This window comes from Adiantum capillus-veneris, chromosome 21, assembly GCF_014529385.1.
Source record: "Adiantum capillus-veneris isolate H3 chromosome 21, ASM1452938v2, whole genome shotgun sequence".
Classification (NCBI taxonomy): domain Eukaryota; kingdom Viridiplantae; phylum Streptophyta; class Polypodiopsida; order Polypodiales; family Pteridaceae; genus Adiantum; species Adiantum capillus-veneris.
Genome location: NC_140951.1, coordinates 114,108,349 through 114,180,437, shown reverse-complemented (window position 1 = coordinate 114,180,437; position 72,089 = coordinate 114,108,349). Strand labels below are relative to the sequence as shown.

At 42.7% G+C, this 72,089-nt stretch overlaps 1 protein-coding gene across 1 annotated transcript; it reads left to right on the top strand.

Moving 5' to 3' along the window:
• Positions 1-11,481: 11,481 nt before the first annotated feature.
• LOC147431568 (putative beta-1,3-galactosyltransferase 2) lies at positions 11,482-42,677 on the top strand. The gene is made up of 11 exons (XM_086494124.1): positions 11,482-12,150; positions 39,487-39,592; positions 39,820-39,884; positions 40,292-40,491; positions 40,801-40,864; positions 40,997-41,069; positions 41,210-41,330; positions 41,424-41,511; positions 41,715-41,840; positions 41,918-42,027; positions 42,106-42,677. Exons 1-11 carry the CDS (start codon positions 12,062-12,064, stop codon positions 42,252-42,254), a joined length of 1,191 nt encoding a protein of 396 aa, XP_086350250.1. The 5' UTR covers positions 11,482-12,061; the 3' UTR covers positions 42,255-42,677.
• The last annotated feature ends 29,412 nt before the right edge of the window (positions 42,678-72,089 follow it).

The window sequence follows — 72,089 nt, the reverse complement described above, 5'->3', positions numbered from 1 at the left end:
GCGGCAGCTACGTTTCCCAAGCACCAAATGGATTAGTCATCCATCTTGTAATGATGTCGTAGGGTAAAAAGGGATCCTCTACCTGCTAAGAAACATTGACTAAGGCTTTATCTCTTCTACCTCATAGTCGAGGACGGCTATGATTTCAAGAGAGAGGTAATGTCATAAAGTCTAATATCTAACCAACCCAAATGATTTTCTCATATTAAACTGATCATTTAATGTGGGAGAATAAACAGGAACAAGGGTTAGAATATAGACATGTGCATATGGATCTATCTCAACACAGGGCCAAGTTAAAGGGTCCAAATGAGAGATGGTCTATCAAAGAGCAATGTTAGCTTATGGAGCTTAAATACCTAGGGTTAGATTCATTAAAGACCTCCAAGCTAGGGCTATGTTTGAGGTGGAAACCCGGCCCAAGCTTGAGGTGCTTGTCGTGCTTGCTGACTAACGTGCTTGAGGTGCTTGTCGTGCTTACTGACTAAGATGCTTGAGGTGCTTAATGACTAAGGTGCTAAGGTGCTCCATGACTAAGGTGCTTGAGGGGCTTGAGGTATTCCACAAAGTCAAAGCACAACCGTACACAAGGGGGGGGTGAGCCCTCATTGTAGGAGCTAGAGAGAGAATACACACACCCTCGCACAAGTCAAACCTTGCCTAATGAAGCAACAACGACACATGTCAATTTCCTCTCCATGTTGCCCCCATAAGATGCATAAAGCCTATTGGTTGGCCTCTCAAGGGGTCCAATGATAATTTAGCTTATTTAATTGATGGTGTATGCATTTATCAAGTCCTCTCTCTCAAAGGGGAAAGGGGGACACTTGTCCCAAGGCTAGCATGCTTGCTTGATATGCACTCTACATGTGATTAGCCAGGCTTGAAGGGTCCAATGAGCTTCCATCATGAGCTAGAAGAGGGGGTCGACCAAGGAAGCTGGGGCCTTGCTTGTAGGGCATACTCCCCCCCCCCCCCACTCTCTCTCTCTCTCTTTCTCTCTCTCTCTCATTTTTTGAAGTGCAAAGTGCAAGAGCTCCATCTCCTTCTCCAAGCTTGTTGAGAAGTTGAGAGCCTACACCAACACTCTTGGCAATGGAATGAAAATCCAACCAAGATCCATGCCTCGATGCTTAAGCTTGTCATCTTCATTACTATGATATTATGTATGCTAAGCAAGAAGACTAATGATAAGTGAGAACTATTTCTTTCTCCTATGAATGTTTCTTCTTCCTCTTCCCCATCCACATTCCTCGCTAGCTCTCTCGAACTTTGAAGGTGTTTGAGGCCAGGAATGGTTAATGCTTTTTCAAAGTTTATGTTATGTTGGTGATGCAAGATTTCCATCTTCATTGCATCGCCTAGGTCACAAGGAACACAAAGATTGTTTTGTACCAAGTCTCTCTTGATTGGAGAATCTATAATACAAAAGCCTATTGGAGGGGGGACCGGCTCCAAATAAATTAGGTACTCAACTATTGTCAAGTTCTCTAAACTCTCTCTCTTGCAAAAGTATTGTTCATGCCAAGTTTTAAGTATTATGGTTATGTTGCTACCGCTAATTAAGTTCACCCTCTATGTTCTCAAATTAGTCTCACAAGAATGCTCACTCTAATTCTCTTAATTCCGCTATTCTCAGAGTTCATAGGACATTTCCATTACAGGAACCATCGCTTTACATCATTTACGTGTTTGCAAAGCAACCGGCAAGAGCTCTCCAAGAAGTATCCATTTTCTCTAATCAGGTCTCGTATATGTATTTAATTGCTCGGTTAATTTCTTGCAAGATTAGCCCATTGATTTTTAAAATTCTTGCAGCAACTCAAAATTTTCTTTTGTGTGTATGTGTACCTAAAAGTCCATTGAAGCCATTAAGTCTCGTGTCCTTGGTATGAGCCACCTCTTAAAGACTTGAAGGGGACGGTATCCTTTTCTAGACTTTACATCATTAAAGTCAAGGAGAGGTTTTGTCTTCTAGCTTGGCCATACTTTTTGTCTATGGAGTCTGCTATTGTAGCATTACTCGAGCTACTGGCCCTAGCTACCCTCATCATCAGCAATCCTATGGGTTTGCATAGGCTTGGGGATTCACACTACCCGCACAAGACCGCCTGCTAGCGCACCATCTAAGTCCAGCTCGTCAACATCTGTGATTTTTCAGCTCTTGCCACGGAATTGTTGTCGGCCTTCTTTTCACTGCCCCATTTGTGCCATACTCCACACTTGCCAGCAGTGCAATCTGTAATACTTCATCCACTGCTTGCTCGGTCTATGAGCCTCCAACCAGCAACCTGTCTATTCAAAGAAAACTGTTGCCACTCTTTTCTTGGCTCTTCTGTCTCACTGACTTGCCAATCGCCATTGGTTGCGCGCGGGACCACTCTAAGCCCATCAAAAAATACTTCAACCTACTCGCCTTAGCTCATCACAACAGCACGAGCCCCAAATCTGCTTGCCTTGGCCCAAGCCTGTCTCATCGACGAACCAGTCATTCTCCTGCCTCTGTCAGCCACACTCGTCAACACACCACCATTCATCCAACCTCTGCATCCTCCTGTACAATTGTTTTTTTTTAATATCCCTTTTATGAAAATGTATTAAGACCCTCGTTCACACGGCCCAAAACCAAATTTTCACGAGCTTTGTAAAACACACACCAAAGCTTCCAAAACCTTAGCATGACATTGAATGCCATCCGCATTAGGATTGTTCCCATGAGTTCGAGCATTGTTTCCACGGTTTCACCTTTTGCCCAAAAGGCTTAAAGCCCTTTTCAAATCTGCTCCAAGGGCGTCAGTGTCAATGCTATCTCCAACAAGGCAGTGTGTCGCACGAGAGCTTCTATAGTAAACTCAGGCAAAAGACTTAGCTCATCAGAGTTTAAGGGGAATGTGAATTTTCCTTTATCAACAAGCAAGCATTCAAAGGAAGTTTCAAAACTTTTGTTGTGAAGAGGGGCTTCACCCAAAAGGTGAAGAGGTACTTCACGCGAGCAAAGGATTATCATATAATTTCCATGTGCTATGCACTTAGTTTACATGATCTTGCACAAATTCTATTTTTTGCGTCTTGTACAAAAACTTGCAGCCAAGCACAACATCTTTTGCAATGTATATCGTAATCTACATTTATGGAGATGATTTTCTGATAGTACTCATGCATGGGTTTAGACACTGCCTATACGTTATGTATATGGTAAGACTTACCTATCACTCACTTGCATCGAGCATATACATGGAGCCCATAAACATGAAATCTGAAGATCATGAAGACCATCAAAATGAAGACAAAGCACCAGAGGAAGAAGAATCGAACGAAATAGAATACAAAGACCATGAAGCAATTGAAGACAAAGCATTGAAGAAGACGAAGGTTCTCTTGAAGTAGAGCGAAGCATACATTTTTAGGAATTTGCTCTTGGATTAGAGTGTTGTTTTTTGCTCCTGGATTGTGTTATGTTGTCTATGCTCCTGGATTGGAGTATTGTCTTTCTTCATCAAGTTGTAGCCCAAAGTTCAAGGGGAGGATTCCTCTTGTATTGACATCCTTAGTGGATACCATGTGTCATCCTTAGTGGATACCATGTTTCCTTAGTGGATAAAGAACCTTCATTATATTCTTCCTAGTCTAAACCTCAAGGGGAGGATTGTAAGGTGTGAGCTTTGTCCTAGAATACTAGAGCATGAGTCAAGGAGGGAAAAGGTGGAATTATCCCACATGTATTGGTGCAAGGTTGTAGAGCTACTTAAAGCCATTTGATGAGTAAGAAAACTCATTCCATTCTGCATTACATTTCCCTTGTTTATGGTGAGCTTGTGATGGCTTAGCAAACACTCAAGATTGTGTTTATGAGTCCAAGTTAATTAATCTTGGAACCTAATTTGCTTGAGTGATAATCTAGCCAACACACACTCACTTGTGTGCATGATGTTTCTCTTTCATCCACCCTAGCTAGCACGATCCAATTCCCATCAGTCATTAGAGATATCACTACTTGGGAAGCAGTCACCAACCAATGTAATCCAATTGAAGGATAAAGAGTATCTGTTGAGCCAAAATCTACTAGCTCGCAAGCAATTGGGCATGAACTGGTCACCATACAGCCAATTGTAAAAGAGCCAAAGTTATCTGAGATGACTTTGGCTAATCTCACCAAGTCTATCCAAGAAAGCCTTAGAGGTAATCATACTCCACAAAATAATCATATGTATCCAAGAAGGGGGCAAAAATGGTGCTATGTTTTCTTGGTACCACATCGAACTAGTGATTGCCCTTCCCTTTAGAGTGAAGTTTAATGGGACTTTCAATGTGTGTGATAGATATGGCCATCAAGCTAAGGATTGCCTACTAGTGCTTAAACGCATAATGGAAAATAGACAACCGTTAGCCTGGACAGACTCGCCTCGAGTTCTTGCATTAATGCCTGTCCCACCTATTGAGAAACCATCACAACATATTGTCCCTAAAACCCAAAATTTTGTCCAAACCACACCATTACCTCCTCCAGTGCTAGGACCACAGCCTTCGCATCCGGCAGTTACCCCTATGAACCAAGTTGGTTGTGAGCCATCTAGTACTTATTTGGACTGCAAAGATGACACAGACTCTGGTATCACCTATGGAGTAGATATGCTTGAGGAGTGTTTCCTATAATGGAGGACCCTTGGGGACAAGTCAAGCTTGTATATCAAGCTACTACTCTTGCAACAAGAGGCCAAGACATCAATATCATTGCTAGGAGACCACCTCTTCAATGCTACTAATGTGGTGGACCACATTGAGTAGCTGAGTGTTCTATTAGAATGCAAAGGAATGTTGCACCAGTGCAAACAAGTCAAGAGAGCACATCAATAATGCCAACACTCACTTGTAACCATTGTGGCATAGATCATTTGATTGTCCAATCTCCTAAATTCAAAATGCACCAAAGATTACACCATCGAACTTGATGGAGATTATCGATGGGACACCACAAACTACACCTATAATACCTGTGAATGCACTCATACCATCGATGCTCCAAAACCAAAATTACATCCTCAAAGAGAGAGATGCTACATCAATTGGCCGAGTGAGGAAGAAGAAAACACGAAGGAAGAGATTACTAAAAGCTACAAATTCAAGCCTTAGTTCAAAGACCAACATAGTGACTGGTGATGACCCCATGTATATGAATGATCCTGAAGAGGATTCCGATTCAATAGAAACCATGGAGACTAAAATTTCCACCATAAGTGAGAAAACCGATGATGACCACCACAAGAGAAAATCAAGCAAAGACACGATTAGGGGAGGACATAAGGAGACCACTCTCCTACCACCGATGATGCAACGAGTGTTTTCAAGGCTAACCAAATCAGGTGAGAACCTCCAAGAGAAGCCACAAAGAAAATTGGGACTTACCCAAATCTTGTAGAGGAGATTGAGCGAGTCAAGCATTTAAGAAATTTGGTAGAGGATACCCAAAGAGGGCTTGAGCCAAAACCTAGACGGGTTAGGAGTACAGATACAATGTTCCCGACAAAACTGCAACCTCAAGGAGATCCCAACCCGCTGGCCATACCTAGTATCATCTGGGGAAAAAGTGAGATCAAAACATCGAAAGGTGGGGGATACTTCTTTCTTCATTGAAAGAATGTTTGGTGAGGGAGTACCTAACCCCATTGAACAAATGGAGATCCTATCTTCCCCAGCCTTAGTTCATGGACTAAAATCTCAAAAACGTGCCCTTGAACATTGCCAAGTTAATGGATTTCATGGCTTCTGAAGTCAAAACCAAAATCATATGGGAATCTAGAGCTATTCCTAGCTCTTTGGGCATTTATCAATGGAGAACTAAAAGTTGTCCTACCACAATTTTCCAAATGATTAGGCCCAAAAAAATCCCAATTGAGGAGGAACGCTTGGACCCACAACCCAAACCAGATGAAAGCTCAATTATTGAATTATTTGTTAACAAGTTGGAGCAGTACTTTGAAGGCGATGAATCTAATGAAACCCCTACCAATCACTACTAAAGGATTTGTTGTGAAGGGAACCCTTGGTGGTGGTGTAGGAGTGAGAATTGTAAAAAAAAATTGTTGGGAATCTATGGGAAGACATCATCTTGAAGTCACCAACGTAGTGGTAAAAATGGCCAATGGATCTATTGTCAGGCCTTGATAAATATCTGGCAAAGCATTAAGAATTGTTTACAAAAAAATTCTCAAGAATGACCTCACCAATGGTAATAAACTACTCATTGAGATCTTTAATCTCTGCAAGGAATACATACATATCCTCCTCCTCGTGCATAACCTTAGACTAGCTCCTTACTCACGTAAGCAACTTTTGCCAAATTAAGACTTACATACAAGGAAGCTAATTTATCCCATGCCTGTTTTGATATTTGCGTTGAATAAATGTGTGGAGTTATAAAATGCTTCACAAGAAGCGCAACCGATGCATGAGCCTATGTGTCGTTAGCGTTGCAACATGTCTGCTCAGCAATAGGCAAAATGGATCTAGAAGCATAATTGCTAAAACCTGCACCATCCTCTGCAAAACCTAGTCTTACATCATAACCTTGCACAATAATCCAAATGACATTTTAAACAAGGACATGTTGCTTCATGTTTACCCAAAGTGGGTAGTTGTATCCATCTAGTTTTTCCTTGAGATGAAACATGTGGAATACATAGAGGCACCTAATGCAAAAGTTGCATGTATAAAGGAAGTACTAGACAAAACCAACGTGTGATATAGAGCACAACCCACAATTGTAGAAATCTGCATTATCAAAAAATGTGCACAAAAGGGCAAAATTGCATACACAGTAATTTGCTAATAGTGGGAACGAAGGTCAAAATGAGCCTAAATCAAATTCTGACGATCCAAAGCTCAAAGAGCCAGTTTGAAGTTCTTTTTTCCATGCAGACGCTCACCAAAGATCACCTCAATATGAGAACGTCAGCTAGGAGGGTGTTGGCGATAATGCCAAGAATGTCGAAGCATGCTCTGATACCACTTGTTGGAAATACGACTACAACAATGCACACATAGATGAAGAAGAAAGCTCAAGAGCGCACAACACATGAAGATCATTACTAAGTGTGATCAAACAAAGTTAATGCTAACCCTAGAGTGATGGGCATACATATAAGCCAGTGGAAAAAAAACCTCCTAAAAGGAGAAAAAAAGTGACAAGATGGTCCTAAGTGTGTTCACACTTAGGACACAACCATGCATCACACACATCACAACCATAATATAATAGCAACTTCTTTATGGAGTCGAAATATGCATCTCCAAGTCAACTTGGAAAGAGTTCGAGATTTTTCACAAGAATTTTTCTCCAAACTTTCTTCAAATTAGGACACAAACACCATGTATTTTCTTACTTTATTGAGTCTATCTAACATCATCGAAATGGGTGGACTTCTTTACTTTTCTTCTCATGCAATTCTAGGAAGTTGAGAGTGATTCATGCTCAATAACATGAAGGAAATGTGCCTATCAGTGAATGACTATGTTTGAAAAATAATGACATGTGTGAGGCCCTTGCATCTATTGGTGTCATAGTTGATGATCATGATAAGGTGGAAGCATATTTGCATGGTATAGGGGGCCATCATACAAACAATTCAAAACCTCTATTCATACTAAAGAAAATATTTCTAGCATTACAAGTCTTGTGTCCTTGCTGATGTGGAAGAGAAGATCATTGGTGAAGACATTAGTTAAGATACTCTAAAGACAAAGTACTCGTTGCATCCACACCACATCAGCAAATAAAATTGTCTCGAGAAAATGCATATATACTCATGAGTTATACTCATATAAGTACACACTCCTCAAAAGTCCTACATTGCATGGATTCCATAGAGTTAAATTGTATGTGGATCATATCGAGACACTTAGCCTTGGTTTGAACACTCCTTGGAAGAAAGAACATACTTGACTTGCATGTGTTTCATATAGTGTCCATGGCAACACATTGGATTGCTGTCACAATAGTGATCAAGGGAACTGTCATCAAAACCCAAAACGGCTACATGAAAACCAAGCCATTGGTAAACCTACCAATGTATGGTAATAATCAAGAAACCTCTGTATGTCTAACAAAACTTGTGAAAGGAAAAAAGGTTACTACATACATCCACTGATCCATAATTGCTGGAAAAGGATGGAGTAGAAGGAATTTTGCATAAACTACGCCTCCTTGAATGCGCATGCATATACTCAAACCATGGGAGACACATGGCAATATTTGAAAACTTGTTGCAATAGCTTAAGTATAAGAGTAGGTAAGTTAAACATGATTGCTCATAGCAACATGTTTCAACTTCCAAGATTGCTCATGAAAACTTATACCATTCAATGATTTAGAATAAATTGTGAGAACCCAAAAACAAGCCTTGTATGAGGAATCACATATCCCATTCAATGATTTTGGAATAAATTGTGAGAACCCAAAAACATGCCTTGTATGAGGAATCACATATCTAAACACATCACATCCTTCGGATGAAAAGAGAAAAAGATATTGTGAGGCCTTACCCAAAGCATAGAAAAATACATCTAGTTTGAATTGAAACCTTGAAGTTTGAAGGTTGAAGCAAAAATGTGACTCATGCATAACTCTCATGCTACAAGCATCATATAAAAATTCAATGTACACATCCCTTTGACAAAATCAACATAAACTTGCAAAATGGTATGAATTTATAATCCAACTCCATAGCTTAGAATCGTCAACATGGAAACTAACATAAGTTAAATTAATCTATCCACTAGGTGGTAGCTACATTTATTCATGCACTTCATATCAAGATGTGTATAATTGGTGTAATATGTAACAAGATATAGTGTAATGGATGAAAGCACTTGACATACATTGAAATGTCTAGTGAAGCTAGGCACTCACCACAACAATTAGAATGTACTTTGCATGGATGTGAAGGATCATAGGTTGGCTTTGCCAAAAGTTCACAATCTCGAAAACATTGGCCTTGCCAAGTCATAACAGTATGAGTTTTTCTTGAAAAGAAATCCAAACAAATTACTATAAAAACAAAATGTTTTCACATGAATAATTCGAAACATCAAGATACCCGATGGAGGTTGTATTGACGATGTAGCAACAAAAGAGAAGTACTTGGCTTGTAGCTGAAGAGTTCATGCATGCCTTTGATGCTAACATATAAGTGTGATTGCATGCTTTGCATGTGTGCCTTCCTTGGCTGGCATACATGCATGCCTTGTGTGCAAGAAGCTTGCCTTACATGCCATAGCTTGCACCTACAACCATCGCTTGCGTGTGCATACCATGCATACATGTGAAAACTTGAAGCTACAGCAAGACTAGCACCATAGCTTAGGTACTAAAAGCTACAAAACATGGAAAACCACCTTATCCAAGTTAGTAAAAAAAACTATGGTTGAAGAAGCTCAACTTGGACATGAGTATCGGAACCTTCCCATAAACATGGAGTTGTAGGCAGCATCATGATGTGAAATAATTCCACCGCTTGGTAGCATACACTCACATGCAACTATGGAAACATCGATTTTCTTTGTCAATCTGCACATAATAGATCAAAATTGATGTGAAATGTGAGAAACATTGTTTTCAAAGTTGGAGATCATGATGAATCTGGGCACGCAGGTAGAATGTTGAAATTAAATTATGTATATAGATATTTTTAAAATAGGAATTGCTTGATTTAGCATCTTGAGAGAATCTACATAGTATAGAGAGAGACCTTTTCCTCCTACCTTTGCCATAGCTCTGATATCAATGTGAAACGGGCATACCTCTAACCTCTCAAGCATGCACCTTTATAGAGTGTCCCCCCAACATGCATGTTGTCCACTTGGTAGAGCCTTATCCTAGGGCCTCTTCCCACACAACCATACTTATGGCCTACCCTTGTCATGACATCACACCCATAAGGCTTGCTGTATGAGTAAACATTGGTTTTCTTAGGTTAGCTTACGACACACACTTGGAGGGTTTGAGGGGGATTTGAATGGGTTTGTCTAGAGAAAAACATGTGGTATGGTTGTTGATTTTTGCAAAGCTATCATGCAATCGGGCTTAAGAGATGTATCTCACTTTGAGAAGCTAGCTAGTGAACCTGAGGCTGTACGATGTAAAATATATGTTGTTTGTGCCATTGACGGCTCATATATTCCCATCAACACTTGAAGGGAGAGCCACATGGATTTCTTCAACAACAAAGAATCCCATCCTATAATGTTACAAGTGAGAGAGTCAATAATTTAAAGGCTTGCATTTCGATCATGTTACAATTGACAATGTCATCAAAATTGTATTGTATGCAACTATGATGAGGAATGGACAAATCAATCCATGACTCTTTGAACATCCCTCAAAGCGAGCTTGGTCAAAAATGTGCTAGGTGTGATCTATAATGTTTGGTTGATGATTGTGCATATCTAGCATCCCCATTTATGTTTGTCCCCTCAACAGGTAAAACTAAGGTTTATCACACAAGAAGTACCACTAGAACTTTATATGAATTAGCACCAAAAAATTCCAATAAAGTGAGCATTTGGCACCTTATTGAAAAGATGCAACATGGACGTACATCATGTGCAAAAGTTATTGGCACACCATTCCTTGTGTAACACATTATTTGCATATGCCACGGTGAGCTAGTTTGATGATAGGGAATGCAATGGAAGAATATCATAGAATGGTAACAAGCTCAATGGAGGAGCTTCAAGCTCTCAGACCCACCCAAGTAGAGGATGGAATCAAGCATGCCCAAATTGGTGAGATGATGTGTTGGCCAAGGAAGTGTGCCAACAAATGACATTGGTTTGGGTGCCAATCATGACCATCCTGCAAGGTCACTCTTCCATGAATATGCCAGATAAAGATCAAAAAGTCATTGGTGGTACTTTGTGGATGAGTCATCGTCATCGAGTTCCACTGAGGCAAAGCACCTAATGACAATTAATTTCACATTATGCTCTTTTGATTGATGCTTCTGATCATATAGGTTATTGCACCAATGAGATGTACTATGAAATTTGGTTTTCAACTAAAGCTTGTGATTATTGAGTCTTCTAGAGCATGCATATAAGATGGCATGCACCCGTTGGATAAAGCCATGAAACCCTTTCTCTGGGCCTATTATGAATGAGTAGTATCATGATTGGTTGAGGTAGGGCTTGTGAGTTCTATTACCTATGTTGCTTGTTAATAGAGAGAGCAAAAGGAGGAGGAGAGAGAAATATTGCCGACGGCCTCATCTGAACCTAGCCTAGCAAGCCTGCACGCTAGCTTCGTGTCCAAGGTAGCTCAATGGTGCAATCTGAACCCACCCATAGTTGTTCACACCTAGTTTACAAACATATGTGGAAATAGGTAGCTCCATTGTGCCATCGGAACCGAACCGTAGTAGTTTACACCTAGTTGTGTTGCTTCCATGGCACAAACTTAAAGTGGGGTTGCCGTTGGGAGACATTCAATCTTAGCAGTGTGAGAGCATTATATTTGAGTGCCCGCAGGGAAGAGAAGAGTTGTGGCTTGGCTAGAATCCTCCACCTCTCTCTCTCTCTCTCTCTCTCGCGGGAGGAGTCCCTCACCTGTCCGTACTCCTGCTTTGGTGCTTCTCCCTCTCCTGCTTTTGTGCTACTCTCTCTCTCTCTCTCTCTCTCTCTCTCTCTCTCTGAAGATCTGAGGACAGCAACGATCCGTCATCCTACTAACCATACCTCCATAGCCTGCTTCGGCTCTTGGGAAAAGCTCCATTTACAGAAGGGATCCCTTTGACAGCGTCCCATCTTTGAATTTGTTGCGCTTTGCACGCCAGCTCGAGGAACTTTGTGAGCACGTGAAATCTGTAAACTGTGAGCGAGAGACAGGGAAAGAAAAAGATCAAGTCCAACCATTAGCACTCCAGCTCTATCCATGTTAAGCTTGATTGGGTGAATTGCTGCTTTGCCCAATCTGCCAAGCTATACCCTTGTTTGATCATACGCTCAGATTCTCTCTTGCAATCTCTTCAAACAGTGTAAAGGAGAGGACCTTTTCTTCCACAAGGCTCCAATGCGGCCCAAAGGAGGAACACTGTCTGTTAAGCTGCTCGTGGTCGCCTGTGTCGCTTCGTTCCTTGCTGGCATGCTCTTCACGAACAGGTATGTTTCTTAAGGCAATTTACATTCATTTCAAGATAGGGAGAAAGAATGAAGGAAATATTTTATTAACCTCTTCTGGAGGCCGAACTCTGCCCAGGAGATACAACTGTGGTTATCTCCTTCAATATTCCAAAAAGTAAAATTCATTGACATGTCTAGAGCTAAATGTAAAACTATAGAAGGGCTGAGAGAGAGAGAGAGAGAGAGAGAGAGAGAGAGAGAGAGAGAGAGAGAGAGAGAGAGAGAGAGAGAGAGAGAGAGAGAACCATCGATCTTGAAGGTCAAATATGGTCCATGGGATATAATGAAACATGTTGTATGCTTTATATTGAGTTGATCGATGACTCTGATGCTTGAAGGCTGTGGATATGAGGGTGGCAATTGAGAATCCACAAAGTGGTTGGAAGAGAAAAAGGTACGTAGGGAGTGGCCGGGGCTTAAAACGTGATGATAGCAATTGTGAAAGTGATCAAAGCTGAGCACTCAAGTAGGGGATGATGCGCAAACTCTTGAACTTCCAAGGGCCATAGTGTGGATAGACGAAGGGACTCTTCCTTGGTGCTCCAACGCCTCGTCTCACATTGGATCTAAGTCAAATCGTTGCCATGGTATGGATTGTGAATAAGGGGATATGCTCAAGCATGTATGGGTGAGTATGGTCTCCTCTCTTTGAGAAGAACATCCTTTTGATAGTTGGGGCAATGTAGGTGGTGTAATGCGTAAAACGGGAGCCTCTGGATTTTGTGCCTATCGTGTTACAATGGCATTGTAGGAAAGCCTCATTCACTGTAGAGTCTACTAATGCATCATGAAGCAAGTGTGTTGCATATCCTCTTTCAAACCACTTCTTGATGTCTCGCATGCATTTCAAGATCAATATTTTACTTTTATGTGTCTTTTGTGTAACAAAATTTGGGAGAAATAGACTGCCACGATCACTCACATAATTGATCAGAGATTCATAACATCATCTTTAAACCATAAATAAATTGACAAAAGGAGACAATTGCTTACATAAACACCAACTTAAAGATAGCTTGGAGAGAGAAGATAGGACACAATATTGAGGGTAAGAATGGAACCCCCCCCCCCCGGGGCTCTTTGTATTACTTGAAGCTTACATAAAGACTAAATATAACTTTGTGTGAATCATGTACTTGGATTAGATACCATCATAAGAACCAAGACACCTCGGCTCTTTATATTACTTGAAGCTTACATAAAGTATAAATACAACTTTGTGTGGATTAAACACCATCATAAGAACCAACGCATCATTGCCTGGCACTTGTGATGCATACCTAGCAGCTTCTTGCAACTCTTATGATCACATGATCATAAAGGTGTTCTTACTAATCTACATTAATCACAAGGGACATTTCTTGCATCCTCGCCAATAGTCTTCCGGTCCTTCTCTATAAGCTTCTCTCGAGGATACCTATCCAAAAAGTTTGTTGCAGAAAATAATAGACCCTTTACCCTGAATGTGAAGAGTTCGAAGAGAGCTTTCATTTGAGTCCTTGTGTTACAGGATTCTTACAACCGGTGTAGAATTTATGGCAGTTTTTGTGAAGGGGTTGTCCTACACGTACGGTTGTTTGCTTCTCAGACGGAGCGAGTCATTGAAACGGGACGGGCACCACATGCCAATTGAAAAGATAGATTGTGAGAGACCTTTAGCACTTCAAAACAATTGAACTACACGAGACATGGAGTGGCGGAGTTCCACTCCGAGATTGCAATGGCCCCAAACGATGGCGCCTCTTTCGGTGTTTCTTTATATTGCTCTAAGAAGGTACAACTCTGTGGCTTTGCTGTGCATCTTCCACTAGTAGACTGCCTTGAAAGAGCCCACAACACATATTTGAAGGCCCTAGGCCCATCCAAAAGCAGTTACATAAAAAGCAATAAGTTCCAAAAGCCTTCGGTCCAAAAGCTAGCACCCAAAGGGTGGTCTGTATAACGTTGTCACGCGGCACAGGGTTGCGCAAAACACGGGGCGTTCGTACAGCTGCCATGTCATCATCTTGGATGCACAATCTTTGTGTGTGTATGTGTGTGTTTTGCTGTATTTTGACGGTTTAGGTCTTTCGGATGGTTCGTGTAAGTTGGGTTAGGACTTTTAAATCCTAACCTCTTTTGTGTCTTTAGGCCACTTGGTTGTAAGTTGGTGAGGATTTCTTCTGCTAGGGTTTAGTCCCCTCCGTCGATTCCTTTGAGTTGGGCTAGGGTTAGGCTCAAGGAGTCTTAACCCTTTGGGTCTTCAGTGGTTGACATGTCAGCAGTTTGTGATAGACTTTTGCATGCAGAACACCCTTGCTCCCCTCTTTTTAGAGCTTTTGGATTTTCTTAATAGCCTTCTATCATTCTCTTTTACTAAATCTAGCTTGAGTGCTATTATTAACTCAAAACCATGTAAACTAGTAGTCACATTCTAAAAAGGAGCACTTAACTTTCATGGATTTCATACCCGAGGATAGAGTCTTGATTGTGAAATCATCCTCTTCAAGAAAACATCAAAAAGTACTTTGATTTCATGAGGGAAATGCATCCTAATTCTTCTATAGAGCATTCAGAAAACATGAGCTTTGTTACTTGCCTTCCATGCAATTCTAGGAAGCTGACGTAGAGTGCTTTGCCAAAAGTGGGTGAAATTTTCTCTCCCAAGGGTACTTGACATATCACTTTATCATGTGTATGGGAAATTGCTTGCATGTTTTTGGAAGTGGCAGCGGAAGATGGACAAGTATATCTAAAAAGCGCGGCAATAGGTGCAAAATGTAACAAACTTGGACACTCCAAGTCAAGATTCTACCTCAACAGAGCAGAGATTCACTTCATAACAGTTCACAATTCACACATGATTCGACACGGCCCGACGGAGTTCCGTGCCTAGAGATATTGGCCCCTAAGACTGGCGCCCCTTTCAGTATTTCTTTTTGTATTAATCTGTGTTCAAAGTACAAGAGAGTGGGAGGGTTCTCACTCTCAGACTCTGTGTCCTGATGCTCTGAGAAGTGAGGGCCCTACCCACTTATTTATAAGTTACAAGGGATGCCCAAAAGCAGAGCCCCAAAAGTAGGTAATCAAAAGCTTCTAAAATTAAAGCAACTGAGCCAAAAGCAGCCAGTAATTCTCAGCCAGCGTAAATTCAGCTTTTCCGTACGCTTTGCCACGTCAGCAGCCGAATTCGTACACTGTGCCACGTCAGCCTGTCTCCGCTTTTTACCTCGAAAAATCCGGGACTGCCACGTCAGCACTGTTCCGCGTTTCACGGGCCTGCTGCCAGCCAATGTGGGTGTATCCGGGCATGCCATGTCACCGGTTTGTGACATAACCCCCTCTTGAAAGCATTGTAATCGCCCTCGATTACGCCTGCAAAATAGACAGAGGCCATAAACTGTCTTAGCAGACACTGACTGTTAGTACCGACGCACTAGGAACAACACATCTAGCACATGTACCAATCGACAATCACATCACAGGACATCACTTGACACCACATGACATCACATGACAAATCACATTCAAATATCATTCCAAATCTCAGACCATGATTAATCGGCAATGTATTTAGCAATCGCATCTAGATCCAGTCGGGACCTTTCAGATGCCCGATTAACTAATCCATATTGCAATCATGTGTATAGAGATTTATGAGACCGAAATGCTGCAGTCATTTCGTCTATCAGTTCCTGCACTTAAACAAAGTCAAGTACAAATCAATCAGTATCATTTTCATTATCGGGAATTCCAATTCATAAAGTCATACAACAAAATACTGTCAGCTCAGCATTATCCCTGAAACCCAAAGGGACATCAATGACTTTATATCAAATCAAGGTATCGGGGCAATCTGTCGACAAAGGAGTGAAGTGACTCCCCTCTTGTGCATACCCACTGCACTAGATCTGCCCATGCTGAAATCGGGGTTCTATCGGAGTAGACTATGCTAAACCGAATGCTTCAAGGTAAAGGTTCACAATCTGAGGAGTATCTGCCTGGTCCTCCTCCTCCATCCACTTCGCATCCAATGCGGGATAGTTCTTGAATTTAACCAAGAACCGCCTTATCACTTTACCTTTTATCTTTCTATCTTTATGTGCCAGTATCTGTTCTGGGACGAGTATCTCCTCGCTTTCCTCCACTTCGGGTTGCTCATCTGGCTCCCCATCATTGGGCACATCGCCTTTAAAAGGCTTCAAGAGACTCACATGAAAATCATTGTGAATTCTCCAAGTATCGGGCAGCTTCAGTCTAAAGGAGACATCATTTATCTTTTCTTTTATCTGGAAAGGTTCATAGTATCTCATGCTAAGCTTTGGAAAAAGCCGCTCCTTTCCCATTTTCTTTCTCAGGCGTGCCTTCTCAAAACGTAAGAGCACCCAATCATCTTCTTTTAATTTCAAATCGTGACGGTGTCGATCTGCTGCCTTTTTGTGTCTTTCTTGAGATTTCTCTTAAGCCTCGCGGACCTTGGCAAAAGCAGTGTCGTCCCTCGTGTACTAGCCGGCTTCAAAAATCTTATCTTTTGTGCTTAAGAAGGGTGGAACCTTCGGAGCACCGTCAATAATCTCATATGGTGCCTTCCCCGTCGAAGAGTGAAACATGTTATTGTAGGCAAATTCCAGCAAAGGTAAAAACCTTTCCCATTGAGTCTTCTGATCCGAGATGTAAGACTTCAATAAATCCAGTACGATTGAATTTGCTATCTCAGATCGCCCATCTGTCTGCGTGGGAAGATGACGAGAACTATAACCGCGTGCCAATGTTCTCCCAAATAGCCTTCCAAAACAAACTCATGAATTGGGGATCTCTGTCAGAGACAATTGTCTCAGGCATGCCATGTAATTTGAATATCTGGGCAATGAGCAGTCTCGCTAAGTGATCCGGCTTGACTGTTTTCTTCACTGGAATGAAATGAGCTTGCTTGCTAAATCTGTCAATAATGGTCCAGATACCATCGTGCCCACTCTCTGTCTTCGGGAGATAAAAAATGAAATCCATAGCAATACTTTCCTAGGGGCGGGTGGGAATGGGCAAAGGATGTAACAATCCTTGTGCTTTATGCCTGTCAAACTTGACCTTTGGCATACCAAGCATCTGCGTACAAAATCGTCCACGTCCTTCTTGAGTCTCGGCCAAAAGAAGTATCTCTCCACACCTTTCAAGGTGGTATCAATGCCGCGGTGGCCCGAAAATGGTGGACAGTGGCATTCGGTTAGAACCTTTTCCCTCAACGGCTGTGTAATGCACAACATCGTTTTCTTCGTCAAGTAATCATCCCAAATGGAATATCCGGCTACTACCTCCCCATTCTGTATTCGATGGAATACATCTGCAAAATCTGGATCTGTGGTGTACAGATCGACCATATCCTTGAAGCTTCTATGATGTATCGCGGAAATAGCCAAGGCCAACGGCTTTCGGGACAAAGCATCTGCCACCAAGTTCTTATGTCCCTGCACATGGACAATCTGGAAGTGAAATTGTGACAAGATGTTCGCCCACCGCTTCTGCTTTTCCGATAGCTGCTTCTGTGACAAGAAGTAGTGTAAACTCTGGTGATCTGTGAAAACCTAAAATCGGCTCCGAGTAGGTAATGTAGTCACTGAGTAAGAGCATGGATAACTGCCAAAAGCTCTTTCTCATATATCTGTGCTGTCAATTCCGGCCTTGAAAACAATCGGCTCTCATAGGCAATGACATGGCCTTCTTGCATTAGGACCGCCGACCACAAGCATCACAATATACCTCAAATGACTTCTGCAGATCTGGCAAAGTCAAAATTGGTCCCGTAGTCAATTTCTCTTTCAAAGTCTGAAAGGCAGTCACCTCTGTGGGTCCCCACGAGAAAGGGACTCCTTTTTGTGTCAAAATATGCAAAGAGGAAGCAACCTCTGCAAACTTTCTAATGAACCGCCGGTAGTAAGAAACATAAGCCCAAGAAGCTTCTAACTTCATGGACATTCTTCAAATCGGGCCAATCACGTATAGTCTCAATCTTGGCCGGGTTCATCTACGCTCCTGCTACTACTGAGACAATGTGTCCCAAAAAGTGTATCTCTGATAAGAAAAATTCACTCTTCTTTGCATTGATCACTAACTTGTGATCCCGTAATGCCTGAAAGACGTGTAGCAGATGTTCGCTAGTTCTGCCTCATCCTTGGAGAAGACAATAATGTCATCAAAGAAAGTGCCAACAAAAGATCTGTACTATCTAAAAATCTTGTCCATCATTCGGTTAAAGGTTGCTGGAGCATTGGTAAGGCCAAAAGGCATCACCAAAAATTGAAATAAACCAAAGGTCGTCCGAAAAGCTGTCTTGTAGACATCTCCCGGCGCGATTCGGATTTGATGATATCCGCTCTTCAAATCGATCCTGTTGAAACAAGAGGATTCCTGTAGTTAGTCAAGAATATCATCGATCCTAGGAATCGGAAATCTGTTCTTGATGGTGATTTTATTGAGAGCTCTATAATCAATGCACATTCTCCAAGATCCATCTTTCTTCAAAACCAACAACACCGGAGAGCAGTAAGGTGAAGTACTTGGCTGGATAAGACCCTTTTACAAGAGGTCTTTCACTTGGTTCATAATCTCTTCATTCTGAGCTCGACTCACACGGTAAGGTGGCCAGTTCGGTGGTGTGCGTCCAGGTATCAGATCAATGGTATGATCCTCAGGACGAGCTAGTGGTAGCTCGCTTGGCAGGCCCTCAGAAAAGCATGGAGAAAATCTTGGCGTTCTTTATCAAGTTCAGACATATTTGTCGTATATTGATCATTCAACTCTTTCAAAAAGATCGAGTAATCAAACAGGCTGGATTTTATTAATTTCGAAACAACCGAAGTCGATACAATAGTGACAGACTCGCCCTTAAGTTTCACATCAAGTACAATGTTTCGACCCTTTTCAGTAGTCAATGTCGCTTTCTTCGCCTGATAATCGACCACGGCGTTGTTCTTATGGTACAAAGGGACTCCCAGGAGGACATCATAACCTTCCAAGGGCATTATGTAGAAGTCCTCGTGCCCCAAATACTCCTGACAATGCAACCGAAGTTTGCCAATGACAGGTGTAATGGCCACGTCCGTGCCGGGTGCTGCTAGAACTGCCTCTGCTTGTGGTCCCATCTGATCGGGTGTAATCTCGAGCCGCGCCGCCAATTGAGGTGAAATGAAGTTGGCCTTGGCTCCTCCATGGAAGAAAATCAGGGCTTCTTGATCTTTCACTTTGCCCCAAGCTCGACAAAGTTCTGTACTTTCATCAATTGTGCTTGGGTCAATACCCATGCAATCCGGAACCAGTCCTGCTTTCATCTTGCCTTTTCGTCCACGTTCCTCAGCTGCTTTCGAACACTCTGGCCTTTCTTTATTCTGTTCTTGTTGTGCCTTTTTAGGGCACTTCACGGAGATGTGCCCATGTTCCCCGCATCCAAAACACTTCCCCTCTTTGATGTAGTTGGCCATTTCCCGAAGAGTGAGCCGGGGTCGTGAATCCTTATCTTTCTTTTCTTGGGGGCTCCTCTTCTTTCTACTTTCATTATTAGAAGTCTGTTCGGTTCTCTGAGTCACGATCTCATCTGTGGGGTAAGTCAGATTGCTTGAATGTATGACAAAACCCCGTTTCGCATGACCCATCAATTCTTGAATAGAATCTGACTTTTGTTCTAAGTAGTGATCTCGGATCTCTGTAGGAAGTCCGTAGCAAAACCGCTCAATCTGTTCTTTAAACGAGATCTTCTTAAATGAAGAGGTTGGTAGAAAAGAGCTCCAAAATCTCTCGCAATAAGCGTCCAAAGAATCTCTCTTGGTCATCCGAAGTTGATTCCAAGCAGTTCGTATATCTCGTTCGTTGTCACAAGACGTGCACCACATGCCAATAGAAAAGAACAGACTGAACAGACTTTTAGCACATTGAACAGACTTTTAGCACTTCAATAACAACTTAACTGAGAAATAGAGAGAAACACGCGACATGGAGTGGCGGAATTCCATCTCAGAGAGTATTGGCCCCAAACCTTGGCACCCCTTTCGGTATTTCTTTATATTGCATCAACTCAATACAAGCCAGTAATCTAGACTCTGCACCTTCTCCAGGAAGCATGCCAGAGAATGAGCCCTAGCCTCATATTTAAAGGCCCTAGGCCCCAAAAGCAGTTTTACATGAAAAGCCTTCAAACTCAAAAGCTCCTGGTCCAAAAGCAATGCCAAAAAGCTGCCAGCGTAAATCACGGAAATCCATACAGCTCGCCACGTCATCATGTCAACGCAATTTTCTGAAATCCGCCACGTCATCACCAGCTACGCAATTTCTTGTGTGTGTATGTGGGTCCTGCTTTATTTCCTTTATGTCACTTGGGGCCCCATCAGACGGGGTCCCCATAAGTTGGTAGGACTTCTTCTTCTGTTACTTGTTCTTCTTAGGGTTTAGGCCCCTTGGCCGACATCTGCAAGTTGACTCCCTTCTTCAGGGCTTTGACACGTCAGCAGTTTGTGACATTCGTACTCCCGAGTTGGCCAAGAAGAAATAAAAAGCCTTTTGAATTTCAGCCATTTAACTGGCGCTTCCTTGTTGAGTAGAAGAGCGGACCACCATGTTCGAGCATTTCCCTTGAAGAAAGAGGTAGCCCTCCGAATCTTGGAGTGCTCTGAGTAATGCACTCTAGAGAAAGCTATATCAAACTGTTGTATGAAGGCCAAAACCCTCGAAGCATCTTGGAATCCAAAAAAAGTGTCAAACTTAATTGACTGTCCACCTTCTTTAATTCTTGCTTTTATCTTCGAGAAAGTCATACTACTCGGCTTTATAGAAATGCTTTTTCTTTGCGTAAAATCTGTGATCGTCGGAGTCCAAGCTGTCTGAGGATGAGTCTTCTGTAGAGCTGCCAAACTGGGCGAAACTTAGGCTTCTTTGCCTTTTTCTTGCCCTTTTCGAAGCTTTGCTTTTTGCTTCGCTTTTTCCCTTTCTTGTCTTCTTCGCTCGAGTCAGAAGAGCTAGAAGAACTGTTAGAAGAAGAAGAAGAAGAACTGGATACTCCTTCAAATCGAACACGCTTCTTCTGCTCTCTTGTAGAGGCAAAAGTAGATTGACGATCCAAATAACCCGAGAAGTCGGTTCCTTTCTTCTGCTTTTTGTCGTGCTTTTTGGCTTTGTTGTTCGCGTCAAAAAGCTGACTAATCCGTGCATCAACCACCTCTTCCAATTCTTGTTCTGTAAACATCCTTGGAGCAAGAGGTTTCTTGAGTGCCGGTTTGATGGGTGGCTCTGTGGCCTTTTGCCACTGGGCGTGCACTTCTTCGAAGGAAGGATGTCTGAGTCGAAAATTTTGCAAATTTTGGATTCTTCGCAATGTTGATCATCATCTTTGTCGCGTCGTCCACCAATTGTCGACGTTCCATCTCTTCAATCTCTGTCTGAGTAGGCCGAGGTGGGCCGTACGCTTCATGCGAATCTTCTTCGTGATCTCTTCCCGCATCCCCAGATGCAGAGGAAGTCTACTGTTCTTTGTTGGAATCCATAAGTGTCGCGAGAAAAGGATCGGATTTCCCGGTAGAAGAGAAATCGGCCGTGCTCTGATACCACTGTAACAAACTTGGACACTCCCAAGTCAAGATTCTACCTCGACATAGCAGAGATTCTCTTCAAAACAGTTTACAATTCACACTTGATTCGACACGGCCCGGCGGAGTTCCGTGCCTAGAGATATTGGCCCCAAAGACTGGCGCCCCTTTCGGTATTTATTTTGTATTAATGTGTGTTCAAAGTACAAGAGAGTGGGAGGGTTCTCACTCTCAAAGTACATCCAGATGCTTTGAGAAGTGAGGGCCTTGCCCACTTATTTATAAGTTACAAGGGATGCCCAAAAGCAGAGCCCCAAAAGCAGGTAATCAAAAGCTTCTAAAATTAAAGCAACTGAGATAAAAGTAGCCAGTAATTCTTAGCAGCGTAAAATCTGCTTTTCTGTATGCTTTGCCACGTCAGCAGCTGCTGCGCAAAAGCAGGGAATCTGTACACTGTGCCACGTCAGCATGTCTCCACGTTTTGCGCGGGAAAATCTGGGACTGCCACGTCAGCACTGTTTCCGCGTTTCACGAGCCTGTTGCCAGCTAGTGTGGGTGTGTCCGGGCATGCCACGTCACCGGTTTGTGACAGCAAAAGGATCACGCGGAGAGAGAGAGAGAGAGAGAGAGAGAGAGAGAGAGAGAGAGAGAGAGAGAGAGAGAGAGAGAGAGAGAGAGAGAGAGAGCGCGCAAAATAGTGGCATTGACACTAGCGATGAACAGATACAAACCAAGGTGCTTCCCTTTCCTATGTCGGAACTCCTTTGTTGCTCGACTTTCAAAAGTACCATAGGAGCCAGAAATAGAGACCAAAACTGGAAAAAGGTGGAACCAGCTCGAGGTGGGAAACCATTGACATTGGCAAATACAAAAAACACCGTAGATTTGGAGCCATTGTAACAGGGAACAGGCGGAACGCAACCCAAACTGAATTGGGGTTGTTTAGGAGTTGATTTGGGACTAAGCTGAATGGAGGTAATTCAAGCCTTACTTAAGTCGACCGTTCCGGCCCCGTTCCCAATCCTGCACCTTACACCCTTGTAAGGTGCAGCGGAAGTGAATGTTGAACTTTGCTCAAGATGAGTGCTCCGAATTGTGCTCAAGGGTTCCTTTTACTTAACGAAGGGAGAGCGAAAGCCTTCCGTTCCTTTAGTGAGAGTGCAATGATCACACAAACAAAGTGAATAACACTGTGAATGAAGGTGCTGAGACTGAGAGAGAGATAGAGAGAAGAATACGACACCAGACTGTTGTCAAAACTGATGACTGCTGGCTGAAAATGCTGCTATATCTGGCTGAAAAACGCTACTGAAAAACGCTGAGGCTGGCTTGTACAGTCTGCTGAAAACACTGCTGCAGGTTGACAGAAAACGTTGATGCAGGCTGATAGAAAACGCTGGTTGGCTGATCTGCAAACGTTGGTGTAGGCTGATCTGCAACCGCTGAATGCTAAAGTTCCTGGTGCTAGGGCTGAAGGTACTTGTTGAAAACGCTGATCTTGCTGAGGTTCTTGCTCAGGAGAATCACTAGAGGGCCTGCTGCAGAGTCTGCCTGGGCTCTCTTGGTTTCTCTCGCTTCTAGTGAGTGACTGGCAGGTTTCTTTTATATTAACTTAGCAAATTTTGCCCTACCCAGTTTTCCAACAAAGTCACTTATTAATAATAAGTGAAAAATGGATAAATAGGGGAAATGGATTCTTTGCGCTGTAAAATGCTCATGATGGTTATTGAATGTCATGTTGTGTGCAACCAGAGGATATGCAACTACTCTAAGTGCCTCGACATTCACGGCCTGCGCACAGGCTCACAAAGGTGCCAGAACACTTCCTAAACCCTAGACCTGAAGTAGATTGTCCACATGCACATAGGGTTAGATGTGCACGTGACATCCCCTCCTTTTCAAAGTGAGGTACTGGTACCGAGCTGCATGGCTTCCTTGTAGTCTGCCAACAACTCTGGGTAATCTTTGAAAAACTCTTCATCGACCCACACTGCTTCGTGGGTTCCTCGATCCTTGAACTTCAAAAAGTACTGTCTGACTTGCTTCTTTGAGCCATGGCGAAACCGATGCAACAACACTTGTTCCGGCTCCATGACTTTTGCTTCATCGATGATCTCCGGCTCTTCTTCTTCGGAAATGTCCTTCGGAGGTGTTCCCTGAAACACTTTCAACCAAGAAACATGGAAAACGTTGTACATTGACTATGAGTTAGGCAATTGCAATTTCATTGAAACCTTATTATTGAGCTTTTTTAATGACAGGAAATGGACCATACCTTGGGAAAGACAACTTAGGACATTTCTTTCCAACTTGCTTAAGACATTGCTTCATGATTCTTAAATACACCCAATCCCCTTCCTTGATAGAATCATCTTGACGATGCTTGTTGGCCTGCCGTGAATAAGACTCCTGAGCCTTGCTTAGCCGAAGCTTCACACTCTCAGAAATCTCATCCAACGACCGACTTTCAACATTAGCATCAGGCATTGGACTGACCAAGCGAGTCAAAAGTGACTGGAACGGACGTCCAAAAGCTGCCTCATACGGAGTTCTACCAATGGCAGAGGAATAAGAGTCATTCAAAATAACTTGAATCAATGGGAGATACAGCTCTTATTGAGATTGCTGATCATGCACATATGACTTTAAAACATCAAAAGCCAACTGGTTGTAAATCTCTGTTTGACCATCTGACTGTGGATAAAAAGCCGATGAAAAATTCAACTTAGCGTCAAAATTTTCAAAGAGTGCACGCCAAAAATTGAACGTGAACTTAATATCCCTATCTGAAACAATCGACTTTGGCAAACCACAGAGGGGGTACCAATGCTTTATGAAAAACCGTACTACATCTTGTGCGGTGACTGTGGCCTCACAAGGAATCAACATGCAAAACTTGTTGAAATGGTAAACAATTGTCAAACATTGAGTGTTCCTTGAATACAAACTAGGTGGAAGGTTAGTCACAAAATCCATGGAAATATCCTGAAAAGGTCCATCGGGAATAGGCAGTGGAAGCAAGAGGCCTTGCTGCTTACCCCGAGGAGCGTTAACATTTTGACAAATGGTACACTGTGTGACATAATGAAACACATCCTTTCGCATTTTAGGCCAATAAAAGAATCTTTCTATTTTTTCTAGAGTGGTGTTCATTCCCCTGTGCCCACCCGTGAGAGAGTCATGTGCATCGTGCAATACGGTTGTCCTAAGAGAGGGCAACACACATAGACGGTGACGAAAATACGACAAACCATCACGAATGAGATAGTTGCTTGGCCCTTGGGAAGCAAGAGCCTGTAACCATTGCTTACCAAACTCGGAATCTGCATACTGGTTCTTCATGCTATCGAAAGACACACCCTGGTCAAGAGCCCAAATCTGTCCTTTGCGACTTAACGCATTTGCAACAGGGTTAGCTTTTCCAGGCACATACTCAATCAAACCTCTAAATTGCTAAAAAAATTGTGACCGTGCTTGGCGATCACTCCAATGTGCACTAGGCATAAACTAGAGCCACTTGAGGGCTTGGTGATCTATGCGAACTGTGAACTCTCTACCATACAGAAAATGTTTCCAATGCTTAAGAGAGTGAATAACAGACAAAAGTTCTTTATCATAAACTAAATAGTTCTTTTCTGCACTATTGAGCTTCCGACTAAGGAATGCGACGAAGGAATGCAACTGGACGGCCATGCTGCTGAAGCACAACACCTATGGCGACATTGCTCGCATCCGTCATATACCTCAAAGGGGTCATTTCAAGAGGCAAAGATAAGACATGGCGCTTCTGTCGCCGCAACCTTGAGAGTTGCAAAAGCCTCAATGGTTGTCTCGAGCAAATCCACGCACTGTCGGCGAGTCTTTACCCCTTTCAAAACATCGGTCATGGGTGCAGCAATGCATGGCAATATCTCTATGTGCGAACTATATGCTTGAGATAAACCAAGAAAAGAACGCACATCATATGCAGTTTTGGGCAAATCCCAATTACGTACCTGTTCCACCTTGGCGGGATCTAGCTCGACGCCTTCTGCAGAAATGATATAACCCAGATAAGTAACTGAAAAAAACTCAAATTCCTTAGCTGCAATGTACAGCTGACACTCATCCAAACGGGTTAATACCCTTTCTACATCCTTTTCATGTTGTTCCCACAATGCAGAAAAAATGAGAATATCGTCAAGAAAGATGAACACACATACATCAACCATATCGCCAAAACAGTCTATCGTGAGACGGTTGAATGTACCCACGGCACCTGCCAATCCAAAAGGCATAATCACATACTCTCATTGCCGTTTCTCCGTGCGAAAAGCAATCTTGTAGATGTCGCCTTTGAATACCCTTACCTGATGGTATCCACTTTTGAGATTGACCTTACTGAAAACCTTTGCCCCGTTGAGCCTATCGAGGATATACTCAATGCGAGGCATTGGAAACTTGTTCTTGACTGTCATCTTGTTCAATGCTCTGTAATCAACACACAAACGAGACGAACCATCCTTCTTGCGGACAAACAAAATAGGAGCAGCAAAAGGAATTACACTAGGACGTATAAATCCCCTGGCCACCAACTCCGTGAGTTGCCGCTCTAACTCTTCTTCCTAAGTCTTGTTCAAACGGTAGGGAGCCTTACTGACAGGCTATGCCCCCTCCGTGAGTTCGATGCGATGGTCCTCCGGCCGCTCGGGTGGGAGACGGGGTGGAAGATCATCGTGGCAAAAGAGATGCTTAAACTTGGTAAACAAAGTTGAATACATGTCTAGAGCCTGAATGCTCTGGGTAACTGGAGAGGCATAGATGAATGCCACTTGTGCTCCTCTTCATAATTCAAGCTTCACCTGCACATGAGAAATGAGAGGCAAAGAATGCAGACCCTCCTCACCACGAATGATCATGGGAGAGTCACTTTTGGCATTTAGAGTGAGAGTATTGTCCGCCCAATCAATGAGAGGGTTATGCTCACGAAACCATCTAATGCCCAAAATCATATCACATCCTGAGAGAGGAGACATGACAAATTCTCTACGGAAGGCAGCCTGTTGGACTGTAAACAACACGTCAAGGCACTCTTACGTAATGAGAGAGTCCATACCGGGAGCAAAGTCTGACACCTCGAGAGGAGATGTGTGGCTAACCTCTACGCGGGTCATGTGAAGGGTCAGCGTTTGTCATATTGTTTGATTCAGGCAGTATGCATGATGTGATTGGTGCCTCTCTTGTAGAGAGAGCCCACATCATGCATACTGCCTGAATCAAACAATATGACAAAACACTGACCCTTCACATGACCATAACATTTAAAGAGAGACTCATCAGTGTGTATGTCAGAAACATGTGAAGACTCGGATTGGTTAATTAAAGTGCTTGTGGTAGTTGTTGGTGCTTTGGGTTCTTTAGGTGGGGCTGTCCTTCTTAATGTGACCCTTGACGTGACATTGATAACATCTACCTTTCTTAGCATAAATCACTTGTTCATCAACAGTTATGTATCCTGCTATAATTCCTTGTGCGGCTTTCTCATCCGGGGTTAGCTTAGGTTTAGCAGGTGCTTTAGCTTACCCTTAGATACATTTTGAGAGTTCTTTTTCGAAGGACTATAGGAAGATTGGCTAGAAGAGTTACCATTCTTACCGTTTTGTGGGTTCTGAGGAGTCTGAGAGGTAGTGTGAGAAGACTTGTTCTCTTTAGGCTTTCCCTTGTTGTGTTTCATCTCTTGTGCGAGAGCAATCGCTACCGCCTTGTTGAGATCTACGGAATCGAAGACTTCGACATCAAACCTGATATAGTCGTCCAACCCGAAAATAAAAGCCTCTTTGCGCTTCGCATCTGATTTGCGTAATTGGGTGCCAAGCTGCAAAACATGGTTAGAAAAAGACATGACTGGGGTACCATTTTGCTTGAGATTGCGCCAATCTTTCTTTAACCGCGCTAGGTATTGAGGTGGTGTAAGGTGCAACGAAATGAATGTTGAACTTTGCTCAAGATGAGTGCTCCGAATTGTGCTCAAGGGTTCCTTTTACTTACGGAAGGGAGAGCCTTTCGTTCCTTTAGTGAGAGAGTGCAATGGACACAAACAAAGTGAGTGGACACAGTGAATGGAAGTGCATGAGACTAAGAGATAGAGAAGAGAATACGACACTAGAGACGTTGTAAAACCCTCCTCCGAAGGCCCCACTCTCTATGGCGAGAGCGGTCTACTTATGATTGCACAAATCTCTACAATGCTTGGACTTGCCGACGGTGTCGACGACGATGAGGACGACGACGAGACGGGCTGAAATCTGAAAATGCTAAGGGCTGAAATCTGCAAATCTTTATCTGCTGAATTCTGACACTATGTTGGTGACGATGTCGATGACGACGATGCAACGACGACGCGCTAAAAACGCAGATGCTGAAATCTGCGTTTTCCAGGCTGAAACTGCAAACTTCGATGGATCCCACCGTGCGGCGAGGAACTGCTGTGGGAAGGTGCGATCTGCGAGTGCTAAAGGCTGAAAACTGAAAACGCTGGTCCTATGGTTGATTCTGTCGGAATGATCTGCAAAAACGCTGAGGTTGACCTGCAACCAAAAACGCTAGGGCTGAAAACTGACCTTGCAGGGAAATCTGCTAACGCTAGACAATCTGTTGTGTTGCTATGGGAATCTGCTAACGCTAGGGCTGATTTGCTGTCTACTGTCGCGGGGAATCTGCAATTGCAATAACGTTGGCTGATCTGGTGCAAAAACGCTAGGCCTTCTGTTGAGAGAAAACGCCAGAGTTGTCGCGGGGGTTGGTCTTGCTGAGAAGTTGCCTATTGAGCAAGGTGCGCCTGCTGCCTCTTCTGCCAATTAGTGCTAGTCTAGGTTTGCTTATATACAAACTTACTCAATTTGCCCTACCTACTTTTCAATAAAAGTCACTTAAAAATAATAAGTGAAAAATGTCAAAAATAGGGAAAATAGGCTAAATGCATTGGAAAATTCCCCTGAAGGATTCTGATGGATCTGATGGGAATGCTTATGATCATGCTGTGTGCAACCAGAGGATATGCATCTACACTAAGTGACTGGACTTGCATAGTCTGCGAACAGACTCATAAAAGTGCCAGATTACTTGCTAATCTAGACTGATTGAACTGAACCCTTGCTATGCTGTAGCTTGTCCACGGACACAATACGGTTGGATGTGTCACGTGACAGGTGGCAAGAACCTTGCCTTGAGCTTGTCTTGGAAGTTGGCCCAATTGAAAGAAAGGGGCACGCCTTCCTCGGCTTCCTCTAGGTGCGCGGCCAATTGCTCCTCTTGCCACGCTTGATACCAATCAATGGCATTACCGGCAAGATACATGGCTGCCGTCAAAACTTTGCTATTTCCTGTCTTCTTAGTTGTCGCAAAATAAGCATTAAATTGATGCAACCAAGAATGAATAACATTAGCATCCATCTTACCGTCATACTTACTGAATGTCAACTTCTCAGTGACGGGGTTGTTGGAATCCGCTTCTCGACTTGAGCAACTTGATGATTCGCCCACATCCTTGAGTGGCTCGGAGTTCAAGGTGAGTACTTGTAGGACCAACTCTTGCATGCGCTGGTCTCTCTGCGCCTCACGTTCTAATTCCAAGGCCGCTCATCTTTCTTCGACCGCCATGCATGCTTGCTCACGCTCCAAGGCTACCCTTCGTTCTTCGGCCGCCAAGCGCGCTTGCTCGTGCTCGCGATCAAAGGTGGCGTGTTGCGTCTCTTGTTGTAGCATCATGTCCATCATCGACTTGACCAAAGACTCCATAGGATTTGGTGCAAACCGTGGCGTAGATGGGGAAAGGGGAGGGTCGGAAAAACCTCTTGGTAGGGAAATTTCTTCTTTACCACCTCCATGCTCATCACCTTCATGCAAAGTATCCATTCCACTTTGGGTAATGACCATACACTGAGATCTTGGTTGCTTACGTCCGCGAGGAACGTGGGGTCTTGTTGTTATTGGGTTCTTGAGGTTCTTCAGCTTACAATTTGTGTTAGAGAAGGCTTTTCTCTTACCCGAGCTTGACTCGTCCTTGCGGGTGTACCCCTTGGCGGCCTTGCGCTCACACCAAGGTTGCTTTTTCCCACCTCACGTCGATTGGCCGGCTGCTAAGTGCACGGTCCGCTCTCAATGAGTGAAAAGAGGAACGAGGGGAGGCCAGACAAGCCCTTCTTTCTTGGGTTTCCTGTCACTCTTCAAAAACACGATTACGAATTGACACGCCCAAGTGGACTTGGGTTATGTGCGACCGCAACAAGCAAAAAATTTCTTGTGGTTCTTTGAGTGATACAGAACACTGCCAAAGCTCTGATACCAATGTAAGGTGCAGCGGAAGTGAATGTTGAACTTTGCTCAAGATGAGTGCTTCCTTTTACTTACGGAAGGGAGAGCCTTCCGTTCCTTTAGTGAGAGAGTGCAATGATCACAAACAAAGTGAATAACACTGTGAATGAAGGTGCTGAGATTGAGAGAGAGATAGAGAGAAGAATACGACACCGGACTATTGTCGAACCCTCCTCCAAGGGCCCCTCTCTCAATGGTGAGAGAAATCTATGCTATTGATTGCACAAATCTGGTACACAGGTGCTGATCAAGTTCTTGATGCTATGATGCAATGATGGTCTAAGTCGGGGACGACGGCGACAGCGAGGGCGATGACGACGATGTTGATGACTGCTGGCTGAAAATGTTGACTTCAGAGGCTGAAAAAGCTGCTATATTTGGCTGAAAACGCTACTGAAAAACGCTGAGGCTGGCTGGTACAGTCTGCTGAAAACGCTGCTGCTGGTTGACCGAAAACGCTGATGCAGGCTGATAGAAAACACCGGTTGGCTGATCTGCAACCGCTGAATGCTGAAATTCCTGGCTCTAGGGCTGAAGGTGCTTGTTGAAAACGTTGGTCTTGTTGAGGTTCTTGCTGAGGAGAATCACTAGAGGGCCTGCTGTAGAGTCTACCCGTGCTCTCTTGGTTTCTTCTGCTTCTACCGAGTGATTGCCAGGTTTCTTTTACATTAACTTAGCAAATTTGCCCTACCCAGTTTCCCAACAAAGTCACTTATTAATAATAAGTGAAAAATGGATAAATAGGGAAGATGGGTTCTGTGCACTGTAAAATGCTCATGATGGTTACTGAATGTCATGCTGATGATCATGCTGTGTGCAACCAGAGGATATGTAACTGCTCGTAAGTGCCCGGACATGCACGGCCTGTGCACAGGCTCACGAAGGTGCCAGAACACTTCCGAAGCCGACCTGAACCCTAGACCTGAAGTAGCTTGTCCACATGGACATAAGGTTAGATGTGCACGTGACAACCCTCCTCCTCCCTGTTCCCCTCCCGTTCCGGGCCCTCCCGTTCCCGTTCCAGGTAATTATGCTTGGGGCAAACAAGGTGCAAGCTATATGATGCTGCCAATACTAAAGGAAGGGCAAAACAACAAGAACATGCAATAAATGAGAAAAGTATCTCACATAGGCTAGGCATATCCACAAAACAACTCACTCCGTATGATCAACTCCCTGGAGATACAGGGACACTAGTAGATCTGCAACGATTGGCTAGAGAGGTGACGAACTCTCACATCCCCTCTCAGGCTGCTCACACCTGTGCAGGTTGGCCTCCTCGCCTACCAAGTACAAAGCTGAGTCGTCGGTAAACTCAGCATCCAGTAGCTCGTCTCCCCAAATTGGGAGCTCTAAACCACGCAAGACAACCTATTGTGAGACCAAAAATTTGCTCAAGCCTCATTGCCTCAGCATAGAACAAAAGGAGGAAGGGGGCTAGAGGAGTCAGGACAACCCTGTTTGATTAAGCGTGTGAGCATGAACCGCTCCCCTCTACCCCCTGCGAAGAGCACCTTACTTTGTGCACGTCTGTAAAGAGCTAACACACCTCTAATCCAAGCATATGAGAAACCCATCCTGCGAAGAGTGCCCTCCAAGAAGTCCCAGTCAACTCGGTCGTAAGCCTTCTCAAAATGGAGAAGTAGTATCACCAGAGCCTAGCCTCGAAGACGTGCGAGGGTAGACGCCTCTCAAAAGGTGAAGATGTTAAGGATACTACGCTCCTTGACAAACCCTGTCTGAGTCCCATGTATAATGCTCTCTAGTAGTGGCCGAATCCTCAAACTCAAAGCCTTTGCTAGAATTTTGTAGGCTGAGTTGTTGATAGTGATGGGTCGCCACTGTAGAATCTCATCCAAGGAGCCCCCCTCCTTGGGAACAAGGGTAGATAAAGCGCGCACTCAAGCTGTCAGGCATTTCTCGAGTGTGCAAGATGTACTGAAATGTGCTACAAAGATCTGGACCAAGCAAGTCCCAGTACTCCAAGAGAAAACTGGGAGTCAAACCGTCCTCCCTTGGACAACTGTCTTGGGGGAGTTCTCTAAGGGCCTCATGGAGCTCTTCTAGTTGGAGGGGGAGCTCTAGTCTCTGGCGCATCTCCTCAGTCACAAGACAGGGCATCTGTGCCCAAACCTGCTCTCTGTATGCATCATGATGTTCTGAATGAAGCTCTGCAGACAACAGATCTCGATAAAAGGCAGTAGCAACTGCTCGCATGTCCTCAGGCTCTGAAGCAATTGACTCGTCGAGTCTCCTCAACTGGCTGACACTGGTGTGTGCATGGCGGAGCCCCACCGTCTCAAAGAACTCCCTAGTTGCTCTGTCACCCACCTGGGTCCAATGAGATGCTTGTCAATGGAAGGCAAACTCATGATGCCGCTCCTCAAGGTTGGCAAGCTCCCATTGAGCCTGCTGCAACTGCTCCTCCACCCAAGAACTGTGTGGATGATGCTCTTGCATCCTCTGCAAGGAAGCAACGCCCCGTCGGAGACGAGTCTCCTCCTCCCTAGCTGTAGCTAAGCGAGCTACAAACTCCTGGAGGAAGAAACGACTAAGCTTAGCAAGTCCAGAGGCCACTCTACCAGCAGGAGATTCCTGTGTGTCCGAGCCCTTTGTCCAGAGTGCCACCACACGCTCTCTGCTCTGAATCCAACAAGATCCTCTCAGGGATGCGTAGCATCGTGCTCCCCCTCCTCTGTCTGTCAGTCACAGTGAGTATCATTGGTGCATGGTCGGAAAAAGAAGTCCTTGCCAATATGCAAACAGATCGACCCATGTCACAGATGTGGTCACTTGGCGTAGAAGCGATCTATCAGTGATAGATTCACTCCTCCTACTCTGCGGTCTAAGTTAGAGAAGGTCAAGCTGTCTAGGGGCCTCACAAAGCCAGAATGCTGCCAAACATCCGAAATCCTCGAGGTCATACATAGATGCTCCCAAGTTGCCAACTCAGCCCCGTGTACAGTAGCATGGCTACCCCCAATCTTGTCAGAGGGGTCCTCTTGCATGTTGAAGTCTCCCCCAATACACCATTGCTCTGCATGCGGCAGAGACTCAACAATGCGTGACCAAAACTGTGCACGTGCACTTGCCCCATTGGGCGCATAAACGTTCAAGAAGCCCATGAGGCAACCATGAACCTGCATAGTAATCCACTGAGCCCTGCCAAGCACAATAATACCTTTGCCCACAATGGCCTGCTCTGTCGTGAGTCCGCAATAGTCATACATACCCCTCCCTGGATACCACCAAGTCCAAATGCAGCTGATCAAAACGTCTAATGCGGGTCTCACAAAGATGATGCTCCTGCAACATAAGTATACCAATCTCACCACCCACAAGGCATCGCTGAAGCTCTTGACACAACCGACCCCGCTGGTGCTGGAACTGGGGTCCTCCTAATCCCTGTACATTCCATGAGACAATCCTCATGGGGTCCGAGATAGCACCGATGCTGCAGCTGTCACAAACTGCTGACGTGTCAAGCCACTGAAGAGCGGAGCCAACCTTCAGATCTCGGCCAAGGGACCAAAACCCTAAGAAGAAGCAGCAGAAGAAGTTCTACAAACTTACAAAGCCTTCACGAGTGGCATATTTTTTAAAGAAGAGTTCCCACCGACTTACGGGATCCCGTCCGATGGGGCCCAATTGACATAAAGGCATAAAAAATGAAGTAGAATACACTCAGAAGATTTTGCACAACAAAATATGATGATGTGGCACCTGTACGGACGTTTCGCAATTCGCAGCAGATTTTTAGGAAAATCTCAAAATTTCAGGAAAGTGTTTTTTTGGGGTCAGCTTTTCATATTTGATGCTTTTAGGCTTTGGACCTTTAAATATGAGCCTTCAGGGCCCTCTCTGGCACTCTTCAGCGCGTAGATTGCAGAGGAGGTACTCCTTGGTTGTTGTACTTTGCGAATCAGTAATAATAAAGAAATACCGAAAGGGGCGCCAACGTTTGTGGCTAGTGCTCTCTTGGGGTGGAACTTCACTACTCCGCGTCTCGTGTGGTGCATCTCTTTCAGCTCAGTTGTTATTTGAAGTGCTTAAAGTTGTTCAATCTGTTCTTTTCTATTGGCACGTGGTGTCCGTCTTGTGACAGTGGTATCAGAGCATTAGGCATGTGCTTTTCTGAAAGCATACCAGTTCTACAAAAGAGCAGAGAGAGCAGACCGGCGCTTCCAAAGTCTATCAGAAACTTATTTGAAGTATCTTTGGGTCTCAACCCCGGAGTTATTAGCCACTCCCACCCTTACTTCATCGCGCATTGGGCGCACTCCTGTCTTCATCGCTCATGTCTTACAGGGCACAAGCCATTAAGATCACTTGCAATAGAAGGATCAAGATTTGTTTTGAGGTGCTGTTTTTCTCAAATTCAGTGGTGGATGTCTACCGCTACCAAGCCGCTCACTCGAAGGACTTCGCAAGCTTTCAAGAAAATTTTTGCCCGAAGTTATATGGTTTCCGACAGCTTTTGGCAGAGTGGGGTATCCTGAAATGCTCGCCACGGAAACCCTAGCAGATTACGACTTGAAATTTTTTGACATCTCTCACCAGGTGTTCTTCTCAAGCTGATAACCTTGGAGGTCAAGTGTGATTGGGATATCTTACGTCTACCATCACTGCCACAGGAACACTGTCTGTCGAGGCTTGTTTCAACTATTCAAGCGCTTATGGACCATGCTGTGGTCGGCTACAACCTCATGGAAGGAACCTAGCCCTAATTTTTGGTACAGGTTTCAGGATGGAAAGTAAGTCGACTTTTCGAGCTCGACTGATGTTTAGATTGCTTTTTAAGTTTGAATTTTGTTTGAGAAAGTATTGTTTGAAATTTGTTTAAAATGGAAGCTATTTGTTTTGAACCTGTCTTGGTGCCGATTTAAACTGTTTGACTCTGGTTTTAATACTGGTTTCGTGAATTGGTGATCTACTCCCGGGAGGAGTAGTGAGAAATGTTGTTTTGGTATTGTTTGAACCTCTGAACGACGCAGACGAGATGTCTGGGGAGCGTTTTGTTGTATGCTTAAAAACCTCGGAACAACGCAAACGGGATGTCTAGGGATCGTTTCGTTGTATGCTAGAAAATCTCCGAACGACACAGACGGGATGTTTGGGGAGCGTTTGGTTGTATGCTTGAACCTCCAAGCGACGCAGGCTGCGGTGTGGGGAGCGTTTGGTTGTACAAGTCTTCTGAACTTATGGCCCGGATCTTTTTAGATTATTTGCAGGGGAGTGACGAGGTAGTCGTTGAGTAGCTTCATACCGCAGACCGTCTGTCTTGGGGGAGTGCTCAGCGGCGCTGTTTGTTGTGTCTGTAACATGCATATGTGAGCATTTGTGTTGCATTGTGATGTGCCAACTATTGAATATTCCTAATTGGATGAGATTGCGTGGGTATGTAATTTTAGTACATCAAGACACCTGTGGAAGATCAGTGCGGTTTGGGTGTGATGACTAATTTTACTACGCTACAATATCAAGAGTTTCGATCTGGACGAAAGGAGAAACCAACTCCTTAACAAAAGAGCCGAAAGAAGAAGCCGATTCCTTAACAACAAAAGAGCAAACTGATTGTCCCTTCGAACGACCCTCGGAAATTTTTGAGCTAACTTGAGTTGTTTTGCAGATATGTTGTAATTGCGGACGATTACTTTCTGTCTAGAAGGGGGGATGTCACAAACTGCTGACGTGTCAAGCCACTGAAGAACGGAGCCAACCTTCAGATCCCGACCAAGGGGCCAAAACCCTAAGAAGCAACACTAGAAGAAGAGAAGAAGTTTTACAAACTTACAAAGTCTTGACGAGTGGCCTATTTTTTAAAGAAGAGTTCCCACCAACTTACGGGATCCCATCCGATGGGGCCTAAGTGACATAAAGGCATTAAAAATAAAGCAGAATACACTCAAAAGACTTTGCACAACAAAATATGATGATGTGGCATCTGTACGGACATTACGCAATTCACGACGGATTTTTAGGAAAATCTTGAAATTTTATGAAAGTGTTTTTTTTTGGGTCAGCTTTTCATATTTGATGCTTTTAGTTCTTGGGCCTTGAAATATGACCCTTGGGGGCTCTCTCTGGCACTCTTCAAAGCGCAGATTGCAGAGGAGGTGCTCCCCGACTGTTGTACTTTGCGAATCAGTAATAATAAAGAAATACCGAAAGGGGCGCCAACGTTTGGGCCCAGTGCTCTCTTGGGGTGGAACTTCGCTACTCCCTGTCTCGTGTCGTGCATCTCTCTCAGTTCATTTGTTATTTGAAGTGCTTAAAGTTGTTCAGTCTGTTCTTTTCTACTGGCACGTGGTGCCCGTCTTGTGACAGCAGCAACAGCTAACCTCGCTATCTTTGAGGCCGGCTTTGATGGGAGTAATCCGCATCCAAGCGAACCTGAGATAGGCGTGACTGTAGAGACTATCCAACCCAGGACCAAGAAGAGCGTGCCGTCCATAGGGCCATATGCCCAGGAGTCCTCATGTGTGTATAGATAGCATGGTGGGCTCTGCGTGTCAACAAAGAAATGTACCGCAATGTGTCTACAATCCTGCTGTGTCTGGAGGTGTCACTGAGAACTTGGCCAACGGCCACAAAGTCTGTACCAAATCTGTAACCCCCAAGTCTCCCGTGTGGTGAGAGAACTCAAAGCCTGGACGAGTCCATCACTGAGTCCAGAGTCCACTCAGCCTGGTCCCTGCCACACAAGGGAAAACAGAAGCCAACCGTTGTGTCCAGGGCCTCTATTCCTCTCGTTGCAAGAAACAGTATGTGGACTCGGAAGCAAGCCGCCTCAAAGTCTGGTGAAGGGTCGTCGAGAAAACGTGTGAAGTCGTAAGCAAAGAAGTCTCACTGACGACTGATGTCGAAGCTCGTCAGTCCTCGGGGAACTGCTGCAAATGGGGATGTTTGCACCAGAAGGGGGGTCCTCAAGAAAGGCTGCTCCTCTCTTGCCAGGCGGCTCATGGCAAAGGTGTTGCCAAGAGATCTCCTAGCAGTCGAGGAAGGTCGTGCACCTTGGGTCGGTTGTGGGGCAGGAGCAGGAGAGGGTGAGGAAGCAGTGGGGCTAGAGGGTGGAGAGGGAGGGGCAACAGGGGGGATGGGGGGAGGTGGATGCAGGCGCGGGGGGTGGGGTGGTAGAAGGCTCAAGGGGAGGAGGGATTGTCGGTGGTGAAGTTGAGGTGGAGGGTGGAGCTAGGGTCTCGTCTTGCTAGAGAGGGTTGAAACGGTTCCCTGTGGAAACTTGCTGCTCTGGCCCGGGGTAGGACGACCAACAGGGGGGCCGGATTGGCGAGGGTGTCCCTAGCGACGCCGACCACGGGCCTGCTGCCAGTCCTCCTTTGTCTAGCTCCAGGCTCGGAGGAGGAATGTGCCTGAGCTCCTTGTGTCTCTGTTTGCTGAGGCTGGACCTATGTCTGCCACGAAGGTCTGGGCCTCCTCCGTGGACAGGCCTTCGCAAGATGGCCCATCTGTCTACAAATGAAACACTGATTATGGAGGCCCGAATACTCCTCATTCTGGCGGAGCCAACCACCACTCACTCAAGGTAGAAGAATGACCTTCGGGAGGGTGTGGGTGTCTCGAACCAGATCGCGTACTGAAGGTATGCCAACTACAGAGTATGCCAACTACAGAGGCTGTAGTGCAAGGTGTCTCCAGGACAGTCCCAATCTCTGAGCCAATCCTGGACAAGAGCGGGAGGTACTCTCTCCTTAGGCCGGAGAAGCAGACTGAAATGGGGGGTCTGTCTCCTCGACTAGAACATCGGTAGCTGGGGTGAAACCATGACGCCACTATCGAAAATAAGCTCGAACTACTCGGATGGCCAGGGGGTTCATCGCAATGAATTTGGACGCCATTTCGGGGGTCTCAACCTCTATCTGGTAGTAGCCACGTCCGAGAAGCTAAACGTCAATGATCTTGCCCACTTCTGCTAAAAGGCGGGCCTTAAGGAGATCACACCCCTCCCTCGGCTAGGTCAGGTGCCGATGATCTTGCATAGAACAGAGGTGGCTTGAAGGCGCGGCACCTTTGCCTCTAGGCTCGCTTGCTCTGTCGGTGAGAGAGCAAGTCGGATGGTGGTTTCCATGGGGCCGGGTGAGAGGGGGCTTCCGTCGAGTCCCTGTGTGGCAAAGGTGAGTCGAGGGCGTCAATGAATGCGGGGTGAAGGGACAGGGGCGAGACCAAGCCACTGGGAGATACTACTGAAGATGAGCTTAGGGGAGCTGCCCAAGAGACGTTGAATGGAGGTATCCCAAAAACATTGACTGTAGGTGTGGCCAAGGTATCAGCTTCCCGCATTCTCTGATGGTTCCAAGTTGTGATCACATCAGCCTCGTACTGCTGCGTCAACCACACTGTTTCAAATTGTTTCGTATGCAAAACTTTGGCATGTACGTTTTTGTCTTCTGGATTTTGCCAGTTTGTTGCTTCTTCAAATATCTGATATGGTTGCTTCATTGCCCTCTCTTGAGGCACCATTGAAACAAGTTTTTGTGAAGGCTGTATTTCGGGCAAAATGCATCGTTGTAAATTTCCAAAGGATGACTTTGGGCGGGCTACTCACATTATGCAGCTTGTCCATAGTGACGTTGTTTATTCAATGTGTAGTGCATCTTTTGAGAATTGTTTTCATAACTTTTATTGATGACTACTGAAGACGTGCATGGGTGTATCCGTTTAAAACACTTCAGACTTTGCTTAAGGCAAAGTCGTCGTTCGAGCAAGGACTGATGCTGAAGAGGATGCCATAGTCTTGCATTCGAAGAAAGACTAGGCACATCTTTTGAAGTTTGCTAACTCCTTGCTATTGGACTTTGGAGGCCCAAAAAACTGAACAGTCTGAAGATGGTTATGCATATTGGTACAAAAGAGGCAATTTGTAACTGCCCAGGTTTCACGGACAAGGTCTGTATCCTCTTCTCCATGGGGAGGCATAATCAAAGCAAAAGTCTTAATGGTCTATTTACACACATGGGGTATTTTAGGGAGAAGACAAGCTGCAGTTTGAAGTTCTTTTACTGATCTGAACCTTGCTGTCGGTACCTTATAATTTTAAGTGTTTTTCTTTCATAATGTTGGATGAATGTAAAGTTTTGGTACAACTGCATGAAAGAGCCAATTGATTCGCACATCTTCATGGTTTGTTGAATAGCATAGCAAGATCTTGTATGCAGAGGGGGGGAGAGTGTGCAAAGAGATTTTATCCTCTGTGCTGGGTTATTACCGGGTCTGTGCATACGGAACTGGCAGCATGTGGAATTTTCAAAGGTTGATTTGATTAGTAGTAGTGTAGTCATACATATGGACATGTTTCAGCTTGATTTATATGTTCTGTGACCCTGCTTTCAGCTGGACACATTTGAGTTGCTTGGGCTGGTGTAGTCCTGTTAACTGAGCAACGTGGTTGTATATTTTACAGAATATGGACAGCTTCAGAACCTGACGAAGAGCCTCCAAATGTTGGAAGACGGTTCATGCACGATGAAGAGATTCAGTTGATAGCCGAGAACTGTGATCCAAAAACGGTAGGTTCAAAATTGAGAAAAAGACTTGCAATGGGAGGGGTTGTCAAGAGGATCACTATTGTAGCAATGTGCAACATGTGGATTGCAACAGTATACTAGTATCCAGATGGGACGGATACTATTTCTGGATTCATGCATGAAAGCGGCCTCAAAAACAGATTGGTTTTATGATGTTCATTTATAGTTGCTGAAATGTGACAAGTTGTCTCTTCTTACTGATAATACAGAAGGAAGCAGTTATCCAGGGGAAGGACCTTTTGAATGAAGTTTCTAGGACTCACGAAGCTATCAAGTTGGGTTCTTTCTCTAACTTTTCTTTCTATATTATTGTGAAAATACTTGGTATATGGCATTTACATTAGTATCCCACGGTTGTGCTACTCATTAGAGCATCTGAGCCTGCTTATGAGCACTGACTTATAATAGAGTTTCCTGCCAGTGATTTTGATCTCGTAACATGTAAGAGTCACGTTTACTTGTTGTATGCCTTAATCTCTATCACGCCAAAGAATCTGCCCTTGGGTGTTTGCAACCTCCTCTGTTCTCTTTTTGCGTATTCTACGTGTTCTGCTTGTACCCTTGTTGTCTGTGTGTCTGATGCCTTCTTGCTTGTGACTGGTGTTCGTGCGTGGTTGCATGGAAAACACAACTTTACCTTGCTTGAATCTGTACCAATCGCTTAGCTGGATGTTGGAGCAGGACTCTTGATAAAACAGTCTCAATGTTAGAAATGGAATTAGCTGCCGCAAGGGCATCTCAAGCTGGTTCTCCTGCTGTCGTAAATCCAGTTGGAGAGTATGCCGATGAAAGACGAAAGGCATTTATTGTGGTTGGAGTCAACACAGCTTTCAGCAGTCGCAAGAGGAGGGATTCAGTTCGTGAAACGTGGATGCCACAAGGTATTTAGATCATCGAGGTGCCTTGATAGCAGAGTGTCTAGCTTGTTGTAAGCTGCTAGCATATGAGCACATTTTTGGGTCGAAGGGAAGTATTTTCCTAATTTAGGACTGTTAAACGGAAAACTCAAGTGATGTTTATGGTGTTAAACAAACCAATGGGAGGCAAAGCCATGTTTAACCGAAAAGAAAATGCAATTATCAAATTGTGAAGTTCACTTTTAATCTGCTTTGCTCTAAGAACATAAGGAGGATGCACGGTTTCCTTGCGAAGTCAAATTGTTTTTAATACTTGGGAGTTTGGATGTGCAGGGAAAAAGTTAAAGCAACTGGAACAAGAGAAAGGCATCATTGTCCGTTTTGTGATTGGTCATAGGTAAGTTCCTGCGACAGATTGCGGCTTCCGCATTCTTTGTTGATAAGTATTCCTGTATGAGTCAAAAAGGCACCTTATTGGGTTCACAATTCAATTCTTATGAAAATGACTGGTTCAATGCGTGCATTTTAGTGCAAATCCCGCGAGTAACTTAGACCGAGCAATTGATGAGGAGGATGCACAACACGGTGACTTTTTAAGGCTGGTAATTACACTCTCAAGGATATCCTGTTTTGGAAGTTGGTCTTTTTGATGGAAAATATGACTGGAAATTTCTTAAAAGATGTCAGTTCTGCTCACTGAGGTTGAGAAAATTTTCTGAAGCCCGAGTAATCCCGTTTGCAGGATCACATTGAAGGCTATCTTGAATTATCTGCAAAAACGAAAGCATTTTTCTCTACAGCTGTAGCAAAGTGGGATGCAGACTTCTTTGTGAAAGTAGATGATGATGTGCATGTAAATTTAGGTGAGTTCCATCCTCACAAAAGCGTACAGAAAGACTTAAGTTGTCAGAAAAGAAGAGAAACTCTTTGTTTTTCTAATTGCTAGATTACTGCAGGAGTTCTTGGCACAACATTGGCAAGGCATCAGCTTAAGCCGCGGGTGTACATAGGATGCATGAAATCTGGACCGGTCCTCTCTCAAAAGTGAGTTTTCTGGAAACAAAGTCTGGGAATCAATGTTTTACAAGCATCATTTGCATGTCTCATGTCATAAAGAGCTGGGGTGCTATTTCTTTCAGAAGTGAGGTCGGGGGGGGGGGAAAATGTAGTTTACAAGGGCCATTTGCAGTGTGCTCTGCGTCAAGGTGTTAACAATTAGATGCTGTTCGATGTTACTTCATTTGCAGAGGGGTTAAATATCATGAGCCAGAGTACTGGAAGTTTGGAGAAGAAGGAAACAAGTACTTCAGGCATGCAACGGGGCAGCTATATGTGGTCTCCAAGGATTTAGCGACATACATTTCCATCAACAAGTATGAGACATGGCATTATAATTAAGATTTGTGTGTTTGATAGGGCATTGTTTTAATTCAGATTTTCAATGTGGTAGGCCGATATTGCACAAATATGCAAACGAGGATGTTTCCTTGGGTGCATGGTTCATTGGCCTGGATGTGGAACAGATTGATGATAGAAGCTTTTGCTGTGGGACACCTCCAGGTGAATGTGGTTGCGTGTAGTCCTACTTGAGCTGAAATTTGCTTCTTGTATAGTGTAGTAATTCAAGGGCGATTGCAGATTGTGAATGGAAAGCTCAAGCTGGGAATGCGTGTGCGGCTTCATTCGATTGGACTTGCAGTGGAATTTGCAAGTCTGTGGACAGAATGAGAGATGTGCATCAACGTTGTGGAGAAGGAGATGATACAGTTTGGAGTGCTATCTTCTAGTGGATTCCTGACACATTCTTTTGACCCACTCAAATAAGCTATCACTAATAGAGCCATCCTCACACGTGCAAATTGGGCCGTATGGTAATCTCTCTATGCGAGAACGGGACCGCTTTTATTGGTTTGGTGTTTCTATGGATCCTACTAGGAGTGAAAGAACCATCATGACATACACTAACAAGGCCTTGTGGAATATGTGGCTAGAGTTATTTGAGACATTGCAGTGTATTAGCTAGGGTCTGTACAGATCCTCAAAAGACACAGATAGCACACATTGTGCTTATTATAACCCTATATGCATAGTAAGGTGAACCTTTGTATCACCATCAGATTTAATCTATCTTTTCAATTCTTTCAGGACTTTGAGACAATCTTTTGTATCATCAATTAAATTTGATTGACTGTACACGTGGATTTTGGAAAGTCAAGTATAGGGCCCTCGGTAATGTTTGGTCAAAGTCAACAGTTCAGCATGGGTTAAATTTATTTGCTTCTTTTGAGTTGTATATGTGTGTGTGTGTGTGTGTGTTTACATATACATATACATATACATATATATATATATATATATATATATATATATAGAGAGAGAGAGAGAGAGAGAGAGAGAGAGAGAGAGAGAGACCGTCGAGACAAATTGAGCACCTGACAATCCCTCACTATGTGAACCATCTTCCTCCTCTGTGTCCGTGCCTTCCTCCCCTCCACCATTCAGCCAACTGCCTCATGGCATCCAGCTTGTTGCACTTGTGCACACCTGCGCGCGCACGCACACGCTCACTTTATTACTGCTCCAACTATCTATCACTTAAAAGTTAGAACACAAATCTTATTGCATGGTTGCTCCATTCAACCATGGATGAACAAGGTGCGATGGTGGCTTCATCATCGGCATCCCATGCGCTTGTCTTGATTAATAAGGTTTTAATCTTAATATTGATGGTACCGATTTTGGAGGTCTGTCTTTAATACTTCTTCTAGAATCCAATCATTCCATATGTAAGCGGACTGCAAGGAGAAATAGGTCTCATGGATCTCAAAGTCAAAAACAAACTAATCAGAGTGATAGAAGTCGAAAAACTATTCGCTCATCACACAAGGAAACCAACAAGACAATAGAAGAGACAGTCTTAGAGACGGAGACAGAGATTTGTGAGGCTGATATTGATCACTATTACAAGAAAAAGTCACGTGGTCGGAAGCCAGCACACAAAATCAAAATCAGCAAAAGCAAAGAACATTCCACTGACCAGAATATACCTTTCATTATTCAAAGATGGGAAAAAGGATGACCCCGGTGTACACATACAAGCTTTTGAGCAGTACGCAGAGCTAAAAGATATTGATGAAGATGAATGGGGGGAGTATTTTCCTCAAACACTAAAGTACGTAGTAGGAAATGGTACTACCATTACCCAGCCTGCCGACTAAGATCATATCACAAGCATTGGAATAGGTCGAGGACGCTACCAGAATGGAGCTGGCAGGGGGAGAGGCAAAGGAGACTTCTCCAAGAGGAACATGAACTGCTATGGTTGTGGCAAGTATGACTCGGTTTCCAGACTCATCGAAGCTAGAGGTAGCCGACCAGAAACCACCTGAGCCAGTACCAGTGAGAGTGGTCACCAAAAGCAAGGGAGTAGTGATTGAAGTGATTCCCACTCAAGAAGAGGATTAGAATTCTGAAGCCCAAAAGTGGGAACTACAAAGGAAGGTATGGAAGTCTAAGAGTAAGGAGAAGATTATAGATGAATGGCACGAACAAAGGGAGCTTGCAACAAAATCACTGAGAACTTGTCAAGAAAGCTGTTAGACAACCAAAGAGTTTAGAAGCTCGAACCATTCAAAAGGTACCACCCCAGTCTTCAAAACTAAGAAAGAAGAAGGTAGCAGATAGACTGGAGGAGTCTATGATTGCCGCAGTACAGAGCCTGGTTGATGAAACAAGGCAAGTCATAGTAGACTTGATCAAAGTTGGAAACACTGGTCTGGGGAAGAATTAGGTGGATTCATCACAGAGCGAACAGCAACTAGAGGCGAACGAATGAAATGGAAGTGTGAAGACTCTCATGAGGAGAAGCCTTCTGGTTCAGACAGTGACAGCTCGGGCAATGAGCAAGATGAAATATATGTGAAGGTTTGTGAACGAAATCAGAAATTAACAGTGGAATTAGACGACATCCAAAGCACATTGCCTGAGGCGGCCAACTTCATTCGACAAAAGAGAAAAGCTGAAGCAAAGGCCAAAACAATGTATTTGTCGAGATGATGTAGTTATGGTGATCAAGATAGATTATAAGCTCAGAAAACAATAGAAACTGTTATCTGGTGTCATTCTGGATGGAGATGCTGGAGTGAACATTCTTGGCGAGCATCTCAGACAAAAATTGTGAATAACAGAGATGAAGCCAACTCCACTCAGAATAAGGATGACAAATCATAGAGTAGTCCAAGGCACTCGTCTTATCAAAAACATGCAGATAAGGGTGGGGAAAGAAAAATTCATAACCAATTTTCTGGTGTTGGACGTTTAAGGAGCCTATGGTATGTTGTTGGAAAGACCATGGCCTAGGACCGCTATAGTCATACATGACTACGCAAACCAAACAAAGGCTCTAGTAGCAGAATTCAGATAAAGACAAATAATACGAAAACATGGAGGAACGTCCTGAGACCAGAAGAGTTGTGTGAGAAGTATGGAACGAAGAAGATTGAGAGGATACTAGCCTCCATGAACATCTTCCCCTTAACAGAAATTGATCTCAAAGCATTATTGATGGACAAGGAATAGGTTGAACGACAGAAGTAGCAACATCTAGAACAATTTACTGAGTTAAACATTGGAGAAAGGTTAGTTCAAATGATGGTCAAATACCGGATCGGCCTACATTTAAAAAGCTTAACTTCATACCAAAACCCAGTTTAGTAAACAATTTAGTAGCTTCGGATGAAAAAACTCCAATACTCATACCAAATGTTGAAGATAATCTACTGGAAGTTAGCAATCCATTTAATGACTATGACGTTGGTATTCGGACAGACAAGGAAGCAGAGTCATTGGTCAAGAGAAAGGGAGGTGGGCCAAATTGGTTGCTTCCAGATGATTAGGAATTAGAAGAATAGAATCTCGCCTCAGAGGAGAATCCCAGATTAAAATCAATAAACTTCTCAAGCCAGATATTAAGGAAAAGACTAAGGCATTGTTCTAAAAATACAAAGACGTATTTTCCTAGGAACATACAGATTTGAAGGGGGTAGATCCCGAAGTGTGCCAGCGTCGAATACCACTTAAGCCTGACACTAGACTAGTACGACTGCAGAGGTACATAATGAATCATAATTATGCAAAGAAGGTCAAGGAGGAAATCGATAATCTGCTTAAATCTGGGTTCATCATAGAGGTGGCAAGCAGCGACTGGTTATTTCCTATAGTGGTTGTCCTAAAAAAGAACGGTAAGCTCAGAGTATGATGGATTATAGAAAGTTGAACGCCCAGACCATTAAAGATCCCTTCCCATTACCATTCACGAATATGATGTTAGATGAGATTGCAGGCCACGAGATGTATAGCTTCATGGATGGTTACAGTGGCTACAATCAGCTCAAGATTTCACTAGAAGACAAAGCTACAATGAAATTCATCACTGAATGGGGAGCATTTATGTATTTGGTAAAACCATTTGGACTTTGTAATGCTCCAGCAACCTTTCAACGATGTATGATGGAAATCTTCAGTGAATTTTTGCACAAATTTCTAGCCAACTTCTTGGATGACTGTACTGTCTTTTTCATTGAAGAGATGCATATTTTGTTTTTGAAAATGGTTTTTGAGAGGTGCAGGAGGGAGAAGGATCTATTTAAATCCATTCAAATTTGTTTTTATGGTATGGAAGGGTCAGCTACTGGGACATATTGTCTCAAGAAATGGTATTGAGATGGCTGAAGATAATTTTAAGAGTATTCAACAAGCCAGAGCATCGACCACGGTTTCAAAATTGAGTTCATTCTTGGGGTACATTAATTTTAATCAAAGATTTGTTCATATGTTTGCAGCCAAAGCATTACCTCTATATGGTCTCTGGATTGAAGAATGTGAACGTAGTTTCCAATGCTTAAAATATCTGATTGATAGGAAGCCCGTCCTTCGCCAGCCCCCAACTGGGATATTATCTTTCATGTACATGTTGACACTTCAAGAATGGTGATGGGGGCTATACTAGCTCAGCCTGATGGGAAGACAAATTACCCAGTCTACTTTGCCAATCGCAGATTCAGTTCAGCAGAATAAAGATATTCAACAACAGAGAGAGAGGCACTGAGAATGGTGTTCAATGCAACCAAATTCAGACATTACCTACTGGGAAAGTTATTCCACTTCTATGTTAATCATCACGGCATATTACTTCTGATTAATAAAGTAATAGTACAAGGAAGGTTAATCAGGTGGATGATGTTTTTCATGGAATTTGAATTCAAGATCTTCCACAAGCTAGACAAATCACATTACGATGCGGATTTTCTTTCCAAAAGCATTGAAGGCTATCAGAAACATCCTTGCAAGATGAACCAGTAGATTCTGAATTATTTCAGAGCACAGTTGAGGAAGAGCCACATTCAAAATGGAAAGAAGTGTATGATTTCCTTCAACTAGGAAAACTCCCAAAAGATTGGTTTCAAACAAGAAAAAGGCACTAATTATTCGAAGTCTGAAGTACACCATTATTGTTGGAGCACTTTATAGATTGGGTATTGATGGTGTACTTTGATGATGTGTGCCATTACAAGGATGAATGCAAGTTATCATTGAGGCCTGTATTGGAGATGCAAGCGGTCATTTTCAACTGACATCACATACAAGAAAATTCTTCAAGCCGGATTATGGTGGCAATCGATGATGGATGATGTTAGAACTTTTTGTAAGACCTGTGATATATGCCAAAGGATGGGTAGACCTACAACAGCCTCTAACTCCAATTCAGCCACCACTGGGAGTTTTTATGGAATGGGGACTTGACCTTATGGGACCATTTAAGAAGGTGACTCCCAAAAAGAACAAATACATCATCATGGCTACATGCTATGTCAAAAAATGGGTGGAGGCTAAAGCACTTCCACATAACACTACTAGGTGTACTGCCTTATTCATTTATGAGAATACCATTTGCAGATACGACTGTCCTATTGAAATAGTGTCAGACCAGGGCACTCATTTCCTTAATGACACAATGGATATTCTCATGGAGATGTTTTCAGTCAAACACAAGAAATCAATGCCATATTATCCAGATGTAATGGCCAAGCTGAAAGTAGTAATGAAACCATTAAAACCATTCTCACTAAGATTTTCTAGAAGGAACCACATTAATGAGACGCCAGACTTCAAACAGCGTTATGGGCATATCACATTGCTTACAAAGTCACTATGGGAATGACTCCATTTTAATTTTTTTATGGAATAGAAGTAGTGGTACCCATGGAATTTGTCATTCTAAGCCTACGACGACTAGCAGTTGAGCATGGAATTGATTTTAATCAGAACCTGAAGCAACAAGTGGATGATTTGCTACAGCTAGATGAGATAAGACAGAGAGATTTATTGAAACAAGAAGTGGTGCAACAAAGGAGGAAGAATTGGCATGACAGTAGGATCAAGGTCAGAGAGTTCCAGAGAGGTGACTTGGTACTGCTATACCAATCCAAACTGGGACCAAAGAAGTCGAATCTGAAAATCACTCAGTCAGGGCCCTATGAGGTAGCTTAGGTATTCTCAAATGGGACAATGAGACTCAAAGACTTGTCGGGTCTACTATTACCTGGAGTATACAATGGGGCTAAGATTAAGTTATACTATTCCAGAGCAGAAGAGGTTCAAGTTGAATCGGAACCAGAATTAGAAGGAGAACCACTGGACTTGCTCTACATCGGCTCACTCATGCAACCAATAGAGGAGTTAGCTTCTGTACCAATTCTAGAACTAGTACGAATTCCAATCATCTGATCGATTCAGTTAGAGACAACCAAACCATTCATAGCACCGACCAGTCGCAAGTGGAAAATGTAACACATCCCGAAACAAATCTAGCCAGTAATGATTAATCGGACAAGCCAATGAATCTAGCCAGTAATGATTAACGAACAAGCCAATGCATGTTTGACACGTCACAAGTAGAGCGCAGAGATCAAGGGAGGCAGCTAGTGGATCATTCATGGCAAGGATACGTATAACTATGCAACATGTTCGCCCATCTATAGTTTACTTGCAACCTCTAGCGCCACTTGCTTCTCAACTTGAAGAGCACGCTTCGAGTCCACAAATACCTCCTTCTTCTCTGTGTAGCCAAACTTCTTCAACATTCACCATCCCCGACACACCTCGCTACTCTTTCAACAACTCGTTCACGACATCTACCACAAGTAAGTCATCTTCAATCGACACTTCTTCGTCCACAAATACCTGCTTCTTCTCTGCATAGACAAACTCCTTCAACATTCACCATCCCCGACACACCTCGCTACTCTTTCAACGACTCGTTCATGACAGCTACCACAAGTAAGTCATCTTCAATCGACACTTCTTCCTCTGAGTTGTGCATGGGCATAAAATCAAATTCACAGTGCATGCAAGAAACCCTAGACAAGATGACAACAGAGAAAGAGAGCATTAAGGAGTCTTTAGGTATGGTTCCACACAACAAAATAGCAAAGTTTGTGTTTTAATAAAGCGAGCATCTCTGCTCACATTATGGGGTTTAGAAGCCATTATGGAAGCTGTGGCACTTCCCTTTGATGGGAAGATTACACAACAGATACTAGCCTCATAGAAGGCATAGAGGAGTATTGTTGTCATCAATGGTCAAGAGCTCGAACTAACCGCTGGTGAATTGGAACATGTCTTCAAAATTCTCAATGCTCAAAAAGCCACACCAACAATAACTGAGGAAGTCAGCCAATTTTTGAGAGAAGACGACAAGCCAAAAAGAAGCGCAAAGATGGTGCTCAAGGTATTCTAGTAGTAGCACTAGAACACACTGCAGTATACAGTTCATTGCTGAGACCGTCGGTTTGAAAAATAACCCCACTTACCTGTCAGAAAAGTTGTTTGTGATGCTACTGGCCAAGGTTCTGAACTCAGAAACCGGTATCAACATCACGCAGTTTTTGTATAAGAGTGTGTTTCAAACAGACTTCCAAGGCCAAATCCATGAATTTATTTCAAGCTTGGTATATCTGGCAGTTTGTCTACTGGGCATACCTGCATGTTGTACCTGGGGTTATTTAGACAATTTGAGACAAAGTATCTGCTTCATGAGCAAGCATGATTAATCTTGATTCATTTGATGAGGAAAGGGAGGATAGGGCTGGTTAACATGCAAAGGAAATTCTAACAAATCCATTTGATGACAAAGGCAAGGAGAAGGAGCTAGTTGGTGAGAAATGTCTTATCACTAACACAACCACTCGCTCTGCTGCTAAGAAGCCCAAAACACTGGAATTAATCAAGGGGCTCAAAGCTAGAAGTCAAAAACCAGTTAGTTCTAATACCACTACTAAACAGATTACCCAAGAGAAGGAGAAAGTTTTTGATCAGCCAAGCAATACAATAGAACAACAAACGGCCATCAGAACTAAAGAGGGCAACCAAGCATTTGGCAATGGCTCAATACCAAAGATCAGCAATCTATCACTTGTGAGGTTGGATCGGCTGCAGAGGTTGCAAACAGCACCCCTTAAGGGAAGATTAGTTATAAAGAAACCTAATAGAGCTGCTTTGCCATATCCCTTCCCAATAACAGTCTATGAGACCGATTAGACTGACTTAGATGTCATCACTTAAGGGTGTGCAATAGCGATTCAATCTGGCTGGTATACAATATTAAATCTCATTAGTCAATGATAGAAGCCCGCGGCATCTACCTCCAGTGCTAATACAACACGACTTCAAGAGGAACTTCAACAGGCCTAGGCTGAGCTAATGTGAAGAGAAGACGCCTGGTTAGCTAATAATTTGGTCATGCAGATACAAGAACAATAATACAAACCAGAGAAGGAAGAACTGGGAAAAAAAGATCCATAAGCTCACACAAGAAAACCGAATAATGATGGAATCAAAAGAGGATGCTCTGCGAGATGTTAATCGCTTCCAGACACTTCTGAAGGCTAAAAGATCAGACTACAGGGACTTGTTCAAGACACATCAAGTGACAAAAGAGGCTATTTCTCAAAAATACATTTATCACAGTCTAGTACAGATTGTGGATATAAGAATGGGGATTTAACCCTCAATATGTTTGACCTAGAGAATTTTATTGATGCAATTCAGTCAGAGCTCATAGAAAAAGCAGGTCAGTACAATACAACACTGGTCAATGAAGCCATCGTGGAATATATCGACAGTCAGCAAAAACAAGATGAATATTATGAGGAAGATGATGATGAGGATAAGACTTGGGATCAAGACCATCAAACCCAAAAACATGATGATGATGATGATGATGATGATGAGGATGGAACATGTGTTCATAATACCGGTTCAGCTATCGGGGGATCAACAATTGAGAGTACACCTCCAGATCATGCTTCAAGTAAGTCAGTTGAAGACCACGAACCACTCACTAGAGACACTCAGAATCCACCTCAATAGGTTGGAGGACAAGAGGGCCAAGGAGACCATAGTCAGCATAAAGGGAAGGCATCTTAGTGGAAATTGCCTATGTATTTGACCACAATCACTCCATTGAGCTATTAGCATTGAGCAAAAGTCCGCAGAGAGATAAAAATCTTCAAATTGAGCACTTTCTAGATGATGACTCGGTCTACTCACATCTGGAAAGATTTCAGATGCTTTATGTGGGAGCAAGACGGATGGTTGCAGACTGGAAATCGGCCAGTTATCATGACCAGGAAGTTTGTAGTTACCTGCATATCCTGCATGTGTCCAAGTATTGGAAATAATTCCAGAATGGTACCTTACCAATGATGACAGAACGGTTAATCCAATGGCTAAAGACTTGACCACAACAGACCTCAAGTCACTCGAGCTTCAAGTGGAAATGATGTTGGGTAACAAACCAACATACAAATGCATGACTGATATTTGGGAGCAGCTGAAGGAGATGCTTGTACATATGCAAAGTGTCGGGGGGGTGTTCTGGATTTGAGGGTCAATGACTTATTAGAGAGCAATGAAGCTAGCAGGAGAAAACCCAAAATTAGAATGACTCTGCGGGAACAGGAAACACACCTGAAGACCCTTTTTCACTTAGTAAGGGTTACAAGAAAAATGATGCAAGAGGAGAATCAGATGATTTTGAACTTGGTAGAGTTTGTTCCTGATTCTCCGGCACTACTTTATGCCATTCCAATCAAAGAAGATAAATTACCTTGCTTCTTTCTAGCTCTCTACCCACCTCATGCTGAGCCAGTAAATCAGCAGAGATATCGTCAGATAGCAGATGGGATCAAAACCTAGTATGAGGAGGCGACCATGGCTGGCATGGCATGGAATAAAGTGTTGCAAGATACAATTTAGAAGACTATGATCAATGAACTATTGGATGACCTCCGCAGATTTCAGTTGTTAATGGGCCAATGGGAAATCCAGATCAAAAGGCTCATTCGGATCATAAACCAATTGTTGCAGCTGGCAATTGAGGTCTGCAAAATTCTAGAAAAGGAACTGGCTAGCAAGGCACGCCTTTGAACCTCAATTCAGAGAAATGACTGAGATCTTTTTCGAAGCTCTTATTAAATGCAACCATCCATTGCCTCGCGGATGGATACACACTGCTTGCTATTGTCACAAGCTGGCCAGGACTTGCACGATGAGAGGCAAACGCACTTTGTATATGACACCAAGACTTGGGATGCTATGATGCCCTATGAAGTGGAAATGAAGACTACCAAGAAGGACCAATTGGAGCAAGAGGCACTATTCAGACTGATTCAGAAGGAAAATTCTAGAGCTACTACCTCGGAGGCATCCTAGGCACCATCCAAGAGGAAGAAGGCACCTGACAAGAAGAGGGTTTGCACTGGGTGAATTAATTGGTGTTCTACGATTGACCTTTTACAAGATGCAGTCGATTCAATGATTTTAGCAGCATGCACCTTTGGAGTCCTATGCTGACATAGGAGAGCTAGTTGCCCAAATACAAGAGAAACAACAAGCCACTGGGAACCATTATTGGGCAATTGGAAATCAGTCTAGGAATTGTCATCTGGAAATTTTGGTATATACCAAAATTCAAGAAAGGAGAGGAGGAATGTAGAAGGCGAGAACGACCTCTAAGACTGGCAGACATCTGAAGCTTCTAAAAGCAGTAACCAACGAGTTACCACTATAACTGACAGTGCACAGTCAGTCTGTCGCGACATCCTATAAAAAGAACCCAACATTCAATTTTGAAGATCCTTAGATGCCTAGATTCTAAGATACTTGTACTCTTAGACTCGTTACACTCCTGTGATCTTTAAATCACTTTGTAACCATTTGTTGCGCTCTCTCTCTTTCTATAATTCCAAAGCCATCTACTGGCATACTTGATGGTCACCATTGTAATCTGATTATTTTGAATGCAATACCCAGTTTCAGTCTCAGTTACAGTGTCTCGTCATTTCATTTCCAGTTCTGTCTTCCAGTAGTCTGAAGTGCTATCTGAATTCTCTGAATCTGGCATCTCTAGTTCTAAGCACCAACCTAGATTAGCTATCTGAACACATCCAACTCATTTCACCTCTTTTAGAGAGGTTTGGGTGCTCCTCATTCTGTGTACTATGAGAACCACATTGTTTCAAAGTCTCTTCTCAATCATGACTACAATTGATACCTTTTGTCTTTGAAAAAAAATTGGAGCTACTATGCTTGTAAATGGTTGATATCTTGCATTCACTTATGGAAAAGATTTGATGCAAAGAACAAAGCCACCTCCCTAATTGTTGAGGAAGCTCCCATCTTTGCATGAGGGACTTTTGTTGCTTTGATGACATACGTCAAAGTGTATGTGCATTTATAAGCTCTATAGTGCCTCCCCATATGTGGCCATTTGCTATGTTTTTTTTTTTGACACACTAGAGGGCCCACAGGGGGAGGTTCTTATCCCTTTCAAATTTAGCCATGTTACATGGTTGGGCAAGGCCCATTTGCTATGTTATTTGCTGCTATGGTATATATATATAAGCCACTTAAACACTAAGAATCCCATCATCTTTCAAGGAAGTTAATTCTCATAAGACTACATAAACAAAAAAGATCATCTAGTAATGTTGCGTAATGCGTTAACTCATATATATAAGATAGGGATATAATGTTTTTTTTCACTACAAAATATATAGATAGGGATTTAATGTTTTTCTTCACTACAAATTATATAAGGTGTAAAGGCGGGTCATACATATTTATGAGTCGTAAATAGGGGTTTTCCAAAACTCTTCTCTTGTAGGTGACATGTCCTTTGTTGTATTGAGAATGGTTCCCTTGAGAAATAATGTTTGTGTCAACATATTGTATGTCTTTTTGAAGCTAAAAATGTTTGTGTATCAGGAAAAAAGAGTACTAATTGAAGTTTAGGAACAACCACCTAGATGTGCACGTTTTCAAAGTTTCATTGAAATCTCAAAGATCAAAAATACTTTTTGCTACATGTATCACATACAACTAGAAATTTCATAAGATGCATTTAGTCAAGTCCATTTAAAAGTTGCTAGTTTCCATAACAGCTCTTGCTCCTCCACCTTTGCAATTTGCAATCCATTTGTGCCATAATTTGCGTATGTAATAACAAAATTATGGCAGTTATTCTTATGTGAAAAGAATGAGAAACCAACATTTCATGATCACAAATATCCTAATGTGTAAAACAGTAAATTATGATATAAAGAATACTCATTTTGTCGATTATAAAACAACAAGACACAACAAGGGTTTTGAGGATCCTTAAGTGCGAAGGAAGAATGTTCAATTGGTGAAGCATAAAAAGCATGTGATCATCACTAAATTCTCCCAATTGCCTTACCACATCATTCATCAAACATAACTTCACATATACATGGTAGGCAGATTAGTGTATAGAGTTCTTGAAGGGTTTTCTACTAGATACCATACTATCTATAGTACATTTCACTAGGAATTCGACTCATTCAAAGAGAAAAATAAGATTTAGTCAATGAATTGTCATGTAGGCCCATGCATGATCATTATTCAGAGATGTTATCATTAGAGTGGCAGTATAAATGGAAATGACAAGCAACATGCCACCTTATTTGTTTAGCATTGCTTCTTTATGCATGACCAATGGATAAAAGAGCAAGGATAGATTTTAAACAATGCTAGGCGTGGTATGATGGTGAAGCATTGATATTCAATGCTTTGGAATAATTCTATTCTATTGGCAAATTATTCTATAATCTCACAAAGATAGAGATAAATTTTACTTTGTATCACACCATGGAAAAGAGGAGCATGATGGTGCTAGTCCTATGGTGAAGCTCAAAAATCATACAATAATTTTCATAGCAAGCAACAAATCTTTTGCCACTCACAAGGTTGGGATGATGAATTCGTGTAATTGTTATCTTAACAAAAGACATCGAATATTTTAGTCAATATGAGTGTGATACTCATAAAATCATCAAAGAAGAATTCATCCCATTTATAATCTTTTGCCACTCACAAGGTTGGGATGATGAATTCAAATAATGCCATCTCTATGCATAGGAAGGCTTGTAAGCCCATATCACACGTGGTAGGATTCTCTCACATGTGTCTCCATTGCCTTCTATGGTACACTTTAGCATGCAGGATAATGGCTTGTTTGTGCTCTTGGCTCGTCCATTGGCTTGAGGATAATATGGTGCATACCTTTTGTGAGTGACCAAAAACTCATTGATCAGGGTGGTTGAGATGACTTGATTGATAAGATGTATTCCTTGTTTGCTCACTTTCTCTATGGATAATGACAGTTATATAGCCATGGGTGTTTGGTATGCCTCATATCATATAATTGTTATTCCGCTAACATTGTGTTTTACAAGCATACTAATGAGGTTATATATGTGCGCTAAGTAGCAAAGAGGAGAGCTATATAGCACATTGATGGCGAACATGATGCTGTGCATTATATAACTCATGAATTCCATGATCATTTTAGGTTCATGCGATGACATTCCTAACATATCTTCAGGAAATTGGTTGACTTGTTCTATTTGACTATCTGTTTGTGGGTGAACAAAGGTACTTTTTTAATAGATTACCTTGTAGTCTTTAATAAATTGTAGAAAATATTGAGCTTAATTCTCATAGCATAAGGTATAAATTATTAAGAGAATTTTTTTAAAAACAATAAGCACAAATTGCTCAAAGATGTCATTAGAATTCCATGAGTTATTCATAAAAATTTATGTTAAGATGAAGACTCAACAATGCTAGAAAAAGGAGCTTTGCTATAAACATGGAACCATAACTAGACATGAACATACATCATGATTATGTTCAACATATTAAACTTTTCATTCACATTAAATACCCCTCGCTATCTATGCTGGATAGAATCATAAATAGGTATGCATGTCTTTGCAACCTGAAATGCTTCTAGCCCAATCGTCTTGCAGTTCTCGTACTTTTGAAATTTTGGTTTTACAAATAGGCATAATCATAACTTGCTACATTACAAGCTTTTCTTGATATTTGACAATTTTGGCCACTTAAATTCTCCCAAATATCATGTGCTGTGAAATGGCTCTTTCAAATAAAAAATGATCGGCACCATGGGGACTTGTGACACGTTATTATATAAGGGTGCCTTAGTCCATGAGAAATCATACCAATATGTCGTATATATTGATATTGATAACTCAGTCATTAGTATTGACCTCCCTGCCAAAAAGGAGTACTATTTATGGAAGTATCTGAAGACACTCTATGATATGAGTGAGAGAGAGCGTCATAAATACATTCTCCATACCATGCTTAATTTGGCTGAATTGAACTCCATGAGATCTTAGAAAATGTTGTCCACCCTTTTGATTGACAACAAGTGCCATAGAAAAGATATTTATATTGATAACTCGGTCATTGGTATCGATGTCCCTGCCAAAACGGAGTATTGAACTCCATGAGCTCTTAGAAAATTTTGTCCACCCTTTTGATTGAAAACAAGTGCCATAGAAAAGATATCTGCCTTTGTAGCATGTGATCTTTTTTGCGTTTTTCCTTAAGGATATACTATCCCCATCAATCTTGCTTTCAAAATTTGGAAAATGTGCACTATAGCACAAACATAAAACTGCTACCTCTTGTAGCTTTGCAAAAAAAATGCTAGTAGAGTGGGCGTCCTTGTACAATCTCTTAAGACTTCTCTTGGTTGCCACCTATGTAGCTATGCCTGACCTTGTCATATGAAAAGACATCTTATTGATGGAGCCTCTCCATTAAGGAATCATGATCAGTTTATCATAGTGAGATGAGTAAACTTGTACTCATTATCTCATGATTGAAGCTTATCTGAAGCCTTGAAATAACTTAAATAAAAATAAAAACTTTGACTTGCAAGTTTGAACACTTAAATAGTGTAGCTAAAGAAACATATATCGTGTGTAACCATAATTTTATCATATAGCATCAGTTAAGGAAGTTTAAATGATAACTCCATGTTTGGCTAGGGTGGATTAATTAGAGTAGCATTCACCATAATTAAGAGAGGACGATACTTAATAACATGAGAGATAAACCAAAGAAAACAAAACTTGTATTATTGAGAGGACACTAGAATGTGAACATGATATGGTCATTTATATGGGAGTAGAAAATTCATGTGAAGGGTAGTAGAAGAGGATATTACAACCATGTGAGGGTATAATAAACTATGGCATGTTACATGAGTGATGCATGTGTACGGAGAGGGAAGAGGAGAATTAGATTGGAGATGGTTTGGGATGCAGCCACACTATGCTAGTGTGTTAAGGTTTCTTATTGTCTATATGAAGTAGTTGAGCTAACGAGTTAGTGTCAATATAGAGGGTCAGTCATAAGGGGACCAGCCACTGTCTCTTTAAGCCAATAATCTCCCTCTTAAAGGCCAATGTGGTCATCATAAGTGGGTTATCCTACACCCTCTATACCCAGAGCATCCAATGGCTTGTCATGAATGTGAACCTTGATAAGCCCCAACCACTTATCCATCAAGGAATTATGAATAAGATGACACGGGATTCTTGCCAAAGTAATGGCACTTTGACAATCACAATGCAAAACTGGAACCTCTTGAATTTCTGTCTCCCACTACACGTGTCAACCATATAGCTTCCTTGTTGGCATCTAATGCTACAACATACTCAGCCTCTGTAGTGGAAGAAGACGTACAATCCTTGAGAGATGACTCCAAGAAATGCTTTGGTGGCATAGGAGAGTCCAGATCATTTGGGTTTATAGATCTTTCCAAAACCATGGAAACAACCTTCTCCCTCACCCACATGACCCAAGACTTTGGATATTCATGCTACTGTAGAAAATAGAAGAAAAATGAAGATCATGAGTACATAAACTGAAGAATCGAAACCAATCAATGGCACGTGTGATGCACACTTACAGTGTAGTCATCCTGCACCTTGACTTAAGAAATCTCCATGCATTGGAAAGCACCCTCCATCCACAAGATGTTGAGTCTGTTTGTATGGGAACTTTTTGATTGTAGTACTGAAATGCTTCCAGATTGTAATCCTTGTGTGTGGTAATCAAGTGACCGACCATAATTTTGGCAGGACTGCAAGCACAAAAAGAGACCTCAAACAAAGAGCTAATAAAACACAAGAGAGGGGGCATTGAACATAGAGCAAGCTTCATGCTTACAGTTTACTTCTCCCATGAATACTTGGCAATGAATCATAAATATAACATCTCTATTCCAAAGATTGAAGATAATAAGACTCTAATGGCCTCTGCAAGAAAAATAACAATTAGCTAGGAATGTCACAATATACAAATATATGTTACGAGTTAGACTTACTCTTCAACATAGGGGTATATATTATGAAATTGCATGTCAGCATGTTAAAGTCTTTAAAAGAGATTGAAAAATCTCTCTGCTTGTTGAATAGGCATTGTGTCACTAGAGGATCAAGTATGGGCACTTGCATGGCCATAACCTCAGGAAGATCCATCATAAGACACCTGGAGACAAAGTAAATACATCCCCCAATGACGACCATGCATGCATGGACGAGTAATTAGCCAAGGGAGCAACACATACCTGCGACATATAAACAACACAATATCACCAATCTCAATGTTGGGGTTTACAAGAATACTTGTGTCTCCAGGGGCTATGTCACAGTACACCTCATCATCCCCATGAATGGATACATCCACGACCATTTGGCCTGTCACATTTTCATAAAGGAGGGAGTTGGATGCTCTTAAAAATATTTATTGCTATTAGGATAGCATTTTCTGATATCCTCTCTTGCTCTCTCTCAATCTCCTTGCATGCTTTGATATCCTTGGCCTTTCTTGTGTCATACCTTACAGGTGTGTAACATCTTCAATGACCTTGTCAAACTTATACCTAAGCCTTGAAACAAGCACACAGTCTTTTATCATAAGTGTGACCCTTTGAGGAAATGCAACTGCAATGTAGCTATCATTCATAAAGTCTATCGCTTTCCAAAAAACATCTTGAAGAAACACCTTTTAAGACAACAAGAGGATGAAACTATGTGACGAGAGTTCTTGCAAAAGGTAGGACCGTGCGAATGAGGCCCAAATGAGGCAAAGAGGGGATGCTTTACAATGTCTAACCCTCCCTTATTGTGCCTTGGATGGCAAGTAGGAGAGCCTAAACGAAGCAAGGAGGGGGGGGCTTACAATCTCGCAAAGCCCGAACGAAGCGAGGAGGGGGGGTTTAACAATCTCGCAGAGCCCAAATGAAGCGAGGAGGGGGGTTTGAAAATCTATGACCTTAGATTATCGCTCTTTGTGGGATGGGAAGGTGGGAGAGCCCAAATGAAGCAAGGAGAGGAGGTTCCACAATCTATGAACTTCCAAAATGACCGATGGTACCACGTGGCACATGCATCAACGGTCAACTGTACAGACAATCGATCGTATAAAAGTACATGCATGTGCTCATTTTCCACCCTCTCAAAAATCTTACTCCATATCTCATAGTGCAATACTAGGCTTTCAAAGATTTTAGCAAACCTCCCCTCCCCCCCCCCCCCCCCCCCCAGCTTCATAAATGGTGGTGACATGGGAGTCTACACAAAGGACTTTGAAATATTTAATCCCAAATTTGATCTTGCAGCCATGTTGGACAAGTTGCAAGACATTCTAGGGCAGAGGAGATCAAAGAATTTGAAGAGGCAGTTGAGGGCTAGTGTTTTATGTTGGAGGGCAAGAATTATTGTCATCAAACTGAATTTACTACCAACCCAAATTAGAGAAAAGTTACAAAGAGACTAGGAAGATTTTCCAAGAAGTCTTCTTTTATTTGCCCACCTACCATTTCTTGTCTTGTCCATTTGAAGCCTTGTAGCTTAGTTCCAAAGGAAGTTGCCTTTATTTCTACTCGTTTCTTAGAGTTGAAGTGCAATTCAAAGATCAAGATGAAGGGAAGGATGCAAACAAAGAGGGAACAAATTCAAATGTTGCCACAGTCTTACAGCTTGAGAAAAGTGAAGTTCTAGAGGAGGAAAAAATTGACGTTGTGGTTGAGGAGAAGGAGAGTGCAAATCTTGATGTTGCTCAATTTATAGCTAAAATTATCATTGATGAACCCCCACAGGAGGTAGAGGTATCTAAGGCCTCTCTTATTGTTCCAATCCTTCCCTTATTTTATATCCATGGACATAGTATATCCCTCTCCACCTGTTGGACGGGAGAGCGACTCACACACCCATGAAGTGCATGCAAACACTACCTAGATCAACATAATGTCAATCGAGGACACAGATGACACGATAGGCACACGGAGGAAATCTCTTAAGCTTGTCAGGCTGAGACCATCCTACACATACAACACTCTGGAAGGCCAACTAAACCACAATCAAGAACCTCACTGCTCTCAACTACACCACCTAGCCACATACACACATACGAAAGGTAACTCGCCTAATCATGCCAGATTCCTACGAAACTTAAGGAACACCATCCCCTCACTAGGATACACCTGTCCCTAAGCTTCTACACTCAAAATCCTCACTCTAAACCCATCTGCGGAAAACGCGTAGGATGACAGAGCTGAAATTTGAAAGTGCCCGAAACTGAAATTTATGAGTACCTATGCGGCGTAGCTTACGTCGCCACGATTCTATAGATTACTAGCACGCAGAAAACAGACATCCTTTGATACACTTACGGCCACAAATAGCTCGTAGATGCTTGGCGTTGTCGCGTAGCTCTCCTCGAGCCTACAGCAATGGTGCAGTCGGATCTCCAATGCGTTGAGCGAGCCGGGCGTAGCGAGAGGATGAAGCTCACACTCACTCTCTTTCTCTCTCACACACAGTAGACAGCAGCGCTAAAGTTTTGATTATGATAAAAAGTCTTCTTTACAAAATGACCTAGGTACCTTATATACTAAGGCTACCTTAGGTTTAACCAAAAATGGGGTTGAAAAGGTCAAATGGATTTGTATTTACAATCTGGAAGTGCCATTGCACCCCGGCTTCTGAAACTAGAATAACTACTCATTACAAATGACGTTTATAGCCATAATCCGCAGCATTCCATAACTCGCAAAAGATAAGACTTTGGTACAAAAGTTGAGTTATGTTGTGTTGTTGACCCAGCGGTCAACATTCCCCCCTTCCGCGTTCATGTCGTCCCCGACATGACCTGATTGTCGATGGCGATGTGGTCTTTGCTGTCGCTTTGTTGTTGGAAAGAAAGTTTAGACTATAGCCTTTGCAGTAGCTTGTCTTGTTCGTCCAATCCGATGTACATAGTCTTCACATGATTCAGGAAAATCATAATTGATGACGAACTTTATGTCTTTCACATCCACGCTCCAAGCTGCAGCATCTATTTCTGTCATTATAGGTCTACTGCCATATCTAAATTCAAAAAGAACCCAATGTCATTTAACTTGACTCTTATCATCATGGATAGAGAAAGCTCCATCCATCACTTGCTCCAGCAAATCTGTCAATTCGGAGTATTTGTGATTCTCAGAAACAACTTCTACAATCTGTAGAATTGAGTGATTGGCTTTCTGATCTTGTGTTGTTGACCCATCGGTCAACACTTTGCTGTTGGTTTGGCTTCATCTGTTGCACTGCTTGTATCTTTGTCGAACCACAACAAGAACTATGATCCATTAGAGCGGATATCTATCATTGTAACCATTCATCTTTTGAGATCCTCTGATTACTTTTATGTATGCTCTTCTTCATTGGGGACTTCTTTGTTCCTGTGCAATCATGTTGTTAGTGTTGTCTGTAGCTTTGTCATTGTAGGCCATTCTTCGACTCGCCATTGAGGAGAAGTATGCTATGATCTGAAATTGGTGCTCCAATTCATTTGTCATTTGATTTGAGTAGCATTTCCTTATTGTTGATGTAGAAGGAATATGTACAAGAGGATGGTGATAGGTGTCTTTAGATTAGGGTCTAAAACCTGGATGACCAAAGGGAAAAAACCCGGTGGGAAAAAAAATGCCTTTGGTATACGCTCTTATTGGAGTTGAGCAGTTGAACGTGAAGTACATGTTCATGAAAGGTGAGTGCTTGGGTGAAACATGGAAAGAGTGCCTGATGCAAGTGCCAATTATGGGACACTCTATATGCATATGAGAAATTTGTCACCAAAAGCATGCAATGTGAAAGAAGGAGATGATGGGTGTTTTGAGGAATAAATGTAGCACATGTGACATCAAAAGATGTCTCAATAGCTTCCACCTTTCCAAGAAGGGTTTTCGATGTAGAAGTTTCTCCACTCGTATCTCACAGTGCTCAGTACGTGAGTGTCTTTTGGACCTTCTCCTTCACTTCACCAGACTTAAGTATAGTAGACTTCGACTCTTTTGCTCACCTATACCAGCATGCGCGACACAACTTAAATATGCTCAACTCTTCCAGCTTGAGCAGTACCTAGAATAGCTAAGACACTTAGACCACAGAGAATATTACTTGAAGCTTTGGGACTAACACCTCGCTCATTTTGTGGCGTAGCTACTCGACTCTGACTTGTATGACTTGTCGGTTGCATGTTGACACTGCTTGTGACAAGTTCTTCGGTTGTTGTAGTGGCTGCTAAGACATACTTCATGAATTTTCATCGTTTCCCTGTACCTTCTTCTCTTTGTAGTGCTCAGGCCTCTCGTCAGTCTTTTCTTCATGTGGATTATGGATTTTTTTTTTCTTAATAATAAACAACGAAAATCTTAAAACAACTCAACAAAAGAAAAATCATTCAAATAGAAATCTAAATGTTATGTACACTATACACATGTCCCTAGGGGCTCATATATGGATTTTGTCCCCATACTCCTCTGTAACACTACTATGAGGGCATATACTCTAAATTTCGTCAAAAATTATCACAATAAAACGCAAAAATTCAATGCATCTCACAAAACATTTCCCTCTAATAGTCATAATGTTAGGTCCGCATTCAGAATGACTCCCCCCTTCCTATTTGGAGTCATCCTTTACGACAAGGTATCGCAAAGGGTATGTGTTGTGCTTGGGCAAAAAGTTGTGCCTATGCAGGCCTTGTAATGTAGCCCTATTATGCATGCACAGTCAATGCATGGAAAAGATTTATGTTGTGCAAGATGTGGGTATAAGCAATTTGCTTATTGGCATTTGTTGGCGAGGCTTCCTATTCTAAGCAATGTAATGGTCTTTGAAGCTTCTGTATCGTTGCTTGATTGAAGTGACTTGCTCTCTTCTAACTGTACTGTAATCGTAGGAAGAATTGTAAGAATTCAAGCGGCGATGCACTGACAGCAGTTTTGTTGTTCTTCTTTGGGACCCATTTCTTTGCGATTATTGGCTGTTTTGTTGCTGACGCTCGTTTGGGAACCCATACTTGCCCGTGCTTCGTTTGTGTTTGAAGAGACTTCTTTGGGATCCACCTTTTTGTTGTGTGAGTCGACAGTGGTCTTTGCTTCATCCCTTGTACGCTTGGTTGGTGACGGGATTCAGGCTTTGAAAGTTGATATTGTGGTTGTTTTGGAATCCAAATGAATTCCTGACTTTTTTGTGCTTGAATCAACTTCTTTGGAGCCCAAACCTGAGTTGTGAAAGCTTGCGATTTTGTGATATTCTTACCCGTTCGTGCACGCTTTCCTTGTTTTTGTTTTGGTGTTGGATCTTGTGATTTGTCATTAGAGATCTTTGTCTTCTTGATCCATATCTGTTTTTGGCCGATCTGGCTTTTCGGTATCCAGATTTGTCGAGATTTTTGGCTTTGACTTGTTGTCCTGTTCTTTTGACCTGTCATGGTTGTTGCTGAAGGGGTTGGTGATAGTGATGGCCTGAGTTGATGATAGTGGATGTCGTAAGATTCATCACTATCGCTACTATCCTCAGCAAGGTTGACTTCTTGTACTTTCCCTTGATTTTTTGGCTGGTAGTGGAAAGTTACTGTCTGTTTGCTCGTGGGTGGTAGTTTCTTGGAGGACTTGTCTAGCCCATTGATTAGAGCATTGTTAGCTCGTTGCTCTGGTCGTATTCCTCCTAGCTGAGTCTTTGCATCCTTATTAGGAGCCATGTATGAGGATGCTTGTGGTGGCTGTGTCTTCACCGAGGACTTTGGAATCCACTTTTGATGCACTTTATTCATGTAACGATGACATTGATTCCCAGGTCGTTGATCTTCTTGAAGCTCGAAGTGTTCTACAGAGTCATAGAACTCGTCGTCTTCTTCATCTTTTGATTCTCCACATTTCTTTGTTTGCTCCTTATGTCCAAAGCTTGTTGATGTCTGGTTCTCTTCGTTTTCCTGGATTACACTCACTGCAAAATAAGGAACGACATCATAGCCATTTTCATCACAAAACTTTGTTGTGGGAGCATCCTCCACGGCGCACACGTCCAGAGTAGCCAAAATGTGTTCCCATCCAAAAGGCTCTAACTCTTCTTCAGGAAATGGTTCTGGGATATAGTCCTTATCCTCTATAACCCGCTCTAGGATACATTCCTCACGTTTCAAGCTACCACATTGTGAAGCTCCACACATCCACAGTTCTTTAGGCTTACCTAACCAAGCTGGAAGTTCTGATCATGCTACTGTGGCGGAATCAAACTCCTCAAACGGTGTTCTCGTCACATCCCTATAGCTATGGTCCCTCAAGTTTATCTTTGTTATGGTTTCCATATGTCTCAGGTATATATGGTCATAACCCCAATCTTGGACCATTTTCAATTGTCGCATGAATGGTCTTCCCAGAATGATTTCATAGTTGTTCTTCTTGCCAAAGTCAACAACAGCAAAAGTGTGTTCATATTCAATGCCACAAGAAGTAACAAGTACTTTTTCTAGCATTCCTATGGGCTTTTCCTTGTGTCCGTCTGCAAGTTGCAGGGTCATTTGTGTGGATATCAAGGCAGGTTTTCCCCATTTTTTCCAAACCTCTGTGGTTGCAATGGCCACACCAGCTCCACTGTCAAGGATTGCCATGGTTTTTACACCATTGAATTCCATAGGAAGGGTGGTGTTTCCATCTTCTCCCTCGTAATACTCGCCTACCTTGTTTAATGGCATTGGCCTAGTATTTAGTTGAGGCATTTCAAGCTCTTTGATGCCTTCCTCGATTTGAGTCATTGGGGTTTTTACACCAAATTTCTCTAGACATTTACCCACATTAGCCCACATGTTTGGTCTTATTCTGAGCAACTCGGCTAACATTATTGTACAGGTGACTGGGGTAGATAGAATATCTACTAGCCCCTTTGAATCGATGGCCTTGTTGGGAGACAGTCTCTTTGATGGGACTGCACCACATCTGACTTGGTCTCGTACTCTCCCATGTAGGACGGTAGTGTTCTTAGCGAATGGGGTTGACTATCCATAGATTGTACAGATCCTTTGTCGCCCCAACACGATTGCACGTCTAGATTCATTTGAGATCCATTCTAAAATTCCTCTATTGGTGGTAGAAACAATCCTCGTTCATCACCAGTCTTGTCTAATCGTCTTCTTGGGTCATCGGCTTCATTGGCCTCTCTGACTTGTTTCCACAATTCGTCAAGACCATCTATCTCTTTACAATCCTCAGGTATAGCTTGGTGAAATCCCTTGGAAGAGTTATCTGTGGTATTCAGTACTATCCTTGGTTCTAATGTTGGGTCTTTGAGGTTTGTTCTGTGCTCATGACTAGAATCTGGCTCTTTTAGTTCCTGGTTTGGTGGGATTACTTGTGTAGGCATGACGCGGATCACATCCTGAGGTTTTGCAACTGATGGTTCTAGTAAAGATTGGGCTGTTTGAATCATTTTCCTGCACATTTCCAACCTTTGCTTTTCTAGTTCTGTATAGGGATATGTCATCCACCTCTGTTCTTGGGTTTGGTTGTTTTTGAGCCTCGCATCATAGGCTTTCAAGAGGGCATCTAATGTCTCATTAACCTTCTCTACCAACACAGATCCTCCTGAACTAGCACTTCTCGGTTTCTCATCCGTGGATGGTTCTTCTAGAGGTTTAACCATCTGTGTAAGAGAAGGTGCCTCCTTTTCCTCGTGTTGTTTTATCTTCTCCTCAGCTTTGGTAAGCTTTTCAGCTAGGGATTTTTTCTCTCGTTCCCTGCATGCTTTCATCCTAGTCTTTCTAGCTTTCCAACTATTTCGTTTGCCCTTGGTTTTTTGACTAGGTGCGTCGGTCTTTGGTCCATCATCTATCTTTGGACTCGTGTCACTTTCCATGTTCTTTGTCTCTGGATTCTCATCAGCTTTCTTTTGGGCTTGTGCTCTCATAGCCACTTGAACTGGTACGACATTTTCATTTTCTAAGCTACTAGGTAGCTGAACAATCCCTAATACATTTGTCGTGCTTTTCCTGATTTGGTTTGGTTTTTTTGTGCAATCGGGGATCAAGTGAGTGATGCCACACTCAAGACAATAGGCATTTACTTCAGTGATCTCCATATGAGGACATTGTTTGACCAAGTGGTTGTCACGACTTTTGTGACAATCTGTTTGTGGTTGAGGAGATTCTTTTAGCATTTCCTCTTGGCTATAAGCAAGCTTTGACCTAGATAAGCTACTATTTGCAATGAATCGCAATGTCCTTTCGTCCATTTCATACCTTCTTTCTTTCGACTCAAACCCGGGAGGTGGAGGTTGTGCCGGCCTCACCACTCCATGTGTTTCTCTCACATTTTGTTTCTCCGAAGGGTAGTACTCTCTTTGGTTGCTATACCACATTGTAGCTGGTATTGGCGTTGGTTTATTTGATGCTTCCATCATTGGCATGTATCTCATGTCTACCGGCATTCTAGCACCTGGCAGCGAAGATTGTTGTTCAAGCTGTGGCCTTAAAACTCCTACTAGTCTTGGCGCATTCCCCGTAATGTATCTAGGTGGAGTAGGTGCTTCTGGAACAGGTTGTACATACCTCTCCCTAGCATTTTCCATGCTATAATAGCACTCTTCCCCCGTATGGTTCGTCCATTTTCTCTCAATTTCACACCACTTCGGCTCTCCTGAATCAGACCTTACAAGAGGAATCAACCTCTTCACCAAGTCGTCTATAAGCTTTTCTTGATCAATAGGTGCCGTTGGCTTGGCAATGGGCTCACTTATCTGTGAAACACTGTGTTGAGAGGATGTGTCATCTCCTTGACTCTTTAAGTCCTTTTCTTTGTATGCCTCACAGTTATCCACTAGATAAAGAGATTCTTTGATCAACTCGTTTAGCGTCATCCTCCTTATCATATGCAGATCCTTTTGAAGGCTCGCATGTCTCATTCCCTGGATAAAGATCAGCATCAATCGTGCTTGCGTAGGTAATTCCTCTCTCGAACAGAGCTTAACATATCTCTTGAGCCGTAATGATGCTTTGCGTACTGATTCATCCTCTTTCTGTTTGAATCTATGGATTTGCGAGACCGTGTTGTGAGCAATGCCTTTTGGCGAGAATTCTTCAATAAACTCCTCAAACAGCTCATCTAGGGTCTCAAAATCCCATTTTTCCACCGAGTTGAACCATGTAGCTGCATCATCTTCTAGAGTCAATCCAAATCCCGCAAACTGTGTCGCAAAATCTGAAACTCCCTCTGCTCTAATCACTCTTCTAAAAGCCGTTACGTGATCTCTCGGATCTTTATCTCCGGAGTATTTTCTGTTTACCCATTTTTGGACTTGGGATGGTCTAACTAGTCGATTGTCTACAAGTCTAACCAGAGATTCTCTCAATCCTTCTCTCATTATCGCTCTTGAAGGGAATCCTGGTGGCTCTCTTCTTGGAATTCCTATAGGAATTCTCGTGTTTGGTGGAGTCATTTGTGGTCCTTCATTGACCAAATATCCACCTCTTTCTAGTACGGTCTGTGGATTTGTGCTTTCTACAACTTTGTATTCTCGTCCATACTTGTCGACAACTATAGATCTCCATTGACAGTCGACTACGTATGTGTAGACATATAAGAGCTTGTAATCCGTTATCTCTTCTAGGTATGGATCTGAGCACCTATAAAGATTGACCTCATTGTCGTCAATGTATCTATACAGTCCTTCACTCTCATGACCGATCATCCAAATTCTCTCAACATGATGGATCTTTATCAATTGCAAGTTTGGAAGATCCATTGTGGGAGGATGTTCCTCAGTCGTCGGGATCTCCAAGCTTGTGTAAGCTGCGTTTGAATCTAGGGTAGACATGATTTCTGGGCTTAAGAGCTTTTTCTTGGTTCAAGTAGACTTAGTCCACTGTGTTCAAGTGCTTTGGTTAGGAAAAAGTCGAAACTATGTCCAAAACCGCAACCGTTTCGTCACAATTCTCGCAAATTGTCGCTTTCAGACACCCCTGACTTCCGGATGAATTTTGAGGCCTTAAACGATGTTTTTTTTCAAAATTGAACCAAATTGTTGCCATTGGCATACGTTTGATTCAAGTTTTGCTCTGAGATTTGTAGAGCCGCTCTCAAGCTACGTTTTGATATAAAAAGTTTTCCGATCCGATACCGTTTGTGAAAGTTATGGCCAAAATAGTGAAATGCAGTTTAGACTGGTCAAAATGAGTCCAAATTCAATTTTGAAAAAAGATTTGGGATCTCTGTGACACTGTGAACACTCCTGTATGGTCAAAAGTACAGTTGGACCCTAAAACTGGCGTAGAGACATCCTACACGTAGTATGTCTATATGCTCAGAATTTAACAAAATTTGGTCCAGAGACTCCCCTTAAGTCCAGCAACACAATGGTATGCTCAGATTTTAATTTGGACCTAAAAATGGCCTTGAGACATCCTACGCGTAGGATGTCTTTTTGCTTAGAATGTCTTGAAATTTTCACCCCAGCTTCTCCTTGAGGTGCTAAACTCACAGCTCTTTTTACTTTTTGATTCTGACACCTATAGGCTGGTCAAATGATCCAGAATCTGTTCCAAAAGCCTGATGTCTGTCCTGATGAATTCCTAAGTCAAATCAACTCCAAATTGGACCAAATTTGACTAGGAGGCTTGCCTAAGGCTATACAACACCCTGCTATGGTCACAGTAGAATTTTGGTTTCAGAATTATGCAATAGACATCCTACGCGTAGGATGTCTAACTTCTCAGAATTTCCCAAATTTGAACCACAGACTCTCCTTATGGTGCTGATCACAGTGGTATGCTCAAAATTAAGTTTGGAGTGCAAAATCACACATATGACATCCTACGCGTAGGATGTCTTTTTGGCTTGTTTGACCCCAGACTTGTCCCACAGCTTCCCCTTGATGTCAGTAACCCAGTGGTATGCTTAGATTTGAGTTTGGATCTCAAAAGACCCAAATTTTAGCTGTTCTTGCCTTTTTCAGTCAAAAGTGTTAAAGTCCGCTTTGAACCCAATTTTCTCACCCAAATGAGGTGAAACCCCTTTCAGTCAATCAATACAACATTTAGAACATGCCTATGGAGTCATCCTATGGTTTGGTCTCAAAATTAGGCCTTGGACACAATTTGGGTAGGATGTCTGGCAATTCTCGTCTTTTGGCTTTGATTTGTCAAAATTTGGTCAAATTTCTACTTTCCAGGTGAAAATAGGGTAAAACCTACCTTCTAAACACACTGGTAACCTCAGATTTTCAAAAAAGTGCCCAGATCACCCTGTAGACATCCTACGCGTAGGATGTCTACTGCTAATTTTTTCAGATTGAAGTGTCCTTGATGCTTCCTTATGCTCTTAGCAAGTGCAAGTATGCTTCACAATTGCAAAAACATGCAAAAATCACTCAATTAAGCCTTTGCTGAATTTTTACGTTTTTTGAATCCGCCTTTTGGCTTTTGGTCAACAAAAATAGGGAAAAACACCCAAGTCAATATGTTACTAGGGTAAAACCTACCCTCTGAACCCACTGGTGCAGTCAGAATTTTCAAATTTGGTCTCCAGAACCCCCTTGAGACATCCTACGCGTAGGATGTCTATGTTTACAGAATTGCAGGTTTTCTTCACAGAACCCTTGCAAATGCTGTTTTATATGCACAGCATCAGTCAATCATACAAAAATATCCACAAAAGCTTGTTTAATGCATTTTTACCCTCAAAAGCACACTTTTCCATGATTTCAAATGCAATCAAGTACTTTAACAAATAATTCATTGATGAATAGCTCTAGATCAGAATCGGATCACTTACCTAAAGCTACTCCTACAAATCATATGGGGTTTTGCATCTATGAGTAGAAAAACGCTTCACTGCCACACACGGACTAGTAAACGCTTTTATCACCTCAGAAATCACTCGACCACCAACAACTACTCTAATCCACAGATCCTAACTAAACCTATCTAGTTGTAGACCCTCGGCAAGACACACGCTTCCTGGCTATCCACTTGATCACGGAATATCCTCTTCCGGATCCACTTAAGAAAAATGCTTTCTTTAGCCGAAACTAAATCAAGCAACCATCACACGAGTGTTAGTCCCCGGCAACGGCGCCAATGTTGGATGGGAGAGCGACTCACACACCCATGAAGTGCATGCAAACACTACCTAGATCAACATAATGTCAATCGAGGACACAGATGACACGATAGGCACACAGAGGAAATCTCTTAAGCTTGTCAGGCTGAGACCATCCTACACATACAACACTCAAGAACCACAACACTCAAGGCCAACTAAACCACAATCAAGAACCTCACTGCTCTCAACAACACCACCTAGCCACATACACACATACGAAAGGTAACTCACCTAATCATGCCAGATTCCTACGAAACTTAAGGAACACCATCCCCTCACTAGGATACACCTGTCCCTAAGCTTCTACACTCAAAATCCTCACTCTAAACCCATCTGCGGAAAACGCGTAGGATGACAAAGCTGAAATTTGAAAGTGCTCGAAACTGAAATTTATGAGTACCTATGCGGCGTAGCTTACGTCGCCACAATTCTATAGATTACTAGCACACAGAAAACAGACATCATTTGATACACTTACGGCCACAAATAGCTCATAGATGCTTGGCGTTGTCGCGTAGCTCTCCTCGAGCCTACAGCAATGGTGCAGCCGGATCTCCAATGCGTTGAGCGAGCCGGGCGTAGCGAGAGGATGAAGCTCACACTCACTCTCTTTCTCTCTCACACACAGTAGACAGCAGCGCTAAAGTTTTGATTATGATAAAAAGTCTTCTTTACAAAATGACCTAGGTACCTTATATACTAAGGCTACCTTAGGTTTAACCAAAAATGGGGTTGAAAAGGTCAAATGGCTTTGTATTTACAATCTGGAAGTGCCATTGCACCCCGGCTTCTGAAACTAGAATAACTACTCATTACAAATGACGTTTATAGCCATAATCCGCAGCATTTCATAACTCGCAAAAGATAAGACTTTGGTACGAAACTTGAGTTATGTTGTGTTGTTGACCCAGCGGTCAACACCACCGTATTCAATTCCTGCTTAATATCAAGGAGGACTGTTGTGGGTAATAGCATGAAAAGGTGGTGCAAAAATTAGTGTCATTGACACTTCTTTGTGAGGCACTTATGGATGGTGCTTTATCACACTTTTGAAGATGTTCTTGTGAGACTACGCTTTATGTTTATTTTTTTGAAATGTTGGCTCCAACCACTTTAACGGTTTCTTGAAATGTCTGTTTGTATGCCTTTCATGTGTATTGTTGTAGTTGAGCGTCTCTCTCTCTCTCTTTCTCTCTCTCTCTCTCTATGTGTGTGTGTGTGTGTGTGTGTGTGTGTGTGTGTGTGTGTGTGTGTTTAGCAATCTACCGTCATCTCTCCTTCTCTTGAAACAAGAAAACATGGCTTGCACATCCATCCACCTTAATCACGTCTACATTCTGGCTTGATGCGATTGCACTCAAAAATTGCAACTAGCATGCTCCAACCTTCAAAAGGGCAAGAGTCTTGTCTACTCTACCCCACGTTGGTGTGGCTCAGATGTGGCAGCAGGACATTCAACAACAATAGCCTTCTCACTACTCTCAAGGTGGATGGCTACCCATGGATGGAAGCATCAACAGGTTGGGAGAGGAAATTCAGCAGCAACATTTTTGTGTGGATGAGAGCGCCTTAGAAGAGGGGGTTGTCTGCACCAGCAGCATTGGCAGATCCTTCAGCTTGGATTGTTGTCCACGTCCGTGGAAGCAACAATTGGACACCAACAACATCCTCCAAATGATCGCCACATTATCAGGCAGCCATCAATTGCAGACAATGGTTTTGGTTACCATCAACAAGC

Bases quoted from the DNA above. Each gene is read 5' to 3' on its own strand.
- LOC147431568 (XM_086494124.1), top strand. From the start codon at position 12,062: ATGCGGCCCAAAGGAGGAACACTGTCTGTTAAGCTGCTCGTGGTCGCC. The intron at 39,885-40,291 runs GTTGGGTTCTTT...ATGTTGGAGCAG, and splicing joins AGGACTCACGAAGCTATCAA to GACTCTTGATAAAACAGTCT. The intron at 42,028-42,105 runs GTGAATGTGGTT...GGGCGATTGCAG, and splicing joins TTGCTGTGGGACACCTCCAG to ATTGTGAATGGAAAGCTCAA.